The sequence below is a fragment of the Pongo abelii genome, chromosome 1, assembly GCF_028885655.2.
Source record: "Pongo abelii isolate AG06213 chromosome 1, NHGRI_mPonAbe1-v2.0_pri, whole genome shotgun sequence".
Classification (NCBI taxonomy): Eukaryota; Metazoa; Chordata; class Mammalia; order Primates; family Hominidae; genus Pongo; species Pongo abelii.
This window is the reverse complement of record NC_071985.2, coordinates 35,506,325-35,578,413: the sequence shown is the minus strand read 5'-3', so window position 1 is coordinate 35,578,413 and position 72,089 is coordinate 35,506,325. Positions and strand designations below refer to the sequence as shown.

At 41.5% G+C, this 72,089-nt stretch overlaps 2 long non-coding RNA genes across 2 annotated transcripts; one reads left to right on the top strand and one right to left on the bottom strand.

The window, feature by feature from the left end:
* Positions 1 to 34,096: 34,096 nt before the first annotated feature.
* Positions 34,097 to 37,864, bottom strand: LOC112130476 (uncharacterized). The gene is made up of 4 exons (XR_008509976.2): positions 37,788 to 37,864; positions 35,199 to 35,324; positions 34,828 to 34,951; positions 34,097 to 34,177 (listed from the first exon to the last, which is right to left on the bottom strand). It is a non-coding gene; the product is annotated as an uncharacterized LOC112130476 (long non-coding RNA).
* A 16,221-nt stretch (positions 37,865 to 54,085) lies between these two features.
* On the top strand, positions 54,086 to 59,987 carry LOC129048001 (uncharacterized). The gene is made up of 2 exons (XR_008509965.1): positions 54,086 to 54,161; positions 59,332 to 59,987. It is a non-coding gene; the product is annotated as an uncharacterized LOC129048001 (long non-coding RNA).
* The last annotated feature ends 12,102 nt before the right edge of the window (positions 59,988 to 72,089 follow it).

Sequence of the window (72,089 nt, the reverse complement as noted above, 5' to 3'; positions counted from 1 at the left end):
AATGTCAAGATTACAGACCTGAGTCACCATGCCCAGCTAAAGCTTTGAAATTTATTTTAAAAGGCTGAGGGAAGCTATTTAGGTTTCAAAGCAAGGAGCTGACTTGATCTTAGATGAGTTTTAGAAAGCTGATAGAGGGCTGATTCAGAATGGGCCTTAAATCTGCCCAAATATTCATAATTTGTCCCCAAAACAGGAGTGGGTCAACCTTATCCCAGGAAGCTAAACAAACTCCCCAAATGCCAGGATCCAGGAAGAATACTAGGGAGAAGGCCCCCACACCTTATCACCACACACTTTCTAAGAGAAAGCTGGGTGTGCACCCAGGCCCAGGGCCAGGCTCTGTCCCCTCTCTCAACAACAGCGTGGACATGGATGGAGATAAAAATGTTGCAGGGCAAGGAAAACAAACACACTGACCAACAAGAATCTTTTCAGTAGTCTGAGAAAGAAGCTTTTAAAACACGAGACTCTTTGCTAGTAGCAAAACAGCCGCTATGGCCATCACACACTCTCAATGCAAAGCCATTCCAAGCCACCTCTGCAGATGTGCACAGTTTACAGCTGAATATGCATTTACACCACCATCGCTTCCTCAGGCAGGAGGAACTGGACTCGCAGCCTACCTTTGGCTCCACTGTTTTTCAACATTTTTTTTTTTTTAACATCCTCATTAACAGAAGATGCATGGAGTTGTTGCATGATGTGAACATTTTACTGTCCAGTCGTATCTTAATAAATGCTTTTGCTTCCTTTCAGATCTGCCCTGTCGGTGTTTGACACCCGAGTCTGAAGCTGGCACCTCATCCATTTCCTAGTCCTGCCTTTTTGCTCCCCGGGCTCCCTTTCCAGTGCCACCATCGCCCTCTTTGCACTTCCCTCGCACTCCATCTCAGAAGCAGACTTCAAGGAGATCAAAAGAGGCTGCTCCTCAAGGAAGAGCAGGGGTCCTGCGGCTAGAAAGCGGGGGGCAGGTGAGCAGGTCTTTCCCACACAGGAGCCAGCATACCCGGGGCAGGCAGGCAGGCACTTAATAAGGGCTTTGAAATGGATTCTTTCAATAAGCACGTATAGACCATTTGCTGCACATGCTATGTAGTCCTAATAAGGCCCAGCCACGATAAGAATTTGCTCCGCGGTGTTGACTGCATTAGTGTGGAAACGAAGAGGAGGATCGTGTGGCTCTCCTTTTAGGAAATCAAATTTCTAAAACCTTGCAAGGAGAAGAATAGAATCCTTCCAGGCCCAATATTTACCAAGAAGGAGACCTTCCTCTTTGCCGATGGTCCGGAGGGTCACACTGGGTCTCAGCAGAGGAAAAGCCATAGGCCCTGGGCCAGAGTGCATGCCAGCTAGTCTAAGGGGAGAGGAGAGGGCCAGAAGCACCAGAGCACGTGATTTATTTCTGGTCATAAAGGAATCAATTACTGTACTAGGATAAAGCAGCGATTTTTTTTTCTACTCTGCTTTTGCAATCATCTTTCTTCTCCATTTCTATTTCACTCTCATTTAGCTATAACTGAGGAGTACTCAGTCCACTCTTCCCCATTCATTTTCCATCATGTCATTTTATTTTGCATTGAGAACCCAAATCCTTGTTTACATGTAAATAACTCACTGTTATTCATGCTTATTTAAAAACAAATAAAAAGAGACCACTAATTATCAAAATTGTTTGAAATATACCATTTTTGGCAAAAGATCCCTTATTACTATGGATCACTTTTCATTATTTAAACATGGTTTTTTGATCTTTTTCTCTCAGGGATTGGATTTGAAGAATTGAGCTTTAGAATAGTCAAAGAAAGACTGAAAACTCTTTGGGTATAAATTGGAGGAAACTACTAAAATGCTAAGTACCATGTTGTAGTCTACTATTGCTTTTTAGTAATGGAAATGCAGCTTGGTACACTCCTCAGAAGAACATCCTTATATTTTTAAATTGCAAGTGTTCAATTATGTGCAAGGGTCAGAGCAGAACTGATCTGAAGGAGCTCAATTTTAAAATCCCTTTAAAAATCTGGCAAAGGATGCCATAGTATTACACTAAAATGTCTAAAAACAAAAAGTATTATGCGTGCCCCATGGTGGAAGATCAGATTTTTATTAATGCAAGTTTTAAATGCTGATTAATCCTCTTGAGAGTCAGTTTCCCAAAGCGTTGGATTGTATTCAAGTCGTTTGCAAAACGGCACATCACTTCCAATATTCTGAATATTAATTGAACAACATTGTAACTAAGGATACAAAGCAAGATTTAAAACATGATTACAGCTGTCAGTGCTTACATCTAAATAAGTCATTGGAAATTCAAGCATTAAAGAGAAAAATGTTGTAAATCGGTCTTAGCAGAACAGTGAAGCTCTCTCTCTTAGCCATTTTAAAAAATAAATCTGATGCTTTAGGACCCAAGAGAGCTTCAGTTATGACTTGGCCTTGTATTTATATGGGCAATTTCTGATCAGAATTCAGAAATCAAAGGTAGATTTTTTCACTTGTGATTCGACACCGCATCCAGGACATTTTCTTGGGGAAGAAGGAGAGGAAGAGTCAGAGAATATTATCCAGTTGATAGAATCTTCACATTTCCTTATTTTCTATTTCTATTTCAGTCTCTGTCCACACTCAAAAACCAAAGAATTAGCCCGACTTAATCAAACAAAATATTACTATGTTTTCCGAACAACTTATTCAGCTCAGAGTCCAGCAACTGTAAGTAACTAATGACTTATTTTTACAATAATCAATTTTTGTCTAAATTCAACTTCTTTTATCTCTCAAATCTAGTTTGGGGATTGATAAAATCCTCATCTCTCCACCAGATGCAATATAAAATACTGGCTTCTATTATAACCATGGGGAATTTTAGTTTCGTTTTCTTTCTTTAAATGGTTGCTGTGTATTTGAGTGATAGCTCTTTGTTCAAAAAGATGCAAAAGCCACTCTCACATCTAAGTCTAATGAGATAAATGGCATTATGAAGGGAATATTAAAAATTTACAGCCCTTTTTACTAAGTTTATTTGTCAGCCGTACATGCTGAATATTGCATTGCACACACACACACACAAACACACACACACACGCATACAGTCCTAACGATGAAAAAGATATGAGGAGATAATGATGCAATCATAACACGTCTGATGGAGTTTGCATATCTCGGTTGCTGTTTGGCATGCCATTTAATTGTATTGTGCCAAACTGGCAGAATCACACAATATGTTAGTGTAAAGGGTCCACAGTTTAAAGGGAAAATCTAGAAGTGTTGACTATACACTGTCTAATTATACAACCTTACTACCCCAGAATGTGATTTCAGAAACCATTTCTGACATATGGGAAAAGGGTAGAACAGCTGGTCATTAAGGTTTTCTCAAGACTATTTAGCAACACACTTGAATGTAATTAAAGTGAGACACTAAATACTGCACTTGTGGTACAATGTATTTTTAATTTTTATGGCATGTGGTAAAAGTAAATAGATGCAAAGCATTCAAGTTTCTGCATTCGGCATCCAACTTGTCAAAGATGCACTGTCTGGCTGATTGCAAGCAGGGTCCTGGTGTTAGTCATAGGCATCCATTTGAGGTGCTTAAGACTGTCTTTAAGGGACTGAATTTGGCAATACACAGATGAAATGTCAAATTGGGATCCTCAGACAAAGCATGAGATGAAATTCATTTATTCATTGACTCATTCATCCAACACAGCTTGGATTATTTTAGGTGGGCATTATTTCTGCCCTCAAGTTGCTTGCAGCTTACATTGCTTAAAAACAGTGTGATAGATGCTCATTAAAGGGTGCTATGACAGCACCAAGAAGGAGTCTGGCCCACACTGGAGGCCTCACCTGAATAATAATTATCTTAGCCAGCCAAAAAATGGTGAGAGTCAGGGGTCAGGGGTAAGGAGTATGAGTGAGGGCAGAAAAATAGTCCAAGCAGAAGGAGCAGCTAAAGCAAAACCTTGGAGACAAAAAGGAATATGACAATATGAATACAATCTTGACCTTTATTGAACAATTTATAATGTTCTGGGACTAGGGTAAGGCCTTGACATATATTGTCTCATTTAATCCTCACAACAACCCTATGTGGTAAGTACTATTATCATACTTTACAAATGAGGAAACTAACAGGCTAGTTTGTGGCAAAGGAATTAGTGGGTAACCTAACCACAGTTCAAGCCCAGGTTTGTGTGAGTTCCAAGTCAATATCTTTTCTCCAAAAGCCCCCCCACAATTTGACATATATGTATATTGCATGTGTATTTAGCTTTCAGAGAAGTTAGAGTGTAAATGCATTCATTCTTATAAAAACCCTATGATTAAGAGAATAAAAAGACAAGCTGCAGACTGGGAGAAAATAGCTGCAAATCACATATCTGACAAAGGATTTGTATCCAGAATATATAAAGAACTCTCTAAACTCAACAGAAAAAAAAATTCAACCAATTAAGTCAATGAGCAAAAGACATATGATGGCAGATAAGCAAATGAAAAAATGCTCAACATCATTAGCTATCAGGGAAATGCAAATTATACCACAGTGAAATACCGCTACCTGTGTTATAATGGCTACAATAAAAATAATGACAATGCCAAGTGCTGGCAAGGATGTAGAGCAACTGGAACTCTCACACATTGCTGGTGGGAGTGCAACATTGTGCTGCCACTGTGGGAAGTGTTGGCAGTTTCTTATAAAGTTAAACATATACTTACCATATGACCCAGCAAACTCACTCCTAGGTATTTAAGATAGAGAAATAAAAACTTACGTTCACATGAAAACCTGTATGTAAATATATAGAAAAACATTATTTATAATCTTCAAAAACTAGAAACAATCCAAATGTTCATCAACCTGTGAACCAATAAACTGGAATACTGCTCAACCATGAAAAAGAATGAATTACTGATAAAAACAACATTGATGAATCTCAAAGGCATTATGCTAAGTGAAACAAGCCAGTCTTAAAAAGACTACACACTGTGCAAAATTCTCAAAAAGGAAACCTCTATTAGAAGGATGGCTGCTATAGGTTAGGGTAGGCAGAATGGTTTGACTTATAAAGGGCAGTATGAGATCATTTTTCTGGGGTGAGGGAAATGTTCTGTATCCTGATGATGGTGGTAGTTACATGAACATATACATTTTTAAGACTCATAGAACTACACATCAGAAAATGCTAATTTTACTGTATACGAATTAAAAATAAAAGTAAAAAACCTTATGAAGTAGGAGTTTTAGTCTGGGTTCCCCAAAAGTAAATCCTGAGATAAAAAATTAGGTGCTAGAAATCTATTTTTTAGGTTAACTCAGGAATCAAAAGTGAAGAAATGGGGACAAAGTGAAAAAAGCAAGACAAAGAAAGGAGAAAAGCCAATAAAGCTGCCTTAATGCGTGGCTGCATGGGCAATTTGAGCTTCATTGTGCTGAGAATCCTCTAAGAAGCCATGTGAAATATATCTCAGAATCATTCCACCTGGTTGTGAGTAAGTCCCCCTCATCTCCATCTTCCTTTTGGTTGAGGGTTGCCACTAGGAGCATAAACTCTTATGCTTCTAAGTTTTGCAAATGCCGTGGAGAGTTCTCAGGCCAACAAACAGACAGACCCAGGCCCATGAAGTGGGAAGATGTCAACTGTCTATTGTTGCTCTAGTGAATTCAGGTGGGCTAAGGGATACAGGAAAGCCATTACCAGTATCTGCCAATGAGATATTAGTAATGGCTGCTCTACACAGATGGTTCTGCAATTAAGTGGAGGGAAATTTACCAAACAATGAAAAGAAACATATGCAATGTTAACAACAAAAATTCTAGTCATCAGAGAAAATGCTTACAAAACGCCAGGTATCATACTAGCTTTGCCAGACTTCATATACGGCCATAGAATTCTTCCCCAACAGCCTTATGAGGTAAACATTAATATCCCCATTTTACAAGTAAGGAAACTGAGGCTCTAGGCAGTTAAGTGGCTTTCCCAGGCACACAAACACACACAATACTAGGAGGTCATAACATCAAGTCTGCCCAACATAGAAGCCCATAGTCTTTCCCATCATGCTAGGCTCGTGTCTTCCCTGATTCATGTTGCCACATAGCATCACAGAAGGCACAGTAATTCTGAGGAAGTAGTGTACAGCATGGGGCAATCATGAATTGTGATAAAAAGCCAGACCTAAGTTACTCCAGGGCTGAGATCCTGCTTGTGGGAATATCCGAGTCTTCTTTTTCTGGCTGTCTATGGGCATTTTATTACTATTTAGGATCACAAATAGAATGTGGCTGACAAAAACAAAAGAGAGAGAGAGATGAGACTCAAACCAATACACTTTATTCCTTACACAAATGTGTAGAAAACATTGAAACTTTGCATGATAAGAAATTGAAAATTGGCACTGGATAATAATTATTTTTACTGCTGCTGCCTTCTCCAGCTGATCTCTAGCTATGACAATTGATCTTGTAGCTTCAGCCTCCTTGACACTGCTGTTGGAACTATACCTTTTATTTTCTTAATTGCTTCTTAATGGGTACTCCTTCATCCCTGAAGATGACTTTGCTGACAAAAGGACATGAACTTGGAGTTGTTTTCCACAGTAGGAAGAATAATATTACAGAGAGCCATCCACATTCCCTCACTCTCTCCCAATCTCTATTGTCATCATAGTGGCTGGACACATTTAGAGGATATAGACTTTTGGCCAAAGAACAAAGAAACACTAACTGACCCACGTGGGCATTGAACCCCTGACCTCATTAGCATTGTTTTCTCACCACCTTGGCTAACAGACAGCCCAATTATGAACACTGAATCAAAGAGGGAAGTCACCTCTTCACCTAGAGCCAAGAAAAGCCTACCACTGCTGGTTTGTTAAAAAGAGAATGCTTCTCCAGTCAAATAATCACAGAATGGACATCCACAAGAGATTTCTTGAAATTGTCCCTTCCTTGAATGGCTCAGTTTAACAAGAATTGTTATCAATGTAGTCTAGTCTGGAAGGTAATGAAGGCTTTGAGAGCATCACTCCGAGACGACGAATGTGCTGAAGTGTACTGGAGTATACTTTCTTACAAAGATGCCAAAGACACATGCCCTGTTGAATCTTCTGCAGTTGTGATCCCCATTCCTAGCTCCCTCTTTGAATCCCTTCCACACTGTAAGTCCTGACACTTGAAGCTCTGTCTAGGAACAGAATTATTCTTTGGAGTGTCTACTGAGGGAACTATGGCAGATACACTTCAACAATGAGTTTGACAATGGAAATGACTGTTGTTACTCTATGAAAACATAGACGTTCCTCAAAGTGGTTCTTAAAACTTCCTTGTTCTGAAAGATAGAGATCTGTATGATTTATGTTTGGGGGTACATAAGCATATGTGTCTATGTAATTGTTTAGGAATTTTTAAAATATAAGCTGAATTACATCTAAATAGTTGTATTTTTTATATAAACTGAAGTTATTTCATTGAGCTCCTGTGATGCAATGATTGAATTTGTCAATTAAGATGTGATGCTAGTAAAGCCAAAAATAGTGGCGTGACTCTCAGACCAGTTATAGCCATGGGCCACAACCCTAGCTAGGGCCAACCAGCTCACACATGGTGTGATTTATATAATGAGGGCAAGGAGGGATAGCACATGGACAGTTCATTGCAGAAAATCCTCTCTACTGGGAAAGAGAAAAAAAAAAAAAGGCCAATTCTGATGGCATTGGTTTAGCTTTATACTATGCTCATATATTAAGGGCAGCATTAATTAATGAATAAGAAGACACATGCCCAGAAGCTAGATTTGGCCCATACAAAGGTGAATCACAGTTCCAGACTCCAGACTGTAGCTGTATTTCAGAATATGGTTTACTCTGTAGAGTATTTGTTGACCCTATGTATTTAGCTGCTAACCCTTTCTTCCCCTCTCCTCTACGTGAGACAATAATTAAAATTCCCCCTATGTCCCACCTCCCAAGCATACACATAAAATTTACAGCCATCACAAAGCCAAGGTCATGAATTGATCCTGACCCAATTTCATAGGCATTACTATTGTCCCAAAATCACATTCTCCTCTACTTACAGGTGCAAGGAAAATTACACAGCCCTGCTCTTTGAAGTTAAGTGTGCCCAGTGTAAGTGGCTTGGGCCAGTGAAATGTGAGTGGAAGCATTCAAAACATTTAAGTCCTTATATTCAACTCTCGTGATTTTTGGCGGCAAACCTGGGCCTCCTGTTGAGATGTGAGCACTAGGAGTGCTGGTCCCTAGTCATCCTGGGATCCTGAGTGACATCAATATGGAGCAAAGATGGCCCTGACCCTATACCACCTTTTAGATGTTAGGGTGGGCAAGAAATCAGCGTTTGTGTTTTAAGCCACTGAGAGTTTGGGGTTGTTTCCATAGGCTAGCCCAGTTGCCTCACAAAAGAAGAAAGTACTTCAACCTCTCAGCCATTCAGACAGTGGAGATCAGGTGCCTGAAGTCTTGGGAAGAGTCCTGGGAACCTAAATGCTCACTAAGGCTCTCCATTCAATACTGGCCCTGAGATATGACTAGTTTTATGGCTCAGTTTTCCCTTACCATCAGCCCCTCTGAGTGGGGATTTGATATTATTCACGCTTAGCTCTCTCCAGCCCTGCCATAACACCAATATCAATATAGTTTTGGGTATCTCCTGCCTGCCACCTGTACTTGGATTCCATCCCCTGGCATGAATTTAGACCCCATCTTAGCCTCTCCTGGTTTGCAAGCTCCCTTCATATCTTCCCTGTGCTGCTCTCATAGTGTGCAGCCACAGGCTCCTCACTCCCTGTCTGTCTTCCCACTTCAGGGCTTGGTAGTCAGGTTGTCGATGCATCTCATGCAGAGCCCACTTGAGTTCTGAAGACAATTGCTTTTGCCATGTCCCAGGATGTAGTTAAGTTATACGTATGAGCCCAGAGGAACCTGAGAAGGACTAAGTTCCAGAACTAATCCCACTTGTACAGTAGAGCAGTAGGGAGCAGAGTCTACAACAGGCCTGAAGGAAGTCTAATCCAACAGGTGGCATGTGGATTTGTGTGGATATTAGAAACATGGTTGGTGTCAAGATACAATGCGGCATAAAAAGGGAAGCTTTAGCAGGAAATTCAATTGAGGTCAATACCAGGAGGCTCAGAAGAGCAGCCAGCATCAGAGAAGTGTGCAAGGCAGCACAAACCCTCAAATGGATAGATGTTGGAGTACCAGTTGCATTTCTGAGATAGGTAATAAGACTGGATCCAGCTCTCAGACCCAGGGCAAATGTGAGCACATGTCTCAGAAACAAGGCCAAGGTCAATAATTCAGCTTTCTAGCCCAAGGTTTGGGCGACTGGAATCACAAAAGACTGTGCTGTCATTCCTTAAATTGTTCATGGGCAAACTTAATGTTTATCCTGGAGTTTTGGAGAGGATGTGCCTATGCATAGAGGTTAAGGACACTTGACATGAGACAAAGAGGCCGAGAACCAAGCAGGACCTAAGAGACGTCAGAAGTGAAGCACATTTACAGCATGGTCAGGCCACTGTGAAAAGCAAAGGCTCAGAATTTCCAGACTGAAACAATCTGATGTGAAAACTAACAATTCAAACTCTTGCACAGATGTTGACAAGTTTTTCAATCAATGGAACCTTTCTAGATTGGTAGAGGGGGTGCCAAGTGTGGACTTTAGCATATCCTGAACCCCCAGGGTATATATGGGGTAGCGCTACTAGCTTAGAAAATTGGGGTGGAGGGATGAAGAGAGAGTACCAGTCTCTATTAGCTCTGTCTGCCAGTGTTCAACAAGAACTTGCCATCTGCCACCAGAAGTATAGGAAGATTTGGATCTTTTCCTTAAGGAGCCCTTATTTTTAGGACCAAAGCAGTAAATACAGTACTGTGAAAGCATTATTAAACAATAGGTACTTTAGTGTCAATTTACATTGATGTGCCTCTAGATAACATACGATTGCAGAGAAGAGAGAAAGGAATGCTAGAAAAAGCCAAAGAAGTCTTCACAAGAAGGTAGATTTTGCACAGGCCTTAAGGAAGGGTAGAAATTGGATAGAGCAAAAGAAAGGGTATATCCGAGAAGAGAAACAGCACGGACAAGGTCCTGGAATTCAGGTGTGCTAGACAAGCAGGAGGACAGCCAGGTGGAGAGAATAGGGGTGTTGATCAGTAAAAATAAGTTGGGGCAGGTGAGCCATCCAGAAGGTAGCAACACTTGCCAGGCAGAGTAGTTTAAACTTGCTAGGGTAGAAATAAGAAAGCCACAGAACAATTCACACAGAAGACAGAAGTCTCAAAGCAAAGGAAGTGGTCGAAAAGCAGGGGGCCTAGGTCAAAGTCTGGGGAGACCTTGGGCAAGTAACCACACTGCTCCAAGAGCTTGCCAAGGAGCAGTAGTACCAAGAAATAAACTTATGGTGAATGTCCATTTTCAGCTTAAACAGATGCCAGCCCCACAAAGACGCGAAGAAACCCCACCCTGGACTGAGAACAAACCTGGGTTTTTAGCGCTTGAAACCATTGTCTTTCATACTTGAAAGAATCAGGGCCTTCAAAGAAATCAACACTCTTCTTGACTAGCCCTCTCTAGCACCTCCATTACATCATCATCCTTGTCGAATACGTAGGTATCTCCTGTCACCTGTACGCTGACGCCATTCCATGGAGTGAGCAGAGTGATTGTGTCCTGATATCGCGCCTGTGACGGGCTGGACACAGACACTTCCACCTCATTGACCATGGATCCCTGTTCCTGGTCACCTACACACATCACATTCCCCTGCTAGTTCGGAGCCACGGGACAAACCAGGTCCTCCTTCTCCTTCCTGTTTTCAAAGGCCAGGCAGGAGAGATTGAAACCTGCCTGGTAGACCAGAGTTTAGCAGGACCCTGGGAACCTTCTGAGCGGGAATCCTCCTAAGTTCTTGTTTGTTGACTTAAGAGTCCATGGTCTCTAAGATATACAGATCTAAGTTCTAAAAGTCCCTAACACTTTATGTGATAGACATCATGTAATTCGGTTTAAAATGAAAGTGGAAAAATCAGTCAGTCACTTGACTATTTAGTTTTTACCAATTTACAAACTTCTGAACATTTGGGGAAATGCTTTTAACCCAAATTTCTTTGGCATACCGCTGATTCACAGTCACGGTGGCTACTTTTGATAATTTGGGGGTCACCTTACAGGATGATATTGCACTTCACATGTATTGTGTTTTTTACCAAGCGAAGGTTTGTGGCAACCCTTTGTTCAGCAAGTCTATTGGCACCATTTTTTCTAAGAGCATGTGCTCACTTTGTGTCTTTGTGTCATATTTTGGCAATTCTTGCGATGGTCCTAATGTATTATTATTATATCTTTTATGGTGCTCTGTGATCAGAGATCTTTGTTATTTTTATCATTGTTTTGGAGTACTAAGAACTGGGCCCATATAAGATGGCAAACTTAATCAGTATATGCTGTGTGTGTTCTGATTTCTCCACTGACGGGCTGTTCCTCATCTCTTTTCCTCTCCCTGTACTTCCCTATTTTAGGAGACAAAATAGTATTGAAATTAGGCCAATTAACAACCCCGCAATGGCCTCTAAGTGTTCAAGTAAAAGAAAGAGTTGCACATCTCTCACTTTAAATTGAAATCCAGAAATGATGAAGCTTCGTGGAGAAGGCATGTCAAAAACCAACACAGGCCCAAAGCAGGTCCCCTTGTACCAAACAGTCAAGTCGTGAATGCAAAGGAAAAATTCTTGAAGGAAATTAAAAGTGCTACTCCAGTGAACACAGGAATGATAAGAAAGCAAAACAGCCCGATTGCTGGGATGGAGAAAGTTTGAGTGGTCTGGATAGAAGAACAAATCAGCCACAACATTCCCTTAAGCCAAAACCTAATTAAGAGCAAGGCCCTAACTCTCTTCAACTCTATGAAGGCTGAGAGGGGTGAGGAAGCTGCAGAGGAAAAGTTGGAAGCTAGCAGAGATTGGTTCATGACATTAAGGAAAGAAGCCATCATTGTAACATAAAAGTGCAAGGTGAAGCAGCCAAGTGCTGATGGAGAAGCTGCAGCAAGTTATCCAGAAGATCTAGCTAAGATTGACACCAATTTTTTTTTATTCTTATTATACTTTAAGTTTTAGGGTACATGTGCACAATGTGCAGGTTAGTTACATATGTATACATGTGCCATACTTCTGTGCTGCACCCATTAACTCGTTATTTAGCATTAGATATATCTCCTAATGCTATCCCTCCCTCCTCCCCCCACTCCACAACAGTCCCCAGAGTGTGATGTTCCCCTTCCTTTGTCCATGTGTTCTCATTGTTCAGTTCCCACCTATGAGTGAGAACATGCAGTGTTTGGTTTTTTGTCCTTGCGATAGTTTACTGAGAATGATGATTTCCAATTTCATCTATGTCCCTACAAAGGACATGAACTCATCATTTTTTATGGCTGCATAGTATTCCATGGTGTATATGTGCCACATTTTCTTAATCTAGTCTATCATTGTTGGACATTTGGGTTGGTTCCAAGTCTTTGCTATTGTGAATAGTGCCGCAATAAACATACGTGTGCATGGATTGACACCAATTTTGACAGAGGTTCTACTATAGATAAAATGCTATCAAACAGCATCACACACTACAGAGAAATCTTTTGAGAAAGGAACAGTTCACTAATGGGTCGAACTTCCTTGTTGTCTTATTTTTTTTAATTTCCACAGCCACCCCCACCTTCAGCAACCAGCCCCCTGGATCACCCAGCAGCCAACATTGAGGCAAGACCCTCCACCAGCAAAAAGATTACAACTCACTGGAGACTCTGATGATTGTTAGCATTTTTAGCAACAAAGTATTTTTAATTAAGGCATGTACTTTTTTTTAGACATAATGCTATTTCACACATAATAGGATACAGTATAGTGGAAATATAACTCATATATACTGGGAAACCAAAAAAATTGTGTGACTTGCTTTATTGCAATATTTGCTTTATTACAGTGGTCTTGAGTCAAACGTGCAATTATCTCCAAAGTAAGCCTGTACATTAGTAAGAGGGGCACCGGCATCGTTCAAAAACTCAGCGCTAACTGTCCTCTATTGATCAGAGTTGATAGTAAGAGTTGCTGTTACAAAACTGGGCTCCCTTATAGCTGTGAAGATGATAGGATGGCTGTATAATAGAAGTCAGGTGATGGCAAGTCACGATCAGAAGCAAGCTGGGTGCAGTAAGAGTATAAGCATCAAGATCAGCAGGGGAAGCAGGAATTAAGGCCATGGAGATGGGTCATAGAACTTAGCATTCTAGGGGCAAACTATAAATATATATATACAGCCAACAAGGTTACTGTGTTGTTTATATGACCAAAAGAAATCAAGGATGGAGGAGGAAGGGATTGAGGGAAGCTGCCCCAGTAAGTCAAGACTCCTTGCCCAGTTTCTGGACCTGAGTCCATCACCTGGAGGAAAAGCCAGGTCCCAGGAGGAAGGACCCTGCAATATCATGGCAAAAATTTACAGTAATAATTCCCCCAAACCCTCCCTTAAGTACCTGTGGCTATGGGTTGAGATAACCACACATTAGGGAAAGGGGAATATTTGAAAACTGTCAGATATTTGAGAACTTTCAGATATATGAGAACTGTCAGACACGAGGTCAGAGGTGCTCAAAAAGAAACTGGGGGTCCAAAATGTCATTGTGGACCCTTTTAGAACAGGAGCATAAAGAGATAATGTAGCAAATGGAGGCCTAGCCCAGGGCTGGCTCACAGTGAGTCCACTGGGTCAATGGATCCACTCTGTGGTCATTTCCTTGGCTGCTTGTGGTATAGTTGGAATGGACATACTTGGTAGTTGAAATTGACATACTTGGTAGGTTCCTTGGTCTGTGGAGTATAAGCAATTGTAGCGTAAGTGCTAACTGAGGGCAGAGGTGTTGCTAGGTAGGGAAAATACGAATGGGTCGTAGAGGAAGGAGATGATGAATACCAATTGTAGCCTCAATACCAGCTCTTGCAGTGGGAACTGCAGTTAATTTTCCCAAGGAGACCATTCCAAATTCTGGAGGGGCTATTTCCAGAGTGGGCAAATTTACTAGACAAATGAAATGTATCTGAGTGGCTCAAAGGGTGGACTAGACAGTGTTTACCATGATGTGTCACTCAGCCCTACACACACATACACACATATTCCCTAAAGACCAAGACACTTATTCCCCTCCACTAGTTCACAGGTGAGTTCCTTTCCGGGGATTGCCCTCACCAATCCCCTTTCCGGGGATTGCTGAAGAGAGCAGCCTCACCAAGGTTATACTCCCTTCCCTGGGGCAGCCCTTCATCTATTGCCAAGAGCTACCTTCATGACTGGCTCAGGCTGAACACTCTTGCCTCACTCGGAACCAGGAAGCATAAAATTCCTGGCACTCTTGTCTCAATTTGGGACAACTACAAAGAGCCATCCTAACTCTAGAGTTCACTGTGAGATTGGCCAAGCCCCTGTTAAAATTGTATCACAGTTCAACTTTCGCCTCTGGCCAATCCCACTTCTCTTGGTCCCTTATGACAGCACTCCCCAGTAAGCCACATGCAGACAAGTGCCTGTCTCAAAGTTTGTTTCCTGGAGAACCTCCCCTAAAAGAGTTAGGGGCCAAGTATCAGAGATCCAGGCAAATATGAAATATCTGAACAATCAGAGGACAGGATCTATAGCTCGTTCTGGGCAGCCCAAATATGCTAGACATTGTGCCATCCATCTTCAGAAGCAAATCAGCCCACCTTTGCTCAGGGCCAGAGGTAGCCCTGGAATGTGGGTGGGCCTGATAATCATGTAGATTATCCAATGATTCCCAGTAATGTCCAAGGACACACAATAATATCCGATGATGGCCCCATAGCATCACATAGGCAAGGCCCCAAGGAATCCGTAAGTAACTCTTTGAACCAGAGTTGTGGGATTTTTCTCAAAGGTAGAGGACTCCTGTGATTAATTTCTTGAGAGCTTTGGAGGCAGCCCTGAAAGTCAAAGCACCCAGTGCAGGCTTGCAATCAGCCATTCAGAGGCATTAGTAAAGCAGGATCCCTCACATTTAAGAGAGTCCCAACAAGCACACCTGGATACAGAACAGCAGTGCTTCCCCACCGGTGGATCACAACCCGCCCACGTGAATGGGTTACAGATGTGCACCGGGAGATACTGTTTTCTTAGCCTGCAGAGCAGGGATACAGGGCCTGGAGTAGCCAGAGAGCCCTGCAGTGGAATCAATCTCTTCCAAACCTCCTCAGAAAGTCCCCCTAAAGAAGCAAGATCTGATGATGCTTCCCTAATGAAAAACTTGCAAAGCGTCGAGTAGAAGAATGAAGGGTATATAAGATATCACTTTGTGAATTCTCTGGATTTTATATAGATTTCCCCCAAATAATTCTCCATAGAGCTTTATTATGTATCTATCCTGTGGTCCTAGGGGCCAATTAAATTGGCCATCAAATCTTATTATAAAGAAAAATTTACCTGAAATGGTGTCACCTGGGGAAGCACATGCCCTTGAAAAGGAAGTGCTGAGTCTATTTCAAACCAAACTCAGGCAGGCTTCTGCCTTCCTGAGGTGAAGGCTGTGTAGATATTACCCAAGCAGTGAGAAAACAATTCTCTCTCATACTACTTATCCTTGAAGGCATAACCAACATACTTCTGAATTTTCCCAGGCATCCTTCTTCCCACTTTGTTTAATGGCACCATAAGGTTCCATGTCAGAAAGAAGTGCCAGTTATCTCTTTCCCTTTACCTGCTGCAGGGCAGTGTCAAGTAGTGTTGTCTATCCAGGTAGAGGGCCTCAAGGAGACTCGGGCGGGGGGGAGGGGGTGGGTGGGAGGCATTTTCTTTGGCAGGAAGCCATGCTTCCTAGGTGCCCATGTACCTGGGCTCTCCACCACGGCCTTGGCCGGGCCACTTGACATGGGCCTCAGAGAGATTCAGCTGGGAAACATGGAACTGCTGGTTGTTTAGGGTGAGCTACTTTGACACTCAAAGAGAAAAGAAGCCCTGTAATTACCAAGAGCTGCTGTTGTGACTGGCTCACACTGAGTGACCCCAGCTCACCCCCAAACCCGGGAAGTTTCTCAGTTCTTTTGTGCGATAGGTTTTCTCCTGTGTTTGAGTCAGAAGGAAGTTCAGGCTCCAAAGAGAAGTTACACCAGCTCCTCCAGGCTCACCAGCTTGGCTCTGAGTGCAAAGCAGGAACTGTCTAAGATTTGCACTTCAAAGAAAGTGCCAAGTATTTGTCTTCCTGTTGCTGGGTGTTAGGCTGAACAGAGAGTGGGATGCTAAAGGTTTTTGTGTTTACCACCTCCTGGATTTTTTTATGACAACTTTACGTAGTCTTCCCCAGCTACTGAACTCATACAGATCAGAGCAAGGTCTCTTTGCTTCCAGTTTTCTCCTCCTTTACAACAGCAAACAGATTCTCCTGAGACTGGCAGCATTTGTTTTCTCAGCCCACTAACTCCAACTACAGTACATTTCCTCCTTATCATCACTATTTAGTCTGTAATTATTCCAGTCTACTAACTCCCATAGAGGTTAGGGAGAGCCGTGGCTAAATTGCATAAATCACTGATTTTGGGTCCTACATTGTCATTAATAAACTCAGGACATGGCAGTTACTAGAGGCCCAGTGCCTCAAATTCAGCGTATATTTATGCTTACAACCTGGGGAAGGAAAAAGAAGCTGCTGGCAAGGACCTACCATGATCAGGTCAGAGGTTGCATTTAACTCCATTGTGATTGCAGAGTCTATTTATTCTCTTGTCCAAACATGGTTAATAACAAGCAAATTTGGTTAAGTTATGAGAATGGCATCTAAAACAGTACATAAATGAAATTCTAATCAAGCCCAAACCCACCCTTTCCCAAAGCTTCAGACCACTATATCTCAAGCTACTCTGATGTCTGGCTCTACTGGGAATGGAAGGTAATCAACCTAAAATACAATTACTAAAAAATCCCATCCTGAAATATTTTCACTTAACCTCACATACCAGAGGTATCTTCCGTTGAATGGCCAGTGAACATCAGCAAAGGGGGGTGGCATGGGTGACAGGGAAGACCTTCGGAGTATGTCCTCAGTCTCAACTAGAAATCACACTGGCTTGCAAACCTGCACTGATTTCTAGGGCTAGCTAAACTATGTCTAATTAGATGCACACATGTAGGGGCACTGGAGGGAACAGTCATCTTCCTCACCAGCTAGTCAAGACCCCAAAGTTACACCAAAGCTCTGGAAACACAGAGAACAAGAAGATCAAGAGCTGCATAACCCCACTGATGTTCTAGAATTATTTATCATTCAGAAAACTCTGCATTTCTCGTTTCTCTTCTGTGTCTTAAGTGGACCCATGCATTAAAAATCTAGTTGTTGTAGATGGTAAGAAATGGTGTGTAGCAACTGAGGACAGGGCTGTGACTTGGCTTTGAGTGGGTAATCCACCTTAGGAAGAAGCTGGCCCATGGTGCCCCTGCAGGGCTCCATGGAAGTCATTTACATATGCTGTTTAGAAGTGCCCCTCTCTTCCTAGCCCTTGGGGATGTCACAGATGGCAAACAAGGAAGGCTCACTGAAACCCAACATCTGATCAATAGTTTCCACCTGAAGAAGAAGAGTTAAATCTCTTATACGAGTGGTTACACACCAATCCTGGATCCTCCATCTCCTCTGCTTCAAGAACAATTATCTTAAAGTTTTAGACAGATTTTGAAAACATTTGAAACCCAAGCATAGCTGTCTCAGGATAACGTACTTTTTAACACAGAGATTTACATATTGGAAGAAAGTCAATAAGAGAAGGGACTTTGGAGAATGAGGAAAGGAAATTTAATGAAGAGAAAACGAAGTAGATGACTAAATAGTTCAAGTCAGACTTGCATTTTATTTCCTATCCTGTACCATTTCTAAACTAATATTTTTATACTTTGGGTCTATCAATAAGAACTGGTTAAAAAAAATAAGTAGGGAAGGAGCCTTAAATAAATGGTAACACTAATAGAGACCCAGGGACAGAGCCTTCTCTGAAATGCACAGCTTGCTGCTCCACATACAGTATCTTGAAAAATCTTTACTGCCTTCAAAGATACAGCCCTTGGCACCCAGCACTATGCCTCCAAGTTTAGAATGTGGACCTCCATATTTATGTTCCCCAGATGGTGGAATTTATAAATGCACCATGGGGTGCTATTGAAATTAATAATTTAATTCATTTCAGTGATTGTGCCTTGATTGCTAGTCATTATGGCAATAGCAGTTAGCAGAGTCTCTCGGTACTGTGATGTAGCTGAAGGGTAATATCTAGGAGAGCAATTCCTCTGTCATCTGATTTCAAATGCAGTCAATCCCTTCTGAATGGGGAATAGCCAAAAGTTTCTGGAATGAAAATGAAGGCAGCATCAACATAGATGAAGGTGGCTTCAATGTATGTGATTTCAAAAGTTTGAAATCAATCCTCTAAGGAACACTGGAATGATTTGTGATTGTTTTCGCTTGCAGAAGAAAGAGATAAGAGGAAACCCAATCACCACCTCCAAATACACAAATCTTTCACTCTGTGTCTGTGAAGAATCTGTAACCAAATAATTGAAAATTAACTGCACTTTTATTTTATATTCCCACTTGTCTGCTTATCAAGGGAATATACTGGCAGCTGGACTAAATGACTTTTAAGTCCCTTCCAGAGATTCTCAGAGATTCCCTGAGCATATGACTGAGGGGACAGAGGGGAAGTACTGACTCTGCATTTTCTCAAGGGAAGAATTTTCTTCTCTCAGCCTAATGATCTGGAAGCCCAAATGTGCAAGAGGGAAAATTATTGGGCACTGGCACACATAAGTGTGGCCAATGTGAAAGAACCTGCTGGAATTTTTCACTCAGGAGGCTGTAAGTGCCTTGGATTTACACAGTGCCTTTTCTTCTCTATGAAGCCTAAACCATTTTTCATATTTCCTTCATAATCCTCAAACTTTTTGTTTATCACAGAAGGCCTGATTTATAGATTCTCAATCAATAGCTAAAGAAACTAATATATGAATAGTAAAATAATCCAAAAGAAGTTAGAAGTAGATTCCTTTCCCCTGACTCCCAGGCCTTTGCTCCATCCACTAGCTTTCCCATTTAGGATACACCATTTCAGTCAACCCCCACAGCCCAAATGAGCAAGAAAAGAATCAGAATGCTTTCCCACATCATTATGGACTGAATGTTTGTGACCACCCCCCACTCCTGCTTAAATTTATATGTTGAAGGCCTAACTCCTAACATGGCTGTATTGAAGATGGGGCCTCTGAGAAAGTAAGTAAGATTAAATAAGGTCATAAAGGCACAGCCCCAATCTGATAGAATTAGTATCTTTATTATAAGAAGAGACACAAGAGACACGACATTTCTCTCTTTCTCTCTCTCTCTCCTTTTCTCTCTCTCTCTCTCTCTTTTTCTCTGCCATGTGAGGAAGAGCACCCTTGCCAAAAAACAACCCTGCCAGACATTTAATCTTGGACTTCTAGCTTCTAGAACTATCAGTTGAGCCACCCAATTTATGGCATTTTTATTATGGCAGCCTGAGCAAATTAATACAGATTTTAACATCAGAAGTGGGGTGCTACTGTAACAAATACCTGAAAATGTATGTGGAAGTGGCTTTGGACCTGGGTGATGGGGAAAGGCTAGAAGAGTTTTGAGGTACCTGCTAGCATCAACCTAGAGTGCCTTGAAGGGACTTTTGGTAGAAATATGAAAGTTAAAGGCAATTCTGATATGGGCTCAGAAAGAAAAGACAACAGGTACAGAGAAAGCCTCTATCGTCTTATTGAATATGTATATCATCATGAACAGACCATTAGAAACATGGATGTTAAAGGTCATTCTGGTAAGGTCTCAGATGAAAATGAAGGCAGGTTATTGAAAACTAGAAGAAATGTGATCCTTGTTATAAGGTGGCAAAGAACTTGGCTGAATTGTGTTCTAATGTTTTGTGGAAGATAAAACTTGCCAGCAACAAAATTAAATATTTAGCTGAGGACATTTCCAAGCGAAGTGTTGAAGGAGCAGCTTGGGTTTCCCTTATCACTTAGTAAAATGCGAGAGGAGAAAGAAAAATTGAAGGAATTGTTAAGCAAAAAATGAACCAGAATTTGAAGATTTGGAAAATTCTCAGCTTATCTACATTGAAAAAAAAAAAAGGAGAAAGCTTTTTCTGAAGAGAACACTAGAAGTGTGACTAAACAATTGTTTAATAAGAGATTAGTATGGGTGTAAACCACAAATTCAATCAGCCACCTCAGCAAACCCAGGAATAGAGATGGGATTATACCAGCAGAAACTCTGCCAGCTGGACTAAAAGATTAAAGAGGATGGAAAAAATCATAGCAGATGAAAGAAACTGTCAGACTTCTGGGATTCTACAGGACTGGACAATAGAGCTATCTGGCCAAGAATATGCTTTATTCTTCAAGGAAAGGAAAGAATGACCCCAAAGGCAATTCAGAGATCATCAGGGCTGACACTTCCAGCATAGGCCCAGTGGGGCCTCTTCAGTTTTGGGGGACCAGGTTGCCACTGCCAAGAGCCTCAGGGGCAAGGCCATGGTCTGGTGCTATGAGGGCAAGGCTGCCCCCATGGAGCTAAAGGGTACCCTATAATTATGTTGGGTGATGCTGTTGCCCCAGTGGACCTGGAGGGCTGAGCATTGAATCAAAGGCTGTTCTTGAGGCTTAACATCTAATGAAATTTACCTTGCTAGGTTGTCGACTTACTTGGGAGTCATCACCCCTTTCTTCTTTCTAATTTCTTCCTTTTGGGATCTCTTCCTTTGGGAAGAGAAAGCACCTCTTGCTTTCTGTGCCTGTTCCACCGTTGTGTTATGGAAGCGCATAATTCATCTGGCTTCACAGGCTCAGAACTGGATAGAAATTTTGACTCAGGATGAATTGTACCTTGAGTCTTACTCATATCTGATCTAGAAGAAGTTTAGATGAGACTTTGGACTAGACTTTAGACTATTTCACAATTAATGGGTTAAGACTTTTAGGGCTGCTGGGATGGAATGAATGTATTTTGCATGTGAGAAGGACATGAATTTGGGTTGGGCCAGAGAGCAAATTTTGTGAACTGAATGTTTCCGTCCCTCCCAAATTCATATGTTGAAGCCATAACCCCCAGTGTAGCTGTATTTGGAGATGAGACCTTTAAGGAAGTAATTAAGGTTAAATGAAATCTTAAGGGTGGAGTCCTGATCCAATAGGATTAGGGTTCTTATAAGAAGATATACCAGAGAGCAACACCCTTGCACATGCACGCACACAAAAAAATCCACCCCAACAAAAGGCCAGGTGAGGACATAGTGAGACAGAAGCCATCTCCAAGCCAGGAAGAGAGCCCTGACCAGAAACTGAGTGAGCCACAACCTTAATCTTGCACTTCCAGCCTCCAGAACTGTAAGAACATAAATCTCTATTGTTTAGGCCTCCCAGTTTACGGTATTTTGTTATAGCAGCCGGAGCTGACTGAGACACACACCGTTCCTATCAGTACTAATCCTGCACAAGGCTCCACACTCAGACTCTGCTACCCCTGCAGAGAGCGAAAGGGACAGTTTGGAAACAGAGCTGGAGCTGAGACACATATAGTCGCTCCCAAGCAGAGGGCTGGGACTTGGCAGCCGAATAAAGACCAGACCACTTCTCTCTTTTGCTTCATTTTCCAGTCTAGTGTGGGTCAAGGAGCTCTCAAGGTGGAACCAGGATAAAGAAGTGTAACTACCTTTTTGTTCCAATCTGGTTTCAAGGAAAGCTTTAAAAAGACTGTGGATTTGGAAGAGTGGCAACAAAAATGTGCCCTATTCTTATGTGTTAGGGGCTTCACAGTAGATGTCCCTGGTGAACTAAGTACATGGTAGTTACAAGAGAGATGCCTTCAGTCATTATGCTAAGTGATTAGGGTGAACATCACATGAGAGAAATGCCCAGGATTCCCTCTTAATCCCTCTAAGTACCTCACCTCTTGCTTTCCTGGCAGTTTGCACTTCTGGAGTAGTGCTTCTCACACTCGCCTCTCTGTGTAGTCTGCAGGCTCTGAGAAAGTGTGCCCTACTCACCTTCAGTGCTATCCCCCTGACACCAGCATGGGGGATTCACATGGGGGAGAGGCTCAGTAAATGTTACTAAATTATATTCGTCTGATTAGTGGAAATAAGAATATCACTAGAGCAGGATAGAACTTGTTCATCAAAAGAAGAGGCAAGAAAAGCCAAATCTCCCTAAGAGTATTTCAGTGGTCCCAGACCATTTCCTATGTGACAAGAGAGTGATGTTTAGGTGGCATTTGTCTCACAAATGCAGGGTCTCCTCTACCGTCAACATCGAGGGTCTTGCGGGATGGGTAGGGACTTTGAGCCATTGCTTTTTCCCTCTTCTTCATTGCTCTCATGCAGTTGTTATTGTTGCTGCTGGCATTTCACAAATCATCACTTATTCTTGAAAATGCCTTCCTGTGGGCCAGCAAAATATGTAGCAGAGAAAGCCTTGGACTAAAAGTTAAGTGAATTAGGTCTTAATCCCAGTACTTTCCCAAACTCTCTGTGTGAACTTGGGCAGACCTTTAGGTGCCCTTTGTCCCAGCTTCCTCTTTAAGGGTGGCATGATGGAAGGAGAGTGGATTTGGGGGTAGAATGAACATGAGTTTAAATGCCAGACTTTCCTGTTGTAAGTTATGTGGCCCTGGGCAAGTGACTTCACTCTCTTACCCTCAATTTCTTCATTTCTACATGAGGATAACACATGTCCTACTGTATAGTGTTGATAAGAGCTTTAAATATGTTCGTGTATGCCAAACACTTCACAGAACACCTGGCACAAAGCAGGCATCCAAATATGCTATTTGCTTCACTCTTCCATAAAATGGGGCTTAATCCTCTGCTCTTCATACAGTTGTTTAAAGGATCAAATGAGATTGTAGGTAATAAAGATCCCTGAAAACTGCAAAGTACTATACACTTGTAAAGTAGTCACATGGGATTAAGAGAAACAGAACATAAATGACTAGCTCCTCTTGGATTATGCTCCAATATCCAAAGAAAATTGCCCAATATTTTCAAAGTATTTTTAAAACAATTTTAAAGAAGGAAACCAACATGAATTGCTTTATGATAGAAGCCATGGTGGGAGGTTGGGGAAAGGAGGAAGTGAAACTTCAAGTGTGGTAGGATATGGGCTGATGATAGAAGTGGCTCTGATTCATACCTACGTCCTGGTCCATCAGCAAAGTTTCATTCAAGCCCAAACTAAAAGTATCAGAAGAAAAAGACTAGTCTAATTACTATTTTGATCTGTCTTTGGTGTTCCATGCTCACTGGAAAATCTGAAGATGGATAATGGCGAAGTGTCTTTGTCGTGGCCTCGTGCTGAGTGTGCCTGGCATATCAGAACACCTTGGCCATCCTCTATTCGTAGGACGGCACTTTCCAGACTGGTGCATGGAATGCTATTCCACACAATGTTACAGGGCTCTGCAGTCCAGGAAGTTCAGGAAAATCTTTATTCTATTCTCGGACGGTCACAGGTCATATTCATAAAGTAAAAGTCCTGAGAAGTCCTATAGACAGGTATATTTGTATAAACCAGAATTTCCCAAACGAATTAGACTGTAAGACTTTGCCCCTTCCTTCAATCAACGAAGTCATAATTAATATCAGTTAGAACAACATTCTCTAGAAACACAAATACAAGAAAAGGTTTGTCTGCCCACCAGGGACCCTGTTCTGCTGTGCTGGGACCACGTCCATATGCAGCAGAGCATGGTTGGAAGGAAACATCAGCTTCAGGACATTTTCTAGATAATTGTGCTTATTCCTCCATCAGTGTGGTGAATGTGGGATGCCCCTTTGAGGAGCAGAGATCATAAATGCCCTTTCAGTGTAGCAAATATTCACCACCATGAGCCCCCGCAGAGGGTCTTGGGCAAAGGAGCCCTATATAACCTCATGCAGTACCAGAGCACATTCCTTTCCTGGGTTTAGACACCATGATTCCCCATAACAATGGAAAGGTAAGGAGGGGGAGGAAAAAAGGTACTTTCCTCATTCCAGAATGAAACAACAAATGCATCAGAAATCAATTCAAATTACTTGTTCTCCCTCCCCTTCTCAAAACCATTTCAGATCAAAATAGTTGGTAAGCTTGCCATTGAGAGAAATCTGGCATCTTCGAGGTGGTTACACAGTTTTCTGAATTCAGTCTCTAAACATGGTTCTAGCTTAAAGAGCAAAAGCTTAAATTGAGCAGGAAAAAATCACACAGGATGACTGGGCACATGTTTTACATCCTCTTTTCCCAGCACCCTGCAGGGGCATGCACACACACACACACACACACACACACACACTTATTCTTCTATTTATTTTCCTCCACTATTCATATTCATTGGCATCATCCTTTCCTCCCAGTGATGATCTACTCCATTGTCTTTTCGCCGCATAATTCAGTTCAAGACAATTGTTTCTTATCCACTATGTGCCAGGCACTGAGCTTACAGTCATCCGTTCTCGGAGTCATCTTGGAGCAGAGTCATCTTGGATACCGCCCCTTTCTGCACAGTGTCTAACCGATCACAAACTCCTATAAATACTGCTGCCTCTGATCACAAACCCCTATCAATTCTGCCTGTGAAATTTCACCCACATATTACCAGATCTCTTTCCTTACTGCCCTCTCCTTATTTCTCACCCAGAAAATTGCAGCAGCCGGTTGTGTCTCCTTGCCTTCAGCATCTATCCATTTCCAAACTAGGTCAGACATAAATCTGAGCATGAATTCATAATGCAAAGATCTTCGGTGGAAAAAAAAAATCCCAACTTTAGACAGTGGTCTAAGGGGTCCTTCAGAGTCTAGCCCCCAGTTACCTATAAAATTCCAAGTTTCCAGGACTCCTGCCTTCTTCTTTTCCCCTTTCATACCTCCCCTAACAGTAATGCTGGGTCTAATTCATCACTGTAACATCAGTACACAACCAGGACTGGTACATTCAGGTACTCACCAAATCTATGTCCAGTGATATGTGGCACAGATAGATGGATGGATAAATGGAAAAGATGTTTCCTATTTCAGCAGCAATAGGGAAGCAAGTGTATGCTTTCCTATTGCTGCTGAAACAAATTACCACAAACTATGTGGTTTAAAACAATACAAAGTTATAATATTATAGTTCTGGAAGTCAGACATCCAAAATGAGGCAGCTGGGCTGTGTTGCTTCTGAAGGCTCCAGGGAAGAATCTGTTTATTTGTCTTTTCCAGCTTCTAGAGGCTGCCTGCATTTGTTGGCTTATGGTGCCCTCCATCTTTAAATGCATCACTCCAACCTCTGCTTCCATAGTCTCATATCCTTCCTCTCTCTGCATCTCTGACTTTGACACTCCTGGATCTCTCTTATAAGGACCCTTGTGACTGCATCACTGGGCCTGCCAAGATAATCCAAGATGCTCTCCCTATCTCTTGATCATTCATCATATCTCCAAAGTCCCTCTTGCCATTATTCACAATTATGTGGAGCCATTTTTCAGCCTTCCACAGTGAACAAGTACATTTTTTAAGAGAGTTTATGATGGGTGTTGCATAAACTGCCAGGGGAAATCATAAACAGGTGAGCCTGAAGTCTGCCTAGAAAGGCAAAGGAAAGCATTACAGATGGAATGGTTCTTAAACTGTGTTTGAAGAACACACAGGTGTTCTAACTGGACAAAGGGAAGCAGTCTGTCCAACTGGAGGACACAGCATAACCAAAAGTAAAGAGGCCTGGGGATGGGGGCAGCAGGTGGGCATGACTGAAGTACAAGGTTCAAATATTGGAGGTGGAGGGCAGGATCTTACATGCCAAGCTGATGAATTTAGACTTTAATCTGGAGTCTGCATGGAATCATCAGCAAAGCAATCAGGGATATGACATACTGTATTCTAGAACAGCATCATCCATTAGAAGTTCCTAGAATGAATGAAATATTCCCTGTCTGCACTGTTCACTTAGCCACATGGGCTATTGAGGACTCAATATGTGGCTAGGGTAACTAAGAAACTGAATTTCAAATTTTATTTAATTTTAATAAATTTAAATTTAAATAGGTGAAGGCAGCTAGTGGCTGCTGTACTGGATAACGCTATTCCAGAAATATCATCTGGAGAGTGAATTGAAGGTAATTTGGAGGTGCAGGGGACTGAAGGCAGGATTCCAGAGAGCAAGTGCCCAGATGAAAAGTGATCACAACCTGAACCGAAACAGGAGCAGTAGAAATCATGTTTGGTGGAGACATTAGAGGGAAATGTCAAATGTAGGATTAGGGGGATTTGGTTGATTGGATCTAGGCATAGTCAAGACATGGATGCATCTCTGTTTCTCACTTGGGTGGCCGAATGATGCTATTTACCAAGCAAAAGTGACAGAGTTAAAGGTAAGATGAAAATCTTAATCTGTTAACAAACCTAATATTTAGATACCTATTAGTAAAGACATTCCAAAATACCTATGTGTAGAGCCCATGAGAGGGAGATCTGGAATGATGAAGTGGGTTTGGAAACTATCAGCGACAGGTGATGGCTAAATCCCAGGGTGTATCTCATTTTGCCCAGGAGGAGTAAAGAGCATAGAAAAGCCAAGGCCAAAAGACAGAACCACAAGAAGCACCCTCATTTAAAAAACAGCAAAGGCTGGGAAGCATAAATTAATGAGCTACAAGGAAAGATGGAAGAGAAGGAGTTGTGGGCTCCCAAAGAGGGAAAAGACTCCAGAGGAAATAGTTAATTTCCCTTAGGGAGGTCAAATGTGACAATGACTGACAAGCTGCCACGGGATGTGAAATGGCAGGATAGTTTCAGTAGTGTGGGGGTGTTGAGGGGGCAGTGGAAGCCAGAGGATTTATGGGTGTTTGGAGGAAGAAAGTGGGGCACCATCACAGATCCTTTGTTTTAACTCTGATCTTTGTGAGTTTGACTGTCAAGAGAGAAAGAGAAGCAGAGCAGGAAAGAAAGAGGAACGTGAGAGTAAAAGGACAGGTGAAACTTGCACCGATTTACAAGCTGCAGGAAAGAAGACCAAAGTGTCGGGGAAGCTACAAATGAAGGAGAAAGAGGGAAGGGACATAGAGGGGCTGACAGCTATCCAGACCAAGCAGTCTTGTACTTTAGCTTTCCATAAAATAAAAGAAAATAGAAAAGCATATATCTAGATTCCATTTTTTAAATCCCCATTTAAAAAGTAATTGTATGTGCACAAATAGTACAGTCTGTTGTCAAATGTAAGCAACAGCATAGATATTTATCAGTATGCTTTCCTACCAGGCCATTTTGGGAGTACACATTTAATTAAAGTATGTCTGGCATTTCTATCAAAACCTCTGCCAGGGAATGACTGATGGAGCATTCAGAACCCCTGAGAATCAGCCCCTTGCCACTGGCTGGGCAGAGGCCAGAAGGGCCTTCTTTCCAGATGGCTTCAGAGGAGAGTTTATGCAGAGCAAAGCTAGAAGAAGATAAGATCAGTACACTTTGCCCCCTCAGGTCCCACATTGCTCCACCCCCTGCTCCCCTAAGACACATACCAGTAAACCCTACTGTTGCATGAGAGTGGGACAGCACAGCTCCCACCTGGGCTCATCTTCCCTTTAACTCAGAGGAGGCCAGCTGGCTGAGAGTTGTCCCTTAGAAGAGGCCTCAGGGAAGGTCAGGGGAACTGAAAGGGAAAATGGGGGAGCAGGAGAGAGCAAGAAAGAGTAAGATGGAAATCCACAACCCAATGAGTTGTGGGAGGGAATGTCAAAGTAAACCAAAACTTATGTTACCCATTTTAGATTTTGGCCTTGGGAGTATCAAGGACACACAGAGAGTTAGATGATGTACTATGGGAAGGGTGACTCTAGGCCAGCGGCTTGCAAGCTCTTAGAGAAAGAGGAGGAGTAAGGGTGAAGGGGAGAAGAGGGGAGAGGGGAGAGAGAAGGTGGGAGGAGGTGGCAGAGAAGTCCAATGCAACTGTGTTTTGCTATTCTCTCAATTTTTCACACATCCCCCCATCATCAGCCCACATTCCCAGTCAAGTGCTGGGGTTGAAAATCTGTTAAATGTTTATGTGACTCTCATGGAAGCTTTCCTTCTCTTTATTGGCACTCAAAATGGTGGCAGCCTGGCCCTGTTTATTCATTAATGCCTCTAAGTCAATACTGAAGAAGAAGTCAGAGGACTAGCAAATGGCAAAGCCAACAGCTCTTTCCTATGTCTCCAGGGAAGGGAGAATGTTCAAGACAGCCCATATTCCTTTTTGTGAGAAGCTAAAAATACAGAAGAAAAAAAACAAACTTCCAACCAGTTGAGAAATTTTAAAGGTAACTTATCATTTTCAGATCAGGAAAGTATGGCCCAGAAATGCTAAATGAATTGCCCAAAGAAACAGGCTAGAGCCAAGGTCCCCAGATCCATATTTAGTTCCCTTTCCACTGACTGAGAGGTTTTCAAACTGTTTCCTGGAGGTATTGTGGAGAAGGGGACAGCCAGGAGGAAGCCCAGTCAAATAGGCAGACTGCTTTCTTAACAGTCAACCATGGTAAGTCCCTTTCATCTGACACACACACATACACACACACACTCATACACACATGCATGCACACAAACACGCACATGGCTTTTGCATAATATTACATTTGAAGGAATTTTCTGTTACTAAAACTAAGTTTTAAAAAAATACCATTGCCATTCTTATGTTTTACGTACAACAAGACCTCAGGCCCTACTCTATAAACTCATTGTCAAATACACAGGCTTGTTTTCAATATGAGTGTGATTTATGACTGATGAGGGGCCTGAGTATTCACTAAATACTAAGTATCTCACTAAATACTGAGTATCTCACTAAATAAAAAGAGTGAGAATTAATTCAGGAAGATACTATATGACAAGCGGGCCATCACTAGGAAGTGTATGACAATAGTTGCATACACTTTTGTAAGCATTGAAATCACCCAAAGAGCTTGTTAAAACACAGATTGTTGGATCTCACACTAGAGTTTCTGTTTCAGAAAATGTGGGGTGGTGCCCCAAAATCTGCATTTCTAACAAGTCCCTAGAGGCTGCTGATGCTACTGCTTCAGGGACCACACTTTGAGAACCAATGATACAGAGGATAGACTGTTGAATAGGAGTTAGTTCTATCATGAGGTCCTCATGATGCTTCAAACTGAACTTTCAGTGTAAAACAAGAAGGACTCCTTTTAGAGGCAATATTATTCAACCAGTGAAAATAATACCTGGGAACTTCGTAAGACATGAAAAAGTATAAGATTGAATAAAAAATATGACTTCAGTGAGAAAATGTAATAGGAAGAAAAGTGAAATATGCTAATTATTTTCTCGCTGTATAAAACAGACATTGACCTCTAGATTTTGTGCAGGTATGGTGGTTGGTGGTTGGGGCAGAAATAAATGTGTGTCCTAGTCACTCGTTCATATAAAAACCATTTATAAACATTGGAGTTTGGAGTAGAAATAAATCCCTATTTATATGTGCACGAGTATCATATGCACTCATTCTTTCCACAAATATTTACAAATTTCTACTATATAACAGGCAGTAGGGGAAAGACACATGTTCATTGCCTTTAGTCCGGTGGAGGAAACAGGAAGTGAGATAAGAGCTAAGAGAAGTGTATGGAAAATCCTACGAAGGGGGAACCATTTGGTTTGGTAGATATTGAGCTCTATTTGGAACGGTGTATATTTGGGTTGTATGTGTCTGTAACTCATGAGGGAAACCTGGGTTGGAGATGTAGACTGGCCATCCCTATATATTTATGGGTATAAATGATTTCTCCATGAAAACAGATGTAGTGTGAGAAAAGGAACATTAGCATTTATGGGTCAGGTAGAAGAGGAGTAGCCAGTAGAGAAGAGTAGGAGGCTGACTGTGGACTAATAGAAATGTAAAGATAACGTATACAATTAAGGGCATGTTAATATTTATGTTTTGAGTACCAATAACTTATTTACTTGAAATAATATGTCTTTAGTAATTTAGTCAATATGCCCTGTGAGAAAGAGCTAACATGCTAAATTACTCATAGCATGTCATATACTTCCCGGTTAGAATCCAACCTCACTTCGTATTTTCACATATCCTGGTGTCTTATGTAAGTAAACAAAAGATAATCCCTCACAGAAAGCTCTAAAACCCTAATTAATAATTTTCCTAATAGTTTTATTCTTAGGGCCATTAGCTTTCAGTCATTTAGTCTTGAAATGCCATTGAAAATTACAAAGATAAAATACTACTCTATAAGATAAATGAACAAACCGTTGATACTACAACACGGATTAATCTTAAATGCATTTGCTAAGTGAAAGAAGACAGACCTAAAAGGCAAATACCACATGATTTCATTTATGTGACATTCTGGAAAAGACAAAACTTATAGAAACAAAGAACAGATCAGTGACTTTCAGGGGTGAGGGGTGGAAATTTTAACTACAAAGCAACAGCACAAAGGACTGTTGAGAATGATAAAAGTGTTCTGTAGCTTAATAACAGTGATGCTTACATGATTCTATACATTTGTCAAAACTATAAAACTCTACACCTCAAAGAGTAGATTTTACTATATGTAAATTTAAAAATAAATAAAAATCTTAAAATATCAATCTCTAATAGTTACTACTTCAAAGGATGCTATGGTTTGAATGTGTCCCCCAAAGTTCATGTGTTTGAAACACAATCCCCAATGCAACAGTGTTGAGAGGCAGGACCTTTAAGAGGTGATTAGGGTGTGAGGGCTCTACTCTCTTGAATAGATTAATGTTGTTATCTCCAGAGCAGGTTTTCTATAAAAGCAAATTCAGCTCTCTTTTGTTCCCTCTTGCACCATCTTGTGCTCTTTCATCTTCTTCCATGGGATAACACAGCAAGGAGGCCCTTTCCAGATGCAGCCCCTCAATGTTAAACTTCCCAGCCTCTAGAACCATGAGCCAAATAAACTTCTGTTGTTTATAAATTACCCAGTCTGTGGTATTCTGTTATAGCAATAGCAAAATGGACTAAGACAAAATGATCTTATTTAAAATAAATCCAACTTGTCATTTTATGATCAAATCATCTACACACACACACACACTCATTCCTTTTTGTAGAAATTCCATACAAAGTTATTTATTTGCTAGTAATCTTACTCCAGGGGAGTTTGGTTGACTTTCCCGAGACAGAATAGAAGGTGGCTGTTCAACTCTTTTTCCTGAGGTGCCTCAAATTTCTACTTGTTCATTAAGAGAATTCTCCAGAGACAGATGTATTACAGCACTTTGAGAACTATATTCACACTCACTGCTGAAGAGCGAAAAGAGATAGCTCAAGGTTCCACTCTGTGAAACAATTTAGTGGCTAAATGTGTTACTTAGGAACTAAATCCAAGCAGGTACTTAAAAAGAAGCAATTGAACATGGTGGCAAATACTTCCCAGTGTATATGGGTATTTAGACTTCTGCTTAAGTCTTCCATCCCTGCATCTGTGCACACATTACACTTCAAGTACACATCTCTTTATACACTCTATTACCTCATGGCCATTACTTATGGGTGATGAATGCTAGTGTTCACAGAACAGCGTGCTGATGCATTTTTTCCTGCCATTGTATGTAACATGTTTTCTAATTCTTTTGCTCTATTCAGCATTTGACCCCAACGATGGGGGATTATGGTATTAACTCTCTACCCAGCACACATTCTTTACAGACTCTCACTAAATACTGTAAGCCTGCTGCAGAGAGGAATACAAGTGAAAGCATAACGTCTGGTCTTAAGCTGAGCACACAGAGGGTCGTGATCCAATTGGAAGGGAAGCAGAATTTTTAAAAAGAAAGAGGTTTGACCAAATTTTAATCCATGTCATTTTCATTTCTCTTACCCTGTGGATTTGGGTGATTTTATTTACACTGTCAGCTTGAGCCTAGGGATTGGAAATCAGGCTTTTATGGAGATTATTAAAAGTACATACAGTACACTACAGGTTGGGCTAACTCTGATATATGCTGCTAAAAATATGAATGTGAATGCCCTGGTATTAGAAGCCACGGGCGTACATTTCATCCTCCTTAGAAGGTTATTCTTGGAAGCTGGCCCTGCTGCAATGGTAATGAGATGCAGGCTGTCAGGATATTTCTAATAGGTAGCAAATGACCAGAGATGGAGATGAATCAGCATTACTCAGATGAGAAGGTAGCTCTTTATACCATTAATTCCAATCCAAAGTAATTCCACCATCCTTCTCCCAAAAGAGAGGGCACTGTAAATGTGGGGGAGGGGAAGAGCAGAAAGCTAAAGCTTCAAGGATTTACTAATGGTTTGGATGGGCTGCAATGTCATCCAAGTTTCTAGGCTGAGTTTTGTTGAGTCTGAGCTTCTCAGATGCATCACCAGTAACTTTCAGTTAAATAATGTCGTATAGGCTTAGGTTACGAAGATAACGCTCTACACCTCAGTCAGAATCTTTAAGATCTCAATAGATAAAAATGAAATGGTTTATCAGATCTCAAAATACTAGGAGCATTCACTCTTTAATGAGGTATATTTAGGATCTCAAAGATGTGAAAGTACTATTTTACAAAGCAGTTGACTATGAGGGCCTTGTGTCCTTGCAAGGTTATGTATTATGACCATCTAAATAAGCTTAAGCAGGTTTTAGGAGATGCATGGATAACAGCTCCATGATGGATCGCTATGACAAAATGGGCTATTTTAGGGTCTTATTTCCAATTATTGGGGGCCAATGACATTCTCATGCCTACTTCATGGTCTCCTCAGGTGCCACTGATAGATCAAGAGTCACTGCTATGATGAAGCTCTGAAATGTGTCAAATACCTAGAAATGGAGAGGAAGGTAGATGGCAGGAAATTCCAAATCTTTATTTCACCTGGAGCTCTCAAGTCTCAAGACCAGGACAATAATGTTCAGTTTAAGGACTGGGGCTGGGTGCAGTGGCTTATACCTGTAATACCAGCACTTTGGGAGGCCAAGGTGGGCAGATCACCTGAGGACAGGAGTTAGAGACCAGCCTGGCCAACATAGTGAAACCCCGACTCTACTAAAACTACAAAAATTATCCAGGCACGGTGGCACGTGCCTGTAATCCCAGCTACTAGGGAAGCTGAGGCATGAGAGTCACTTGAGCCTGGGAGGCAGAGGTTACAGTGAGCCAAGATCACGCCACCGCACTCCAGCCTAGGTGACAGAGTGAGACTTTGTCTCAAAAAAAAAAAAAAAAAAGGACTGAGGTCCATACCTCTTTGTCACAGCCTAGACCACTCACATGTAAAAATGTGCTACCCTGTCATACACCCAGGCCATGAAGAAGGGAACACAATGAAAGGTAGCCCTTCAGTGATTTGACTTTTTGAAGCCTTAGTTCTGAACCACTTGTCATATCTTACTTATGTTTTACATCCTGGCTTGTTTATCTTTTTGGCTTCAGAGCTAGGATTTACTTACCTTTTACAGCTTTACTCACTCACTCCCCGCTCAACCCTGCCAAAAACAAGCCACTCTCTGAGTAGAATGTTTCCTCTTGATCTCTGATCCTGACCCCTGCTCTGGCTGTACCACCTTCAGGCACAGAGTAAACATCCCACCTGGCCCAGCCTTCCCCATGGGCTTCACTACATCAGCATGCCCCTAGCCCCCGATGATTTGCTCACCAGGTGTACCCCAGCCCACAGGTATGATTTGTTTGAGGACGCCAGTAAACTACCACCAGAAAGAAGTACAACATGTCCTTTTTGTGTGATAGCACACAAGTTTCTTTGACTCTTGTCCTACTGCCCTAACCCTCCTTCATTACCATAAAAACATAAACATATACGTTATGTTATTTTTTTTTCAAACCAGGTTTCACATGTTTTACTTACTGAATTTGTACAACAATTCTATGGATCAGAAATAATAAATATGAGTTATCTCTTCAGTACAACAGTGCTAATGAAATAAAGACAAGTCAAGTGATTTGGCTTATATTACAGCCAGTAAATTATAGAGCTTAACTCACCTGGTCAGTGCTTAATCTTCTACCCATGTTCCCTTAGGCTGAGCACCTCTGAAGGATAGGGATCAAATCCATATGGCCACTCTGCATGGAAATTAATAAATAATGTTGATGGGATGATGAAGTTGATAATAATTATGAGAGTAATAAATATGTTTTTTATCTCCAATTGTAGAAATCAATTTCACTTTCCTGATTTTCATACCTATATGCCTTTGCACACATTTCTTCCTTTACTTAGGAAGCCTTCCATTTGCCCTGTTTGCCTAGAAAATCCCTCTTCATCCTTTAGAAGCTGATACATATGTTACCTCCTCTGCAAGGCCTTTGCCTACCACTGCCCACCCCCGACTTCCGAACAGCTAGTTGTGTCATACGTTAATGGTGTCACACTTGGGAAATAATTATTTCATTATTTGTTTAGAAAAGTTTCTCTCCAGATTATGGAGAAGGCCAGGAATCGTGTCTTATTCCTTTTTTCATTCTAAGATCTGCCATGGTGCATGACACATTATAGAAACTCAAAAAGTTTTTTTAACCAAATGTGATGATGATGATGGTGATGGTGTTGATGGGGTAGGGGGACAATTTCACTCCTTCCAAGAGAAAGGGCTTTCCCAGTTTTTAGAACCAGACTTTAGTTTAGAACAGTATATTAGTCATGGAAATCAATGCAGGCCACTATCAAATACAACTTCCAAAGTATTATACTTTGATACAAGGCTATTTCTTACTCATGAAGATATGGTGTGGGTTAGATAGACACCTTCACTGTGTGCCCCTCCTCCAAGTGACAGCTCTGAAATCTGGGATCCTTCCATTATGTGGCTTTCCCATCTTGGCATCATTTGCCTCCAGCTGTTCAGATGGGAGAAAATATAGAGAAGACACAGCAAGTTTAAAACGCTTGTTCTACAAGTGACAGTCATTGCTTCTTCTCACATTCCATTGGCCCATCTAATTGCAGGGTCACTTGGAAGATGTAATCTTCCTACGTGCCCAAGGAGACACTCAAAAATGGTGAATGCTGAAAGTCTTTTGCCATAGGTTGCCCTTCTAAACACGAAATGTTCATTTCAATCTTCCTCTCACAGAACACACTCACCCCATGCCAAGGGGGACACCCTAAGTCCCATTCAGTCACCACCTCCAGATCAACGTCCAGGATATCTGGGTGAGGCACCATCTTTCTTATTCATCAGTCTGACATGGCGCCTCTCAGTGCAGTGACCTACATATGTAAAAGATTAGTTATCTATATTCCACATCTCCACCATCATAAACCATATATAATGGTGGAAAAAATGACAGGAAAACTGCGATAAATAACCCTATTTGAAATGGGAAATAAGAGACAAGACACATCATGGTCCTTGGCAATGCTGAAACCTTTCTGTGCCAACATGGTGAAGCTCAGATATTCTGGGTGGGGTGGGGATGTGTGGATTTGACTCTGAGAAGGACTCCTGTATTTGTTCTTCTCCTTAGCCACATGTGAAGTAGGCTCAGGGGAACTCATTTTCCTCCAGAGCAGTACGGTTCTAGAAGCTGACATTTGCTTGGTCTGCAATGTGTTGGGAACTCAAAAGTTGTTTTAAGCCTGGACCAAGCAAAGGCCTTTTAAGTTCAGGCTCCTGGTTTCATCGTAATACAATTATCAAAATCTTAGATGATGTAGATCTATTTGCTTCTAGTCAGTCCCAAGTGCCGGTAACTATACCTAGAGTTACTTTCTAAACATTGTTATCAAATTTACCTTTTTTTCTTTGTCTCTTCACCTCCATGCCTTTTTTCTCCCAACATAATTACCAAATTACATTGAGGCTATAAGAAACAATAGATGAGAAGACCACTCAACTTATCTGATTTTCACCTCAAATGACCTCATTCAGATGAGAACTTTTGCTAAATATTTATCACTTAAAGTCATTTTTGGTACCCTATCTTACTGTTTGAGTCTAAAAGAAATTTATTTTTTCCAACCCTGCGAGGCCAAATTTCTTGACTCTGTATTCCACTCTATTTCTGCTTGCAAACTCAATAATTATTTCCTGAGTCATCTCTTTCTTGTAACTTTCTTGTAATACACAAAAGAGATATTCCAACATTAGCCAATACCACTATTAAAATTTTGTTTGCTAACCATTTCCCCTAAAGATATATACCAGGCACATGGACTAACTTCTAATTAATAGCAGGCAATAGTTGGATTTATCACTATATAACATTAATTCCCATATTTCCATTTTCTGGTATTAGTTTCCTTCCTGCCAGATTCTGTATTACTAAATCAATGATAAATACTTAGGATCATGTAAAGGTTAAGGAATATGGTTTGGTTATGTCAATATCCCACTTCTGGTACCAATTTCTAGATTACAGCAATAAATACCAGTTGCTGTAACAGCAATCTCAGTGATTTCACACACAGGTTTATTTCTTCCTTAGGTAGCTATCCAATGCAAGTCTAGAAGTTCTCCTTGGAGGCTCTCTTCCAAGCAGTGACTCAGGAACCCAAACTCCTTCCATTTTCTAAGGCTAGAGTCTTAAACCAATGGCCTCTTAGCTGATTGTGGAAGAGGAAACAAAAACTGAAATATTTTTTAAGATGATTTTAAGGGACATGACTAGAAGTGGCTTATATCCCTCTGTCCTAATTTTTTTGACTGGAATCCTGTCACATGGCCTCAACAAAACTGCAAAAGGAGAAAACGAAGTCTTCCTGTGTGCTCTGGAATAGGAAATGGGATTGGTGATTTTTATGGCTATGTTGTATCACAATATGTCATTCATTTACTTGACTCCTCGTTGATGACTGAATAAATGGAGAAAAGATTATCTTTCTTATCTTTCTTTTCTCAGTCACCAACTAGATGCTTCAAAAATAATATTTTTATATTAAAAACACAGGTTCAACCTACTTTAAAATTACTTATGAGGGATTTAATGCAAGTGAAATATTTCCCATTTAACAAATGAGACAAAATGGAAACACTGACAGGTTTCAAGGGAGCCACTGTGAATTATCCAATGATCAGTAATATGGTACTACAGCAAGGTAAGTTCACCTGGCTCAGGTAGTTGCCTAGGTGCCAAGAAATAGATTTTCTGGCTTCCCAAGGTCTGTCTGTACTTGGTACACATGGAACCAGAAGCTCACAAATACTCCTGTGGCATGATACAATGGTACTGAGAGGCAGGAGGACATGTGGAAGCCTGGGATTAGAACAAGTTGGCTACAGAGTGTAACGACTCTACCTCCAGAGGCAAATGGCCAGGACCATGGGCAGGACTAAGGGCAAACTCTAAAAGACACAATAAAGGAGCCACTCCTCTGCGACACCAGCCCAGCGACCCAGGCGACAGACCAAACTCATCCTGCAGCAAGACTCAGAGACCTTGCAAAGACCAGCAAGGACTTGGAGGTAACAAGCAAACCCAAGGTCCCCTGCCCCCACCACCATGAGGGTACTTCCACCTCCTTCCCTGAAGCAGATTTCTTTTTCTCTCAGTCTGCAATATTTGCATTCTTTCCAATTACTACATTCATTCATTGACAAAAAGCCCAAGTTGCTTTTCTGGTTCCTTAGCTTCTCAGGCTTCTGGTCTGAATGGTCATTGTCTGGACAAATCAGGAGCTGGGAGCCTACTAGCTGGGCCCCGTAGCCTGGCAGAGGTGCCTTCAGGTGCTTACCTACTCCCTTTAGCTACTGAGTGTTTCACCAGAGCCATGGAAAGACCAGAAGGTAAGGTGTCATGGTCACTTGGAACTTAGCAGCTTGCAGGAGCACCTGGGGAGAGAATGCAAGTCTTTAAAAGATACTTTAAAAACAAATGCTTTCCAACATTCGGGCATCACATCCTATGGAGCATGAAGCATGTAGCAGGACAATTATGGTGGGCTTTCTGAAGTCATGGAAAAGACTAAAAATGGCCCGTTTCTTAGAACATAAGGAAAAATGGGCATTGAGCCAGTGGAAACCAAGAAGGAAGCCAGAAAGAAATGGAAGCTTTTCTGCTTTTCCTTACTAGTTCCTTTCTGCATTAAAAGCCAATTTTACTAGCATTTTGTCAGCCAGAGTCTTTTGTAAACAAGCACTTCCAATTTCTCAAGCCAGTGAAATGGAGATTCATAAAGATGTTTTAAGAATTGCAAGCCTGAAATGCCTTTGTGCATCATTAATATAAATTAAATATGATCTGCCTTTTTAAAAACCATTGTGTAATAATACTTATGAAAACTGGTAATTAATATTTAGAATGTTTAGAACATCTACTTAAATATTTGACTTATGGGCCAGTTTTGCTATGGAATGTGCTAAGAATTGACTAACTAGCATCATGAAAATCCACATACTTCAGAATTCCAAAGAGAAGATCGCATCCCAAACCTGATAATTTATTAATTGTGTGAACTTCACCAGGTCCTTTAAACTCTCTGTGCCTTATTTTTCTCATTTATAAATGAGGATAATGATATCTCCCATCCCTGGTTATTAAGCTTCAATGAGATGGGCCTGTGCCCATGCCTAGCACATACTTGTACAAAGGAGGCACTCAACAAATACAGCTGCTATTGTTATGATGATGATGATTTTTTAATACTGCTACTACTAGCTGTGTGAGCTTATTTGAGTTCCTAACCCTTTCCTTGTTGTTCTAGACAGCCTCTGCTCACCCTCGCATTCTGGCCTTACATACCCACAGTAGAACACTAAGTGTTTTCCCAAGTTCTGTTATCAGTCCCTCCTTTTCTCATAAAAAAAATAATAGAGTTACTTGAGAGTGTCTGAGACTCTTTCAGAGTAACTCCCCCTCCAAAGAGACACCTCCCTCTGCCCTTGTCTTGGTTCTTCCCATCATTTCCTCTTCCTTTGGGTCAGACCTGGATAAACTTGCGGTTTCCTTCCTTCGTGCTCTCTGGAGAGCTGAGTGCTGCACACTTGAAAGTCTAAAAACTTGTCATTTCCACCTTGAACTAGTGGCTGACCTCGCCAGACAGCCTGAGAAATGAATTAGTGTCCTTAAGCGGAGGCAGAATATGAACAGTGACCCAGCTCTCCTAAGCAACCACAGGAACTGTCAAGCGGTAGTTAAAGTTCCCTTTTTCCCAACCCCTTTAATTATGTTGAAAACTATGTCATATTGTTTTTGAAAAAGTTAATGAAATAGTAGGTAAAGGTGAACCAAGAAACATAATTTACTTGGATTTCCTTGCAAGCTTTTGATAAGGTCCCTCATAAAAGGCTATTAAGGAAAATAAATGACCAGAAGGCTTTGAGCAAAAGTCTTTCTGGTGTATTAAAAACTGGTTAAGCTATTTTAGAAGGAAGAACCCCTGATGCTGGCTACTTCTTGGAGCACAGAAAGGTTAATCACAAACTGTCCTTAGTATTAGTATTTGGACTTCAGATATTTGAATGATTTATAAAGGAAAAAAAGCAAAGTTGGCCAAAGACCAAAAATTATTATTTCTCTTTTACTTTCTTAGACTTTTATTTTTTTACAACATCCTTTTCATTTTATTTTTTAAGCTGACAAATAAGAATTGTACATGTTCATGGAGTACATAGTAATGTTTTGGTACATATAAACTATAGTGATCAGATCAGGGTAATTAGCATATCCATCACCTCAAACATTTGTCATTTCTCTGTGTTGGGAACATTTGATACTATTCTAGCTATTTGAAACTATGTATTATTGTTAACCATAATCACCCCACAGTGCTATAGCACACCAGAACTTATCCCTCCTGTCTTGCTATAATGTTTTATTCTTTAACAAATCTCTTCATCTACTCTTCTCTCTCCCCTTGGAATTAACCGTTTTTTAAATTTCAATGAGTTTTGGGGGAACAGGTGGTGCTTGGTTACATGGATAAATTATTTAGTGGTGATTTCTGAGATTTTGGTGCACCCATCATCTGAGCAGTAAACATTGTACCCAACGAGACACAACATTATTACCATGGTCAAACCTCCAAGTTTTTGGTATGAATGCAGGACGCTTGTCCGTCAATAGGGAATGCATTCCTGGGAGAAAGAGCTGGGCCCACCGAAAAGATGCAACCTCCAAAGATGGGAACCAAGCTCTGAAAAGCTTTCAGAGTAAGATAAAAACGCTTCTCACTTATGTGGCCCTAGTGCAGCCAGGCCTGAGGCTGGAGGGCAGGACACAATGATTTGTGAGTGTCCTTCCCACCCTTCCAGCAGATGGTAGTTTAAGGCCATGAAAAATTAGAAATGAGTGGCATGGGTGGAAAGCATTGAAGCAATATGAAGACACTATTTTGCATGCTTTTCATTCCAAAATTGTAAAAGAATAATTCTATTGGTAAAAGAGAGCCAAAGGAATGTCACAGGGACTCAGGCATTAAGTACATTTCCTGTGTAATTTGTGTATTTGACCTGATGCAGCGGAAAGTAAACAAGAGATACTGAGACCTGCTTACTGCCTATTTACTGTAGGGGCAATGGGAAGAGCTGCTTTTTTTAATGAAAGAAGACAGACCTCTTAAAGTGCTGATAATCTAACAACACGTTTATTTTCATAGGTAACTTCACCACTGCTCCCCCTCTTCCAAATATTTTCACTGTAAAATGAGCCAGAAGAAATAATACCAATATCTGGGTGCTGATGATGTAAATCCCAGGTCCTCTTCCAGCCATGGCCCTCATTAATCTTTATGACACTTTTTCTTGAGCCTCACCTGCATTTCTACAGGATCAAAAAGTCCTAAACACAAAAGTCACACTGCAAAATCAATGGCAAAAATAATTCTAATCTGGGTTTGCCAAAGCTGCTTCTCTTCTGCCTAGTCAAGTACTAAAGTACTCTAGTTCATACATAGGGTGCGATTTACCCAGTAGGAAAGCATTTATTTTGAGAGACAGAGAGTATGTGAAATAAGATGTTAGACATAGAAATATTCCTCTCAAAGAATCCCGCAATAGACACACACAAATATAATTATTTATATTTTGGCAAAAGTGCAAAGGCAATTTAATAAAGAAGGGATAGGCTTTTTCAACAAATGGTAGTGGAACAATTGAATGTCAATATGCCAAAAGAAAAAACAAAAAGAAAAGAAGGAATCGTAACACATACTATCTATAAAAATTTACTAACAATGGATCATATACCTAAATGTAAATGTAAATTACAAAATTTCTAGGAGAAAATCTTTGAGACATTAAGTTAGGCAAAGAGTTGTTGGATACAACAGCAAAAGCACTATCCAAAAAAGGAAAAAAAAAAAGGATACATGGGGCTTTATCTAATTCACTTTTACATCTCTGCTCTGCAAAAGACACTATTAGGAGAATGGCGAAGCAAATCACAGACTGGAAGAAGACATTTGCAAATCTTGTATCTAAAAAGGACTTATATCACTTTTAGGCCGGGTGCAGTGGCTCATGCTTGTAATCCCAGCACTTTGGGAGGCCGAGGCGGGCGGATCACAAGGTCAGCAGTTTAAGACCAGCCTGGCCAACATAGTGAAACCCCATCTCTACTAAAAATACAAAAATTAGCCGGGCATGGGTGGTGTGCGCCTGTAGTCCCAGCTACTCAGGAGGCTGAGGCAGGAGAATCGCTTGAACCCGGGAGGTTGTGGTGAGCCGAGATCATGCCACTGCACTCCAGCCTGGTCAACAGAGCAAGATGCCGTCTCAAAAACAAAAAACAAACAAACAAAAAACACTTTTAAAAAGCAATAATTAGAAAACAAAGCCCCCAATTCAAAGAAATGGGCAAAAGATTTGAATAGACACTTTACAATAGAAGAAATATAGACAGTAAATAAGCACATAAAAAATGTTCAAAATCATTAGTTATTAAGAAAATACAAATTAAAACACAGTGCAATGCCACTACAGACCTACTTGAATGGCTAATTTTTTTTTTTTAATTTAACCATACCAAGTACCAGCATGAGGAGCAACTGGAATGCTCACATATTGCTGGCAGAAACACAAAATGGCACATTTTGGCAGATTCTTATAAAGTTAAAAACACATGTATTGCATGACCCAGTAATCTCACTCCTAGATATTTACCTAAGAGAAATAAAAACTTAGTTTTATATAAAAACCTACAAATGTTAATCTGAGTTTTTCTCATAACAGCCCCAAACCAAAAGTCCTTTAGTGAGTCCAAGAATGGATAAATAAACTGCACACACACCTACACCACCCAGCAATAAACAGGAGCAAACTCCTGATGGATGCAACAGCAAAAGGATGAACCTCAACACACCTGCCAAGTGAAAGAAACCAGGTCTAAAAAGCTAGGTGTTGTATAGTTCCATCTACATAGCACTCTAGAAAAGATCCAAAGAACAGATCAGTATTTGCCAGGCCTTGGGAGTAAGGAAGGGGGTGAATATCAAAGCACGACCCAGGAAATTTGGAAAGCAGGAGCTGGGGCTCAGCAGGGGCCTGGGGGTGGTGATGGAGCCGTGCTTTATCATGGCCGTGTGGTAGATCCACAGCTGTGCATTTGTCAAAACCCTCAGATCTGTACACCTCCCCCAAAAGTGAATTGTATTGTTTTAAAATTTGAAAAAAAATTAAGACAACACAACCCAAAACCAAAACAAACCACAACAAAACAAAAACAAATTGCTATTATGATAAAAGCTGGGATTATCATTTGTGTATAGGTTTTTGCATGAACATAAATTTTCACACAAGTGATCATAATAATACATTGTATTTACATTTCATGTGGACAAACTTCATTTCCTTTGCAAGAAAACTAGCCCAAATTGGGGCGCAGTCTGCAGCCATGTTCTGCTATGTCACTAACTGCCTCAGATGCCATTGGATTCCTGACCTCCTCATTAACTCACACACACGGAGTGGTCAAGCAACCTTTTCCAGACTACTCTGCTTGCCTCCAACTGTGAAAAGCATTATTTGATGTTCTTAAATATTACCCTTCGCCTTTAACTGTACATAATAATTATGTTACCATGGGTGATCCTAATGACAACGAAGCATCTGCACTACTTCCTAAAGCTCCAGGACAGGACACCTGTGTTTTCAAGATGTAGTACCACAACGAGAGTTACAGCCTGCATCCCCTGGGTACCAGCGACGTTGGGAAACTCGATTGGTCCTGCAAACCACCATAGCCACCCTGCATATGCCAAAAAAATGCTGGGGGTAATTAAGTGGTGATATATTTTTTTTCTTAGTATGATTTTCCAACTGAGGAAAGAGAAAGATACACAAAGATTATAGTCATTCCCCAGTGTCTGTGGAGTACTGGTTCCAGCATCCCCTACAAATATCAAAATTCAAGGACACTCAAGTCTCTGATATAAAATGGTGTGGTGTTTGCATACAACCTATGTACATCCTCTTGTGCCTACTTACAATACCTAATACAATGATGTACAGTACAGACACCAATCATATATTTTTTCCTGAATATTTTTGATCTGCAAAATGGTTGAATCCACAGATATAGAACCCACTGATATGGAGGGCTCACTGTATTTCGGAGCAAACATTAATTATCATTGAAGAAAGCAAGCACATTTCACTAAAAGCCCCAATACTTATTTCAATACAAACAACCCAGCCAAAGACCACCATGTAAAAAAGTTATACAGCAAGACTCTTTTTGTTACAAATATTTACTGAGGTATCTGAGTTTAAAGCCACTCAGAAACTCAGAGCAGGCCCCATTCCCAGATAGCCTAACTACCTACTCAAACTTCAGGACCTGAGTCATAAGCAAGAGCTGAAACAAAAGCAAACTTTTCATTATTTCCAACCAGACCTAGCAACTTTAAACCTTTTTCTCAGAAGCATGAGAAGAAAGAATGAGCAACTAAATTTTAAAAATGGCAGCTCCTCAGCTCCATTTCCCCAAAATGGGTCAGGTGGAAATTAATGGCTCTTTCTTCTGCATTATTAGTCATTTGTGTGCTTTTACAGTGCTGTACTTAACACAGTCTATTGTCATTAATTGTCATAGACTCATCCCAATGCGCAGATGTCCTCAATGGGTTGTGAGCTCCTCAGTGGCAGGGCCAAGCATTATGATATTTGTTCTCCCAGAACCTATTGAGGATCTGGTACATAATGTGCAGCCATAAGTGTTTGAAGAATAAAAGAAAGAAGGAGGAGGAAAGCAAAAATGTAGGGGAAAGACATTGTGAGAGGAGAGAAAGAAAAAAAAGTAGGAAAGGTAGGAAGAGAGAGAAGGAAAAAGGAAAGGTAGAAAGAAGGGAAAAATGAAAAGGAGGGAGGGAGGAAGGGAGAAAGGTAGGGAAGAGGAGAGGAAGGAAGGACAAGAAGGAAGGAAAGAAGGAAGGAATGAAGAAGGAAGAAAGGAAGGAAGGGAGGGAGGGAGGGGAGAGGTGAGGGAGGGAAGAAGGAGGGAAATAAAATGTGCCTTGGGTAGAGAAAATGAGGACACATAGGGTGACTTGAAAGGCAGAAAGGTGTCTGGTGTGGGAAGGTGGCAGCCATGGGCCAGCCTGATCACCCGGGGGCCCGTTCCCCAAATCTGCCTATGCTTGCGTGGCCAGCCCACTCTCCCTGAGATCCCCACTACCCTTTGTCCCTCCCGCTGCAGCCCGGGGATGTCAGAAGCCATTGTGCAGTTGAGCACAGGGCCAAGCCAGCAGCTGAGGCAGGAAGCAGGGCTGGAGCTGCTGGCTGGAGTTGCTGGGCCCGTGTGTCCTGCTCCCTGCTGCAGGCCTGGGTGCCAGAGCCAGAGCAGCCGGGTCAGGGTGGCGACGCACTGCTGGCACGGCCAGGCTCTCACACGCTCTCCTTTCCAATGGCCCGGCCGGCATTGCTGGGGAAACAGGAGGGGCCAGGCAGCCAGCAGCCGAGAGTGAGAACTTCCCCTTGCCAGAGCCAGCTGCTGGCTGCCATCTGGGCAGGGGCAGTGCCAGTTTCCCAAATCTGCCTTCCCTTTGGAAAAGGGGGAGACTCTGTGCTGAGAAGATAGCTTCTCCTCCATCCTTTCCCTTTGGAAAAGGGGGAGAAAACTCTGTGCTGAGAAGATAGCTTCTCCTCCATCCTGAGGCTCTCAGTTAAAAACCCAACAAAACCAGCCTTTGAAAAAGGAAGGGATGAGAAATGCCACATGTTGGGCTGTTTCCAAAGGAATTTGCCTCTCCCGGGCCTTTACTTCCAAAAAAAATCTTTATTCATGCTCAAGATCCCTTGGTTCTTTCATTTCACTCCACAATAACCTTTCATTTTAGTTTAAAGTTAAATGTTTAAACAAATAACATGCGGGTATCTGTGTGTCCTGTACACTGGTCACATAGGGATTGTTCACCATAAGCTGGGAATTCCCTGAGAGCTGTGACTTAGTCTTCCTCATTCATTCTGTAGGTTGAGTAACCCAACACCTCATCTAAACTGGTGCTGCCTGGATGCTTTCTGATAAATGCAGTTATTCATTCACTGGATGCTTACTGAGCACCTTCTAAGCATCAGCACAGGGTGGTCGCTGAAGAATTAAAGATCTGGTCATATTCTCAGAGTTTGGGGAATGAAAGCAAACCTTCCCGTCCTTCTGGATGTCAGGGGAATGGACACTTTAGCTACTGTATGTTGGCGCTAGTGTGTCCTGCAGAGGATCCCAACCCCGAGACCACGTTATTTACTGTGCAACTACTATATTCCTAGGAGACAGGTGGGAAAAGAGTTGGCACCTGACAGAGCACAGAATCAGGGAGACCTTCCACAAGCCCAAAAAACAGCCAAGCTTTATCCAAGGTGAGTGTCAGTATTTTCAATAAGCCTCCCACATGGGCACTAATAAATCAGAATGGATACTGGCTGGGACCGACCAGTGCTGCTAACTTTGTGCATCCTATCTGAATATGAATCCTGGATTTATTGTTTATCATCCCCTTGCCTTTCAGATCCTTCTTTTCTGTCTTGATATCTTTCTTCTCAGCGAAGGACACAGCCAACCCAACTTCCCGACATCACAAATACATGTTGAAAATTGCCTGAGTGGATGGGCGCAGGGATAGAAGTCCCTATGCTCCAAGAAGACCCCAACTTGACAGAGATCCTCATGGTGGGGCTTCTGATGGATTCTTCCATCTTTGCTGACATCTTCATTCTGAAGCAGCTCTAAACATACCTATTACTCATGTAATAGTTGGAAGTGGCAGGCTGAAAGCCAGGGAAGTCTCAAGAGCGAGGCTCACTCTCTGAAATACAGGGTTTGGTCTCCCAGCTCTGAGGCCTTAATATTTAGCTTGCCTAGGAGCAATCAGGCCCTAAGAAAAACTAGTTCACATTGCCAATCTCACAGGAAAAATATCTTGCATTTTAAAGCGTTTCCTAAGTAGTTTTACAATGAAAGATACATGTAAACACAGTTTGCATAGTATTGAGCCTACAGTGAACACTCCTTTGATGAATTTAAATTGAATGATATCATTTGAGCCTCACCACATTGCCTGAGATGGCCAGGGCAGGCATTAGTAGTTCCTGTTCTGTAGCCACACAGAGGTAAGAGCTCGTCCAAGCTGATGGAGTAAGTGTCAGCTAGACCAGAAGGTGGGTCTTCTGCCACCTCATTCAGTGCTCTTTCCAGAAGCCAAGTAACTAACTGATAATAGAAACTTCAGCATCCTAGTGAGGACACTCACTGGAGAAATGAAATCAAGATCAGAAGTTGCCCTGATGGATACATAGATGAAAACACAGAGGATCTGTTGATGAAGAGCGCAAGCTTTGACTCCTGGTGCTCTTCCTTGTTGACCCAACAGTGTTGGGCAAGTTAAGAGTCTCTGCAACTCTCCTTCTCTCTGTGTTCTCATCCATAGGAAGAAAACAGCACCTTTCTTTTAACATGCCATCGTAAGGACTGAACTAGGTAACAAAGGATCCTTACTTCAGGGTCCAGCCTAGGGTAGATGTTCCATATGTGATAATAATTTTTGCTATTTTTATCACTTATTTCTGAAAAGGTAAATTCCACCCTCAGGCTGGAAAGGCTGTTCTTGACTGCTTTGTGCTACCCAGAGCTCCTGTTATTTGCTGTCTCCTGCATGAGGTGGGAGGAGACATTTATTCACATATTGGTATTTTCCCATGTTAATCCTATCTATGCCCCTCCTGGGAATATTTGTTTGTTTGTTTATTCAGCACTGACTCTCTTCCAGTCATCTCCTAACACTTTAGAAATATTAATTCATTTCTGCTTGAACCTGGGAGGTGGAGGTTGCAGTGCGCCACTGCACTCCAGCCTGGGCGACAGAGCAAGACTCCGTCTCAAAAAAAAAAAAAAGAAATATTAATTCATTTCATCCTCATAATAACCTTGTAGGTAGGAACTATTATTATCCCCATTTTACAGGCAGGAAAAATAAGGCACAGAGGTGATGTCAATATGTAGCAAATGGCAGAGCCAAGATTAAAACTGGGCAGCCCAGCCACAGAGCCTATGTGTTTATCCACTAAACCCGATGGTCCCTACATTCAAACAAGAGATACGCCTTGAATAAAACAAGTTTGTGGCCTTGTAGAAAAGGTGCTTGTAGGTAGGGTTCCCTTTTAAGACTCTCAAATCTCACTTCGAAATCTATCTCCTACTCTCTACCAAAAACCTGGGTAGGACTGGGGTCTCTTCCTACAGGCTTCTTGAGCACTGAGACTTGATAAGCCAGAGCCAGGGAAACTGACTGATTTGCCTAAAAGTCCTTAGCCATAAGTTCACAAAAATTCATTTTCTAAATGTCTTTCAAACCATAGCTTTGTGGCAGGCCCTGGGCTAAGACATTACCCAGAAGGTGTTTCCTGTCCTCTGAGAACCTACACTTATGGAACACAAGACAGTTGCTGATGCACATGTGGAAATGCCAAAGGTCTGACAGCGATTCAGATAGACTCTAAAATGATCATAGAGTTAAAAAGACTCTAAAATGATCATAGAGTTGGAAAGACTCTAAAATGATCATCATCCTTTGGAGGGACCTTTGTGTGTGCACAGCCTGAAGGACTAAAACCTACTCACACTGCATAAGCAAACCCTGATGGAAGATGAGGGAAACTTACACAATCATGAAAAGTACAGACAGAGTGCAAACAGATCTGTTCACAAATCCCAAAGCTCTGAGCCCAGGGGACATCTCCTGATTTGTTCCCAAAGCCCTGAGCCCAGGGGACATCTCTTGATTTGAAGAAGTTTCAGTACAAATAAAAGGGAATCCTACTTCAACACACTGGCAGAGAGGCAGCAGGTGTGAAAGCACATGTACAGTAGCTTCAAGAAGGGTTTTCATAAAGGTGGGGACACTACAGTTACTATAACTCTAGTTATAGGGAAGCTAGGGTGCTTGAGTTGCATCATAACCAAGGCCCCATCAACACTTTGCCTTTGAATAGAGCTAGGTGTTTCACATCTACCCTTACCTGGGAGCTCATCAGGTCCCTGGGAAATTCTCAAGGCAGGCATTATTAGGCACACTGTATGTAGCTGGAAATGGAAGCTCTGAGAAGCTATTTTCTCAGTATTTGTAGCACTGGGACCTTTTCCGTCTCCAAACTGAGGGTGAACTTGGTTTCTCAGCCAAGTGGAGACATCCGGGGACAGCCCAGATCTATAGACATATTAAGAGTCTGCCATTTTCGTCCAAGCCACCAGGATCCAAGATGATCCTGAATAGAAATTTTGTAGACCAGAGCAAGCCCAGCCATTCAGAGGACAAAACACCATAGCCACAAGCCCTTAGGTCTCCCCCACTAAAACCAGGCTCCCATGCATAACAGGCTCACGTGAAGATCTCACAGGGGGATAGGCTGTTGATTTAAAAAAAAAATAAAACAACGTATGAGTTTTATCTCTTTATCTCCTCAGTCCAGAGGGAAAAAAAAGAGCACAATCTGTCCTCCCAGTGGGACATCCACCTGATTAGATGCCATAAAACAGAGTAGTCCTTTAGTTAATAATGGCTGGAATACCTCCGACCCACAGTTACTGGAAAGAAAAAGAAACCTAACTACAGATAAACTCCCTAGGGTTTCAGATCCGTTTTGCAATAAGCTGTTATGAAGGAAACCTGGCCCCAAAAGATAGTTTGAATGCAAAATAAAGATAGTTCACATGCTTTGAAGCAGGGGCAGGGCTCCTGTGGAAGCACCAGAATCATATTTTTGGAGGATCATTATATTTCCTGCTTCAAACTTTATTTGGGTCCCACCGTTCTTTTGTACAACTTCTATTTTTGGTCATCAGAGGCGCCATGTCCTGCCAGGCAGGGGCCTCAGCAGGGCAGGTCTGGGCAGAAGAGGTAAGGATTGGATGCCTGGAGAGGGAAGAGCACCGGATAGGCAAGAGGCAGGCAAGGCTTGGGAACAGGTGTAACCCACAGAGCCAGACAGGCTGGAAGTAGGGCCTGGCACAGCCTCAGGGTGAGCACCACGGGTTTATGGAACAAGACTCTAGGGTCCAGAAGGCTAGTGAATTATCAGGCAGGGACTGGAATATGGACACAGCAGAAGCAGACAAGGACTCTCTGAGCTCTTCCATACACGCTGTCACAAGAGAGTGGGCAGGGGCATGAGTTTCAGCCCAGGAGGTGCAGGATGCATCTGATTAAGACATAGGCAGAGGTGTTATGCTTGCTGGATGGTTCCTACAACCAGGGGCCTTTAAAGGAGGAAATGAAAACACATGTGGTCTTAAAACATAGATGTATACTAAGGCTCCATCATTTGCTTGTCCATGGATTCATGGGTCTCCTAAGAATGGACTGCCATGCAAAAGTGATGGAAGTAGACAGGTGAATCCTGACCGGCTGGCCAGTGTCTATTGAGAACCTGCTTTGTGCTCAGCCCGGGAAGAAGCAAGGGAAGAAAAGGCAGCTGAGATGAGACATAAAACAAATGCAAGTCATGGTCCTTGTCATCAAACTGGTTGAAGGGACAAAACCAATCCTTGTGAAATAGCTTGGCAGAACGACTTGGAGGAGACCTTCCTTCTCTTCGCAGTATCTTCCCCAATAGAAAGAAATTCACTTTTGTTGAAAAAGATGCTGCCTTTCCTGGGAATTAGTATCAGCTGGTGCCTTTAACTGGAAAATTCAGAAGAGAACTGAATTTCTTTGTAATAGAAAGAAGGAGGTATTCAGTGAATACTTGGGGAAGAGTTCAGAGAGAAAGAGAAGCAGAAAGAGACCCAGAGGTCCATGGCTAAAGAGGACCTTTGAGGAGAGAAGGTGAAAATCCTGGTCTTTGTGGTCTTGGTACATGTGGTCTCATGTAGCTTTCTCCTCCATCTCTCCATGAAATCATAGTCAGCTCTGCATCATTCGTTAATACTTTATGGGTTGAGTCTGTTTGAGGGGATGTGATAAAGCCCCAAATCCAACTTAAAGAAGGTCATAGGCAAAGGAAGAAGAAATATGTTTCCTATCTTGTGAGAAAAACTATATGCACGAGTTACATTGAGGACATGTTTAGCAATGCATTAGCAAATTTAGATGTGAAATACATGTGCTCAGGAAGTTCAGAGTTAGGAAAGTAATCTAAGGATTGGGGGGTAACCAAGGTAGTCTTCCTCAAAGAAGCAAATTTTGAACTAACTATCCCTTGGGAGATAGATTCAGCACTCTGAAATACAGAAGAACTTGTGTAATTTCAGAGACCCAAAAATACATACACTGTTTCCTGACCTCAACTCAAGATATGGACATGTGCCCTCAGCTATGCCAACATCTACCATACAGGAAATACAGGCATGCAGCAAATCACATATCTATTACTCATACCAGATAGCGTTTTAACATCTTTCAGCCTGTGCAAAAGTGGCCACTGCTCCCACTGGGATGTTGTATGAAAAGTGTTCATTAGTATTTAAACAGTGTCACTGCCGAAGTGCAGAAAAGTCAAATTTATAACACATTAGACGTTTTTAGTGGGAAATGCAAATACATAGCAGAGAAGGTTTGGCACATGTCCCTTGAAACCATTACCTCACAAAGTTTAACCCAGGTCTAGGTCTTTCACAGAGAAAAGCTATTCAATCTCAAGCAATATCCATGATCATCTTATCAAAGTCAGGACTAAAGCTTCAAAGGATATGAATAGTCAACTCAGAAAATAAGAAACACAAATGGCCAATAAAATGTATAGATATTTTAAATCCAGACTTACTGAAAGTTAAAGGAAAGCAAATAAAAATGATATGATACCATTTTTGCCCTAATTTTAGAAAATTAGAAATAATGAGATAGTTGCTTATTGGTTCAGATGAGAGTTCAGATCTCTTACAAAGTGAGTAGGATTGCAGTCTGGTGCATAACCTTTGCAGGAGACCATTTCTACCAAAAGCCCTAGCCGTGTGCATTTCCTCTAATCTGCAATTCCACTTCTAAAGTCATGTCTGGGTGGAATACCCAGGTAAATGGACAAAGATGTGTGTATAAGGATTTTCATCAGACTAGTCTTTAAAACACTGAAAAATTGGAGGCTACCTAAATGTGTAGCAAAAGTAGGTTATTAAATAAAGTATAATACTCATTCAATGAAATACTATCTCACCATTTGTAGTAATAATGTAAGGTTTCATGACAGAAAAAATGTCATAATACATAGCAAGATGTTGTAAATGAGTAAAGCAGATTCCACACAATATATAATACAATGCATTTTGCAGTAACAAAAATAGTTCATGTGTTTAGTTGTTAAACCAAAATAAAAGCTGCATGACAGCAGTGGATCTTCTGGATGTTAAATGCTATCTTGAAAAGTGCCTGGCATAAAATAGGGAATCAAGAAATATTTGTTAATTAAATAAATTCTTGCTTGCTATGCAGCAGGCACTGTTGTAAACGCAGGGTATAGTATCTCATTCTCACAACGGCACCATGCTCTAAGTCTTTCTGTGAACTCTGCAGAGCTGTGAGGAAGCTGAGGCACAGAGAGGTTAAGCATTATGACCCAGGTCACCCAGCTAGTAAGTGGCGAAGCCAGAATTCAAACTCAGCAACCTGAATTCAGAGTCTTCATTCAAACACTTTATTAATATATATATGTAGAGAAAATTCTGGAAGGATAGACACCATTACATCTTCAGCAGTGATTTGGGCAGCTCTAGGTAGTAAGATTACTCAAGGTTTTGTTTTTTCTTCTTGCTTGCCAGAGAGTTCTAATCTCTCTCCAGTGCAGATGTAAAAATTACTTTCTTTAAAATGTATATAGATATTACTTTTGAATAGCATGCCGTTTTGTTTAGTGGATGCTTTCTCTGGCCAGAAGCAAAAGAAAAGAAAAGCAGAGGAGAGGGTTTCTCAAGGAAGAGGGGAAAGATGAGGAACAAGTAGAGGGATCATGGTTCCCAATCCCCAGATCTGAATACCTTATTGAAAGCTAGATTTTCATGTTGTAAAACAAAGTAGAACATTTCTAGAACCTGCAAGCCCCTTAATTCCTCATGCTCTGTACTTTGCCCTTCAACCCAAGAGGATTCCAGGATGCTTCCTTGGGGTTGCCACTCACTTGGACAGACACATGGTGGCCCAAAGTGGAGAGGTGGAGAGCCTCTTGCACGGACATCTCCACGTGGACACAATCATTCAAGTGCCATTGCGACAAGTGTTTTTTGACCTCCTACTCTGTGCTGGGCACTGAGTGGGCATGAAGGATACAAATTCATTTTTTGTTTGTTTTTGTTTTTAGAGAGAGGATCTCACTCTATCACCCAGGCTGTAGTGCAGTGGTGTGATGCTGGTTCAGTGTAGCCTCAATCTCCTGGCCTCAAGTGATCCTCCTGCCTCAGTCTCCTGAGTCACTGGGATTACAGGCATGAGCCACTGTGCCAAGCTCATGAAGAAAACAAAAGATACAATACCTGCTTCAAGAAACTCAGAGACTGTTGGAAAGACAAACTGAAACACACAGCTAATGTATTAAGGAGCTAACAGAAAGAAGTTCAGGAGGTTGCAGGAGCACACGGGAGGGCCTCTAATTCCTGCAACATCTTGTACTTAACTTTATCATAGAACTCGTTTCATTTTCGAATGTATTTGTGTGCTTTGTGATCCATCTGTCCAATGATCTATTAACTCCTTGAGGACTGGCACTGTCTCTTATTCATGTCTGCATCTCAGTGCCTGGAACAGAGTAGGTTGTTTAACCAGCAGCTTTGCTCAAATAATTGTCTCCATATGGAGATGGCTTTGTAGGCAGCTTCTACAATTTGGCCCATTGAGGATAAGGTCATGGTAGAAGAGAATACCTAGAAACCTCTAGCTCAGACAGAGCAAACCAGGTGAATACACAAGAAGAGGAAGAAAAGAGTTCTTGGGCTGACCAAATGAACACAAAGGCAAGACCCAGTTAAGAAACAGTTGGTTATATTTCAGTCAAAACAGACGTGGCTGAATGAAAGATGAGTCTGGGGTGGTGAGCAGAGCTGAGTCACGAAGGACCTTTCATTCACACTAAGAAGTACAAATTTTATCTTGCAAGCTAGGAGGATTCCAAGAAAAGAGGAGATGTGGTAAGATTTGGTTACAGGAAATCAGTCTGGGAGCACTATGGAAAGAAGAAGAAAAGGGGTAAATTAGAGGCAAAGAGGCCAGTTAAAACAGAAGATTACTGCAAGAAAGCAACCAGGAAACTAACCAGGGCCTGGAGGAAGGCAGGATCTTCACAGGTGGGGAGAAAAAGACACCCCAACATTATTTTCCTCCTAAACAGCTTGAAATGATTCTCAGGCAGGCAGAACAGTTAAAACCTGATGTCGAGTGTGGAAAAGGCAAAGTTGATCTTAAGTACCTCGCCATCCTGCCTGCTCAGCAGCACCAATCAATCCCCCAAGGTTTCACACCCCACTAGCACCTCGGAGCACACTCCCCCGACAGGCAGTAACGAAGACATCCAGGAAGCCAGAGAAACACTCAGAAGCAGTGGCAGAGGGGGAAAAAAAGTGCATTACAGAGCCCAGCATCTGTGTCTAGCAGCTGCCAAGCAACCTCCATGTGTTTCTGCAGCTGTCGGCGTGGAAGCAATGGAAGACGGAACAGAAGGATGAAAAGAGCGTTCAGCAACAGGCTCTGAGTACCAGGCAGGTAGGCAGGCTCTGGGGCAGTGGAGGCTGATTCACTGGGTGCTCTGGGGAGCTGCTGCTTTCCTTAGAGAAGGTTTGCCACACAGAGCCCTTAAGTAGCCAGGCCATTCCTAAGGCTGCGCAGAGGAGGAAACCTATCACCCCACCTGAGCCAGGCAGCCCAAGAAAGCTGAGACTGGACTGGCCACAGCAATCTCCTTGGTTTGATTGCAAAGCCCTGGTCTCCATTTCTCTGAAGGTGTAGTATGATACATCACTTAGTGTTCAATCAAATGTGTGAATCAAAGTTAAGTACGGTGGGAGAATTGTTTGATAAGTTCATGAGCCTTTTCTCACCAAATAATCAAAGAGATGACCCAGGGTCTCATCATTCAACCAAAATAGGGAATTACTGGTTTTGACATTCACCTTGGGAGGTCAGGGAAATGGACCACGCTGATTATCCACTCACTCATCCATTGATTCAGAGGTTTATTAAGTACCTATCAAGTACATAAGAATATGCTAGGCTTTGTGGCAGCTGAGACAGAGAGAGAAGGTAATAATGCCTAGAATGTTTGTCATGCTGTACAACTTACAAATACTTTTCACATCTATTACTTTTTCACAACCAAAGTGAATATTCAGTCCATTTGCATGGGACAGGCATCCCCAGTACGTACAGCCATTGACTATTCTGATTGGCCAGTGCCCTTGTGAACCAGGTATTAAACACAGCATTTTTAAAGACCACCTGTGCCCACAGCAACTTGGTAAAGTCACATTTATATTCTCAAAGTATCCAGTGACCTGTGACCACTTCCTGCTGAGTGGTACTGCCAAGATTAGAACACTCGTGGAGCTCACACTAGAGTTAGAAGAGGAAAATATAAAGAGATCTGAAATAACTTCAGGATGACATGAAAATGAGGGCTTGAAAGTGTGGACCAGAGGTAAAATAAAAAATAAGGAAAAGATTGCTGGGTACTCAAGGCAAACTTGGTGAAGGATAGCATTTTGTGCTGGGAGTTTGACAGTTGACACAGCCTTGAAGGAAATTAGAGATTTGGATAGGGCTTCTGTCATGATTGTTATGAGAAAAGGCTCTAGAGACAGAATTTCTGGGTTCAAAACACAGCTTTCCCTGTATCAAATGTAGATGATGATAATCACAGTGTCTACTCAAGGGTTTCTGAAGATTAAGAGACAATCTAGGTAAAGCGCCTTACACAGAATGTGCTCCACAAATGGTCGGCGTTATTATTTCATTTCCCTTTGTACATGGCAAATGGTATAGAGCTTCGGCAGAGGCTCTTCAGTGCCACCAGAAACATCTAGGATTCTGAGCTGCAAGCAACAGAAGTCACCTCTGGCTGATGATGATCTGTGAATAGCTAAAAAGAGAAGACTTTTATTGAAAGGAAATTCACAGAATCACCAGAAAGGCCAAAGAACCAGACCAGAAAAAGGACAGGAACTGGATGGGTGCGGTGGCTCACACCTGTAATCCCAGCACTTTGGGGGCCGATGAGGGCGAATCACAAGGTCAGGAGATTGAGACCATCCAGGCTAACATGGTGAAACCCCATCTCTACTAAAAAAAATTCAAAAAATTAGCTGGGCATGGTGACAAGCACCTGTGGTCCCAGCTACGTGGGAGGCTGAGGCAGGAGAATGACATGAACCCAGGAGGCAGAGCTTGCAGTGAGCCAAGATCACGCCACTGCACTCCACTCCAGCCTGGGCAACAGAGCGAGACTCCGTCTCAAAAAAAAAAAAAAGGACAGGAAGGACCAGGGTAGGTAGGCTACCAAGATCACAAGCCAATCATGCTGAAGAGCCACCAGGCAACAGTGCTGCTGCTGGAGCTGGACAGAGCTCCACAGCAGCATGGACAAACAGCAGGCACTGCTCTCCCACCATCACAGGCACTGGCTTGTATACCCCCTACAATGTCTCTGTTATTTTGAGTTTTCTGTTACATGCAGCCAAACTCATACTCTATCAAACATTACTAAGAAAACTTGAAAACTTGAAATTCAGCCACTTTTCTCATCATCTTAGATTCCTGCCCCCTGGAAAGGTAGGAAATCGTCTCTGTGTGGTGGGACTTTGGCAATGTCTATGTGAACCTTTCTCTCCTGCCTCAAACCCTCCTCTACCCACTGTCCCAAAGAGTCCTGAAGGCCTCAATTCCTGCTGAAATATCCATATCCCTCTGAGGGGTAGCACTTTATGTTGTTGTAAGTTTTTGAATTTGTGAAAGACAGAATTAAGAATGTTCTGTTAAAAAGACAAAAAAGAATTTCAAAATAAAATATGGCATCTCCACATATACATAAGCCTCACACATTTGCCTAAAATTGGCCTGTGTGAGGCTAGATCCAAATAGAATACTACCATCATGACTCCCTCATTATTGTGAATACCAATGTAAATTTTAATACACTTATGATGTTTGGGGCAGGCCTAACCACCTTTGATCCCAGGCAGAACTCCTACTCTCTAGGAAAGAGAGTCACCTGCATTATCAAGTGAGCACCATGATGTTCTTCAGCCCCATGAAAGGAGCAGGGCAGGGGAAGTTTTCCTTGGGAGAAGGAAACTAGTCCTCCTCCTCCTCCTCCTCCTGTTCCTCCTCCTCATCCTCCTCCTTCTGTTCCTTCTCCTCACTGTCCCACATATCAGACTCTAACAGATAACACTGAGTCTTTCCCTGCCTTGTCCTTGACTTAGCAGACACTTTGATTTATCTAGCAGTTGCTTTTCTTTTCACTTTAGGATCTCATCAATTTTACAGTTTTCAGTTGGCTCAGCCTACCTGTAAGTGAAGGAATCTATACGTGCTTTCTGTCTTCATAGCTTTGGGGAAATGTTTTAAGTGATATTCGGTGATTGAAAGCAAGACATAATCACCCCATGATATGGTTAGTCTTTGTAGTCCCCACCCAAATCTCATCTTGAATTGCAATCCCCATAATCCCCACATGTCAAGGAAGAGACCAGGTGGAGGTTATTGAATGATGGGGGTGGTTTCCCCCATGCTGCTCTCATGATAGTGAATTCTCACAAGATCTGACGGTTTTATAAGGGGTTCTTCTCCCTTTTCTTGGCACTTCTCCTTCCTGCCACCTTGTGAAGAAGGTGCCTTGCTTCCACTTTGTCTTCAGCCATGACTGTAAGTTTCCTGAGGCCTCCCAAGCCATCCTGAACTATGAGTCAATTTAAACCTCTCTCCTTTACAAATTACCCAGTCTCAGTCTTGGGCAGTTCTTTATAGCAGCATGAAAATGGACTGATATACCCCATAATGAAGAAACTGATGAAGGCCCCTCTAACAGTTTTCATATCACTGTTAAACCACACAGTCTCACTCTATGTTTTAGAGAGAAATGGCCAACATCATAATTATCAACAGCGTAACTCTCCATACCATACCACCACGATGCCATCATCTTCTTTAAACCTCCCACTTAGTGGAAGATGGGTGTGACTAAATTGTCAATCCTGTTGGGGTCTCTGGAGAGGGCCAATAAGTGGCATCCCTCTTTGCCTGCAATTGACAAATAAAGTAAAACAGTGGCAGATGGAAGCCAAAATAAAATCTTTGTTACAATAAAGACTAAGCGGAAGGATACTATTTAGTATTTGCTCAAAGGAGGTCCAAGTCACATAAAAGCAAACTGCCAGTCAACAGGTTTGTTTAAATACCAGGGTTTTTCTCTTTATTCCCTTTTAAATAAAGAGCAAATGAGGATAGAAAAGAAACAAGATGGTTCTTTTGTTATTTTAATAGTTTTTGGGTTTTGTCTTGTGTAATTTTTTTTTCTGTCCCCCTCAAGTGCAGTGGCGTGATCTTGGCTCACTGCAAGCTCTGCCTCCCAGGTTCACGTCATTCTCCTGCCTCAGCCTCCCGAGTAGCTGGGACCACAGGTGCTTGTCACCATGCCCAGCTAATTTTTTGAATTTTTTTTAGTAGTACTCTACCCAATGTACTCTACCCAATGTACTAGGCCTGAAAGATCACAAGGCAAGTGTTAATTCATATCCATGATCTGTAGGTATATGGAGAAAAATTTTTAAATGTACGTTTTTGTTCTTGCTTTTCATTTGGATTCCTCCTGTCAAGGTGCCCAGAATAATGCTTCTGGAACAGATGGAGAAGGCATATGAAGCCATGCTGGGAAGTCATGCTTCCAGAAATGGTGTTCATGTCAGCTGTGTTCTCCAACAGCAAGAACCAGAAGCGCCTACCACACCATCCTCTGGGCCCTGCACATGTGACCAGCAGGACCTTTAACATATGGCTCTTCCTAATATGTATTAGAAATATTACATATTTGTTAATTTGGTGCCCACTTCTAGAGACGCTATATTTTTCACCTTAAGGCCAACATGAACTAAGAGCTCAAGGAAGCTTTGTGGTGACCCAGCAACAGAAGTGAAGGTGCATTCTCTACTTTGGCATGTTGCTTGTGTTGGAAAGGATCCTGAGAGCAGTTAGGAGGACGGTAGCCACAGCTGCAGCCAAGACGAACAGGGTCACCCCAGAGGAGCTAAACACTATAGATAGCCCACAGGGACAGCTGCTCAAGAAGAGCACTTGGCAGGCATCTGTAGGACATAGGATATGGCGGGAAACACTGAGACTCCAAGGATGCTCTTGTGGTGTCAGAGATTACTGTCTTATTGTGGATAGTGTGGTTGGTATTCCTCAATTATACCTCCAGACTAATGGGACTTGGGAGAAAATGGTCAACATCATAATTACCAACAGCATAACTCTCCATGCCATACTACCACGATACCACCATCTTCTTTAAACCTCTCACTTAGTGGAAGACGGGTGTGACTAAATTGTCAATCCTGTTGGGGGGTCTCTGGAGGGGGCTAATAAGTGGCATCCCTCTGTGCCTGCAATTGATAAATAAAGCAAAGGAGTGGCAGATGGAAGACAAAATAAAATCTTTATTACAATAAAGACCAAGCAGAAGGATACTGTTTAGTATGAGAACCGCAGAATTGGGAGAATTGCTCTTTTAGGTACTGGCCATGCTGAACTGGGGGAGGGAGTCTGCTCACTGTAGATAGGAAGAGAACTCCTGCTTCTTGCAGGCGGCTGTTTCCCCAGAAGGAAAAGAGAGGTTTGGGTCAAACATGTTCCATTTATTTTTCCCAACTGTGTCAATCAGGCAAGTCACTTTACCTTCTCTGGAGGAAGTGAGTAAAGAGATGAAGAAGGTCCCGAATGCCACACCTTCAACATGGTAAGAAACATCAGCAATGGAGAACAAGCACCTCTGTATCATTGCAAAGGTGAAGAAACCAACAGAGAGAAGTTAAGAGATTTCCCTCATGACACCCAATTAGTAAAAGGTGATGCCAAGCCCAATGACACTGTGTCATCTACATATATGGACTCATCTACATATATGGACTCTCACGGCAGGAGGGCTCCATCATCCCTGCGGTCCTCAGCCATTTCCTAACCTTCCCCATTTGCCATATCCTCACTTCACTTGGCTTCTCAATTTTCACTAGCCTGCAACACTCTCCTAAGTTGATGTATAAAGCTAACTGATTACCATGACACAACACCATCACTGAAGACCCATGTCAATGAAGTCAACTCCAAATTCTTCACAGCTCAACTTATTTGGAAAGGATGTTTGGGGGAACTTGGCAGGTGGTTTGAAATGCAATTTATCCTTCCACTAGATGTCTAGGTTTTATTCTTAAGTAAAGTCATCAAAGACCAATATATGTATGCTCTTTTTGTCTTGGCCTCATATACAGTTGATGCTAAAGACAAAATTACAGAATGAAATTATCTAATGTATTTATTGAAGGGATATTGTTGAGAATATTGTCCATGTTGTTATTCAGTCCACTGAAATCAACATACATGTATACACGTACACACACAAACGCACGCACATACACCTTTTAGCCCTAAGAATTTTGTTTGTTTTTTTGATTAGGATACGTTTTGTTTAAGATCAGTATATTTAATTTTGTTGTAAACATGTCAATAAATTATGTTTCCCTTTTTGATTTGGACATCAGAAAACTCAAAACCAAATTTGTGGTTCATTGTCAGTTAAACAGTAAAAGACGCTAAAGCCTGTGTATCTGCAAATTCTCCCTCTTTTACAGTTCTCTCTCTTACCATGTCCTCACTCTGTAACAAACATTGTCCTTGCCCTCTGTCCTATTTTTACTCTGAAGACTACAATATTTGTTTTCCATTTTATGGTAGGCTATATATTCTTGCAAGAAATCATAAATTCCATGAGAAGACAAAGAAACAAATCCTCTATTTTCTTTCATTGTCTTCAAAAAACTAATTTTAAAATTTTAGAAAAACACTCACTAAATACCTATTACCTGGGCTTTACATTTTAGAATCAATACATAAAATTTAATTTTATATAAATTTTCAAATATTTAACAAGTTTTCTCTTCCATCTCAAATCAAATGTATTACAATTAGAATAGATTTTCAAGTTAAGGTTGTTGAGTCATAAATTATTACATTCTATTTTTTAACACAGTAATTATTGAAACTTATTTTCTTTTATCACTAAGCTAATTCACAGTGTTAAGCATTCACAGAAAGGAGCATTTGACCCAGGTTAATTCTGTTTTATTTCTATAAACATATTCTAGATACAAAATCAAAATCATTAAATACTTTACTTTGCCACTTTATATGTCATGTAAAAATTATTGGCAGTTAGTACATTTTGACAAAAGATTCTCACTAAACACATCTTCCAGAGGCTTTGTCTGTTGGCATCTGCAGCTACATTTAATCTCCTTCATATCCCCTTGCCTCTTGAGAATGGAAAGGATTTTTTTGGTTCTTGTTTTGGTTAGTGTTTTCCCCCAGAAATATCAACTGTTGCTGTCATTCTTACCAAAGGAGGTTATCTCATTGTTGGTTCACATAAGCCAAGCTTATTTCTTGCAAAATATTTTTTAATAATCCAAAGTCCAACCACTAGACCAGTTGTCACCAGTTTGGCCTTTAAGATTAAAAGTATAAAACTGACAGAAAATGAGGCCATTAATTTTATTTCCTGTGTTTACTTATTCTACTCTTAGGTACAGAGTGAAGAGAAACTGTTGAAGGCTTTTTAAAATTTTGGATTTTTTTCAATGTCAAATAATGTAACATTTATTTTCTAAAAAATAAAATTAGACACTTAGCCCTTATAGTCATACAGATTAAGTCAAACCCTTGACATTTATTAATTCATTTCTTCATTCATTCAATAAATATTTACTTGGTACCCACTCTGTGCTGGACATCGTCCTCTGAGGAATTGGGGGAAGAGCAAAGCCATACTGTGGGGGAGGCCAGAGAAGCAGAAGCCAAAAGTCGTCGCCCTTGGGGAGCCAACAGGCTGCTTTAAAAAACACAGAACATCAGGGTCTAGCATACAGCAGGTGCTACATAGATGCAAGTTGTATTTAACTGTACCTACCAAAATGATTTCAGGGCTCTAATTCAACAACGTATCAACTCCTGTCCACATGAGTCCAGATCAATCTAAGAGCTGTGTGCGTTTCTCAGAAAGCAAGCCATTAGACCCTGCTAATTTAAATACATCCATTTTATCTCAAATTTTCAGCAAGTAGTCACCTCCTGTTTTTCTCCCCTAAGAGTGTGAAGTACTTTAAGCGTGCAGGCTCTGGAGTTACGCTATATAGATTTTTTTTTCTTTCCTTTTTTTTAAATTATTATTATACTTTAAGTTTTAGGGTACATGTGCACAAAGTGCAGGTTAGTTACATATGTATACATGTGCCATGCTGGTGTGCAGCACCCATTAACTCGCCATTTAGCATTAGGTATATCTCCTAATGCTATCCCTCCCTCCCTCCCCCCACCCCACAACAGTCCCCGGAGTGTGATGTTCCCCTTCCTGTGTCCATGTATTCTCATTGTTCAATTCCCATCTATGAGTGAGAACATGCGGTGTTTGATTTTTTGTCCTTGTGATAGTTTACTGAGAATGATGATTTCCAATTTCATCCATGTCCCTACAAAGGACATGAACTCATCATTTTTTATGGCTGCATAGTATTCCATGGTGTATATATGCCACATTTTCTTAATCCAGTCTATCATTGTTGAACATTTGGGTTGGTTCCAAGTCTTTGCTATTGTGAATAGTGCCGCAAAAAACATACGTGTGCATGTGTCTTTATAGCAGCATGATTTATAGTCCTTTGGGTATATACCCAGTAATGGGATGGCTGGGTCAAATGGTATTTCTAGTTCTAGATCCCTCAGGAATCGCCACACTGACTTCCACAATGGTTGAACTAGTTTACAGTCCCACCAACTGTGTAAAAGTGTTCCTATATCTCCACATCCTCTCCAGCACCTGTTGTTTCCTGACTTTTTAATGATTGCCATTCTAACTGGTGTGAGATGGTGTCTGATTGTGGTTTTGATTTGCATTTCTCTGATGGCCAGTGATGATGAGCATTTTTTCATGTGTCTTTTGGCTGCATAAATGTCTTCTTTTGAGAAGTGTCTGTTCATATCCTTTGCCCACTTTTTGATGGGGTTGTTTGTTTTTTTCTTGTAAATTAGTTTGAGTTCATTGTAGATTCTGGATATTAGCCCTTTGTCAGATGAGTATGTTGTGAAAATTTTCTCCCATTTTGTAGGTTGCCTGTTCACTCTGATGGTAGTTTCTTTTGCTGTGCAGAAGCTCTTTAGTTTAAGTAGATCCCATTTGTCAATTTTGGCTTTTGTTGCCATTGCTTTTGGTGTTTTAGACATGAAGTCCTTGCTCATGCCTATGTCCTGAATGGTAATGCCTAGGTTTTCTTTTAGGGTTTTTATGGATTTAGGTCTAACATATAAGTCTTTAATCCATCTTTAATTAATTTTTGTATAATATATAGATTTTTTTTTAAATTAAGTTATAACTTACATATAATAAAATGCATAGACCAAAAGATCTTGAATGTTCACTTCAGTGCATTTTAGCAATTGTATATGCCCATATAACCACCACTTAAACAAGATGTAGACCATTTTTATCACCCCAGAAATATTCCTCTTGACCCTTGCCAGGCAACTGCTTTCTGATTTTTATTACTATAGATTATTTTTGCATGTTCTAGAAATTCATGTAAATGGAATCCTACAGCACATATTCTTCTTTTACACCTGTCTTCTTTCACTCAAGTGGTGTTTTTCAGACGATGTTGCATTTGTCAGTGGTTTCTTCCTTTCTGTTACTGAATAGTGCTGCATTATACAGATAGACCATCGTTTTGTTGATCCACTTCCTTGTTAGTGGAAATTTGGGTTGTTTTCAGTTTGGGGCTATTATGACTAAGACTGTTATAAGCATTTGTGTACAAGTCATATTGTGTAGAGGTTTTCATTTTTCTTGGGTAAATACCTAAAATTTGCTATTGCTGGGTCATAGAGAAGACATATGTTCAAATTTTTAAACTACTGAACAGTTTTTCTAAATGTTACCTATAATAGGTGCCATTTTACACTCCCTACCAACAAACAATATACCGAAGTTCTTGTTGCTGCACATCCTAACATTTTGTATTGACAGTACTTTTTTTTTTTTTTTTTTTTTTTTTTTGACAGAGTCTTACTCTTGTTGCCCAGACTGGAGTGCAATGGCATGATTTCTGCTCACTGCAACCTCCACCTCCTGGTTCAAGCGATTCTCCTGCCTCAGCCTCCCAAGTAGCTGGGATTACAGGCACCTGCCACCAAGCCCAGCTAATTTTTGTATTTTTAGTAGAGATGGGGTTTCACCATGTTGGCCAGGCTGGTCTTGAACTTCTGACCTTAGGTGATCCACCTGCCTTGTCCTCCCAAAGTGCTGGGATTACAGACATGAGCCACCACGCACAGCCAAGAATCCTTTTTATTTTAGCCGTTATCATATGTGTGAAATGGTAGCTGACTGCAGGGAAATTTGCATTTCCCTTATGACTAACAACTTTTCATCTGCTTCTTGCTATTTGTACGTATTCTTTCATGAAATGTCTTTTCAAGATTTTTGCTCATATTTTGTCTTATTGTCATTGATTTGTAGGAGTTCTTTATATATTATGCTTATGAGCCCTTTGTCATATATATGTATTGCATTTTGTTTTCTCAGTCTGTGGTTTGACTATTCATTTTCTTAATGATAGAGTAATACTTACCGGTCCCTTCTCCCACTTAAATTTGTCTGGAGAAGGATGTAGAAGTGCAATCCTTTTAAAATCACTAATCATCAATCCTCTCCTTTCATCATACAAAGAAAGGCATTTCTCAAACTCTTCCTCTATCCACTCTCTACTCCTTTGCCTATGCTCTTTGCTGAATTTAGTGTGCCCTTAAACTCTTCTATATTGCCCTCATCTGAATTAATTGCCTCATTCTCTCAACACACATAGCATATCTGTCTTCAATCAGACTTCTTCTTGAGCTTGGGTACAATCACATATCTAACCATGTGTACTTAGTGTGTTCAACTGGACATTCCCTTCAAATAATGAGCCTCCAAATGGAAATCTTGATTCCACCCCTTACAAAGATATTCTCTCTGTAGGCTTCCCATCATGATAAGCGGCACCACCATATAATAGCATGATAAGTGGCACCACCATATACCAGAACCAGGTGCTACATAGATTTCTTAATCCAGAAACTTGAGTATTATTTGACTTTCATGTTCAATTCCTCAGACAGGGCCATTGATCTTACTACCCTCCTTCCCTGCAACCAAGGACCATGAATGCATCCACTTGTCTCCATTCTACTGCCACACCTTAGTCCAATTACCATCACTTCTCATCTAGATTCCCATTTTGGCTTTGTCATCTTTCTCCCCACTACATTCCAGCTACGTAGTCCTTCATATAGTTTCTAGAACGTGCCAAGATTTCTCTTCTCAGATCTTTGCATTTGAAATTCCCTTTGCTTATAATGCTCTTGCCTAGCTCTTCATATATCTGGCTTGAGGGCATCTCTTAAGAGAGGACTTCGACTTCACCAATCTGAAACAGCACCACGTTACCCCCCCCACCCCACCAACCCTTAGACTTTCTAGCACACCAATTTCTTTATCACCTTCTTAGGATTTATCCCAAACTGTGATCTTATTTTCCTTGTTGCTCTCTCCCAGTAAGTTGTAAGTTCTGAGAGGGTGGACTCACATCTTTCTTGTTCACCAGTATACCTCCAGGATCCAGCAAAGTGCCTTGCACAAAATAGGCACTTTTTTACTGAGCATGAGCATGTGTAGAAGGAAGGAACATTACCGTTACCAATTTAAATCTAGGGTCATGTCTTTTTCATTTTCTGTTCATCCCAATACAGTTATTTGCAAATACTAGTATAAATGTCTTCTCAGGTGAATTGCACTGACTTCCCTCAATGCTTTGCAATTTGCAAGCTGCCTTACCTTTCTCAAATCAGCTTTTCTGATCTCACTACATATATTCTCCAATCTTCTCCTCCCATAGCTCATCTATATCCTAGGCCCAATGCCAAATGTGTTGTTTCTCTTAGAGATTTGTACACTGCATATATAGAGCCGCATCTATAAGATACCAAATAATAGGGCAAGTAATTATAGGTGCATTCAGGCATTTTAGGGAAGAAAAGCCAGCAGCTTAACAGAGCTGGCTAATTAGCTCCATCAGACAATAGATCAGGTAGACATGTCCAGACACAAACCCTTGCTGCTTCCTGTACCTTCTTCTGCCTGGTATCACTCTCCCCTCTTTGAGTGTTTGAGTCGGATCCTCTCAGCCAAGTGGCAGATGGAGAAGTTGTTTGCAATAGAGATGAGAATATTTTATCAGACTTCCTACAAATGGGGTCCGCTGAATTTTAATCTGCCAGCAAAGCACTAACGAAAAGAGGAGGAAAAGTCTCAACAGGACATCCTGTAAGGTCTCCTCAGGAATCAGTGTGTTTTTGGTCAACAGTCAGTTGATAGATGATAAACTTCCAAGGGCAACTCAGAGAGCCCTGAAACAGATACTTCCCTGGTCCCTCCAGGCGTCCTGTGAAGGCCACAGGGCAGAAGGGAACCTGGGTCAGGAGCCAGGAAGTCTGTATTCCAGACCTGGTTCTGGCTCTGACTCCCTAGGTCACCACCTGTCACTTTCCAGTCTCTCGTTTACTCCATCTGTACAATGGAAAGAATATATCCTATTCTTAGCAACTGAGTGTGAAGATGCTTCAGAAATGAATATGCCATCCAGAGATGAAACAAAAATTGTTTGTAAAATGGGTATCTTTTGTTCTTTTCTCACTCAGACAACTCCCCAACAAGCTCTAGATTTTAATAGCCACTGATATTTATTGAGCAGTTACTATATGCCAGGTATGTGCAGAGCAAATATATGTACACAAAGGAAACTTTGTTGCACAGTGCATGAATTATCTCCTTTAACTGTTATTAAACCCCAGGCAGCGAGATAATAAAAAGAGTACTAAGATATCTGGAAATCAGCATGTCTTAGTAACAGATAGGCAAAAGTTTTCCTATTTAAGTATTGCCTAGGGGCTGATTAGCAGATGCCTCTGGAAACCAAGGGTCATGGCAGGAAGGGTCATATGCCTTAGGAAATCTTCACAGGCAGATTGAAATAGAGAGCCATGCAGCCATGCTCAGAAGCACATTGCTGCCACCTCTGAAGCACTCCTGCCTCACTTGCTCCATCCCAAATACTATACACATACACACACACACACACACACAAATACATACACAAATAATAAGTCCAAATTTCTTGAGTCCTGACTATGTGCCAGAGATTGTGCCAAGTGTTTTTACACATATTATCTCAATTACTAATCACATCAACCCATGGAATAGATACTATTTTTAGCCCCCAGATGATGAATTGGAGACAGAGAGAATAACTTGCCCAGGATCAGATGTAAGTGGTAGAATTAGAATTTGAGCCCAACCTCACATATACACCATGGAATACTATGCATCCATAAAAAATAATGAGTTCATGTCCTTTGCAGGGACATGGGTGAACCTGGAAGCCATCATTCTTACCAAACTAACACAGGAACAGAAAACCAAACACTGCATGTTCTCACTCAGAAATAGGAGTTGAACAATGAGAACACATGGACACAAGGAGGAGAACATCATACCCGGGGCCTATCAGGGGTGGGAGGCAAGGGGAGGGAGAGCATTAGGGAAACACCTAATGCATGTGGGGCTTAAAACCTAGATGACGGGTTGATAGGTGCAGCAAACCACCATGGCACATGTATCCCTATGTCACAAATCTGCACATTCTGCACATGTATCCCAGAACTTACAGTAAAATAAAAAATGACGTGACCTTAAAAAAGAAAAAGAATTTGAGTCCAATCTTTCTGAAATCCAGAACCTGCTTTTCTAGCCTCTACACTGCTTCTCGGTGCATTTTCTTCCCATTTTAATATTTCTGAATTTTTATGACTGGTGTGCACACTTAATATAGTAGCAGAGTTTTGGTTTTTTATTTTTCTAATCCTCAGAAAACAAATGGCTGTAGTAAAGCGATGGTAATTAAGAATGGAGAAAAGAGACCTGGGAATATATGCACCACAGAGTGGAAGGGGCACGGGACTGGGAGGCAGAAAATCTGGTTCTCATTTAGGCTCTGCCAGTAGCAGCCATGTGACCTGAGACAAGCCTCTTGACCTCCCTGAGCCTGTATCTCCTGACTTAAAAAAAAAATGCAGAAATTGAGCTAAAGGACATTACAATTTCATGCCCCTTCTAAATCGCCATATGGAATCAAATGCAAGTGAGCTCATATACATTTATTCTCCTACCAGGAGCTTGGTTTGTGCCTCGGTGGCTCAGGGGGTTAACCCTCATTCACCACATTAGAGACTAAAGGAGTTTCAATGCAAGATCTCCACCCCAACTGTGCTGCACATTCCTCTCCATCCCAGGCCCTTTCTGTAGCTCTCTGAAAACGCAGGCCGGATCCAAGGCGCCTGTTCCAGCATCACTTCTGTTTACCCCACCATCAGGATGGTGTCATTTAGCCAGAGCCGTCATTCATAGTCACACCAAATGGCCCATGGAAGAAAAGTTGGTTACACTCGAAGAACAGATGACAAGTGACAGGCTCCGCTCCTGATTTTCCACAATAACAGAAGAGACCAGCAACTGCCATGGTGGTCCAACACCCGAACAAACTACTCTCTTCCAAGCAGACACGGCCTGCCCATATCTGCTTCTCTACAGGGATTAAAGAGCAGTCCCTTGTCCCTAGTGAAGCTCTGCATCTCTGTCTTTCCATATATATCAACTGGGGAGCCATATACAAGTAGCCCCACTAACCTGAGTTCTGCTGCCAAATGACTTTTACTTTGCAAATAAAAATAAATCCCTTAATTTTTAAGAGATTTTAACTGTTCTCATTCCCCAAAAATGGCAAGAATGTGAGGTAACACCTACATTAATTGGCTTGATTTAGCCATTTCACAATATGTGCATATATCAGAACCTTATATTGTATGTCATAAATATATACAATATTTATTTGTCAATTAAAAATTTGAACTATTTTAAAAATTATATTGCTTAACTTCTCTGTGTACCCAATGCTGCCACAGTGAGCAGACGTGACACAGAGCGGTGGTGAGAAAGGGCTAGTGACCAAGAATGCAAGGGAGAAAAGGACTCTGGAAGGCCTCAGCCAAAAGGAGCAATGGGAGACAGTTAAACGCACCTTGCCAATCGCCAAGCAGGTCCGCGTCTGCACCCCTTTATGTTGACGAAGGAAAGGCAAAAGGAGACTTTCCCAGAAAACAACTGGATGTTTGTCTGCTGCCTATAGGATCCACAGAAGTTCCAGGAGTTCCAGCAATCAATCGAAACAGAATTATGAAAATGTTTCCAACCTACTCTGGGGCGGCTATTCGATTCTAATTTAAAAGCTACTAGAAAGGCCAGGTTCAGTATGTGCTCATTTAAGTCTTTTATTTAGCATTTAATAAGTTGAACCATGTAAATGGCTGATATTTGCAGATTTGTGACTTACAAAAGTGGAAAAGCCACATGGTTCAACCAGATCCTTTGTGCAAGCCACTGTCCTGGATGTTGAAGATATAAAGATAAGAAACAGTCTGTCTTCCAAGGGCTACCAAGAGAGAATTCCATAAAGAATTAGTTGCAAATTGGGTGTTTTGGTGCTATGGAAAAGATGTACAGACAAAAGAAGGGGGTAGACATTCAGAAATTCAGTGTTCTGAAGTAGAAGTTTGCTTCTTTCATTAGGATATGTCCAGATCTCCCAATCTGGAAATCTGGTGGAAAATGCACTAAGCCCCTCTTCTTGCCATCTCAGCATCTGTAGAACGACCAGTGAGCCCAGAATCTCAAAGCAAGCATAAGAGCAGGGTGAGTTCCGAACTTGCCAACCTTGACTGAATCTCTTTAGCATTTGTTATTTTTATGGGTCCCTGAATGCTTCCCTTGAATATTAATTGTCTTCAATTCTTTAGGTATATATTAGTTATTACATATTTTTGATTAATATTTGATGGCCGCTTAGGCTGCCAAGAGCGCTCATAAATTTCCCAAGTGGATATCTGACACTAGGTAAGTGTGGGAGACCCCTTGTGCAGAGCAAAGACATCAATCATTTTAAGCCTCTGACTCCACACCTTAATACCCAAAGATATATTGCTAAGAAGCCCATAACAAGTCATTAAAAATGAATGTCTTGTGGCAGTTTTCATGCCTGCAGAATTCAGTGAGAGAGGAAAGGGAACCTGAAATGTTGCAGAGGCCAGATAGCTCACTAATACTTCTTTGGACATTTTTTAAAAGATTCCCCCATTTCTCACTCCAGAACCAGCTACGTAATTTGTGGGGCCCCAGTGCAAAGTGAAAATGCAGGATACCTTGGTCAAAAATTATTAAGTATTTGGAGACAGCAACAGCAGAACATTAAACCAAGCATGGAGCCCTCCTAAGCATGGGGCCCATGCTTAGCATGTGTAACTGTATGGGTTGTACACCAATGAAGCCAAGACCCTGCCTCTCTCTGCCCTCCCAAGGACCCTCCTCTCCCTCTCATCTCCCTCTGCCTGAAACTTAGTCCCTATCTATAAATGCTTTTAAAAAAAACACCAACAACAATATAATATTTAATGAGATACTACGAGGGGCACTCTATTTTCATTAACTCGTGGAATCAAGAGAGGATTCATATCACGAACCCTGTAAGTACTATTGTTACCCCCATTCTACAGAGAGTTAATTTCATGTGTCAATTTGACTTGGCCATGGGGAGCCCAAACAAGTCTCACAGCATCTGAGCAAGAAGCAGAGCTCAAAGTCAAACCCAGAACTTTCCACTGCATCACACATCCCATGACATGACCCAAGGCCATAAATGGAAATGGAGCCTGGAGCCAATCTGATCTGTACTCTTCAAATGTGTCCTGAAGCCACTGGCTAACTTCATCAAATACATTAGTCTTTGTTCATTGTTTACTGATATTCCAATCAAGTTGAGAAATTTAAAGTGAATAAACCCACCTCCATAAAGGGAGTTGATAAGGGCTGTGATTCCAGTTTCCCTCTTCTCCTAGATTCCCAGGTCCCATTAAGATTCTTAGGGCTGCACAGGGGACTTTTCTTCTTGTTTCCCTGTCTCTGGCCCCTCTGCCGTCTAATCAGCCCTACGGAACACCATCAATCTGTTTATTGAGCTCTCCAGCAGAGAAAACTTTACCTGCACTGAAAATGTAGCCCAGAGTTTCACCAATCTTACAATTAATAAACTATAGTGTAACTTCAGTCCTTCCTGCTGTGGCCTAAGACTCTATTTCCCAGGGCCCTGGTCTAGTCACAAACACAACCTTAGAACCACGGAAATACAGCCCAATGCAACAACAGTGACTGAGAATTTCTTCTCTGCCATGACAAATCCATCTACAATTCCTACACAGCTTCACCCCCTTCCCAAAGCTGTGCATTCTTCCAGCTCCTCTGACTTTCTCATTTACTTCTCTATACTTAGTTCCGTGTTAATTATTTGACCACTAGTTTTAGAACAGGGGCGATTTTACTCCTTCCCTCCTAAGGGACATTTGGCAATGTCCAAAGACTGTTTGGATGGTCCCAGCTGCAGGGGTGCCACTGGCATCTAGTGGAGAGAGGTCAGGGATGCTGCTGAACCTCTTGCAATGCCCAGGACAGCCCCCAATGACAAAGAATGAGCCAGCCTAAATGCTAAGTGTCAGTCATGCCACAGTTGAGAAACTCTGATTTAGACCCAGGGTGGCAAGTTTCTGCCACAAGTGCTCTTCCTCCCTAGTCTCCCTGTGTCCTTTGCTGTCACATCTAGTTGATCAGGACATTCGTGCCCTCTGAGCCCGGTTCTGAAGTTAGAATCCTCTGAACACAGAGCTCCAGGCAGCCTTTAATGAGTGATGGGTGCTGAAATGCAAAATGAACTCGATTGGCCATCCTTGCATTAGACACTTCTTGTGTTGGCCTTGTTTACAAATCACACGGTAAATCTTTTGAAGCAAAGACCATGTCTTCTATACTCTTTGTAGTCTCCAATAGTGCCAAGGCAAAGAAAGGAAGTGATGGAGAAAGGGAGTGGAAGAGAGGAAGGGAGGGAGGGAGGGAGGAAGCAAAGCAAATTAAAGAGAAAATCAGGGGGAAGAGGAAATAAAATTATAGAAGTAAAAACGAGTGAAAAATAGAAGAAATAAAGTTCAAACCAGGCATTACTGAGATTAACTGAAGCAGCCCCGCTCTTTTAGGAGCTTATTTTGTGTATTCTTGAGGAGGATCTACAAAGTAAAAGGAGTCAACACCATGAATTTCCCATAGTCAAGAGACTGACGATGAAAACCTAGTCACTTTGTCTTTTAGACAATGCAACTGACTCAGGCTCGCAGTAAGAATTCCCC